Raw genomic sequence first — 52,960 nt, 5'->3', positions numbered from 1 at the left:
TTTTTAGTAATACTTGACTATCTCTGATCATTTAAGTATAGTACCAATAGTTAGTAAGATCATTAAATGAGAAGGAAGAAGTTTAGAACAAAAGGTACACAACACCTGCCAATTGGAAACTTGGAACAAGTAAATTGAAATAAATAACTAAAGCATTTAATGCACCCCTGGTTCATAGTACACACACATGGTAGAAATCAAAGAAAAAAGACATCCTCACGAAATTTAGGACATCATACCTCATCAAAACTGAAATTAAACTTGCTAAATCAAAGTACAACAGAGCCTGATGCATTTACATAGTATAGTAATAGTCATATACAAGAAAAGACACAACTTACTTGTTAGAAATGCAGATGAATAGAAGCATTGTCTAAAATGATCTTCCATAAATAAAAAAATAATATCCATTATTTTGGCTTCATCAAATATTTCTCACAATTGGTCCAACTAAATTCAAATACAAGATTCTAATTTTAACCACCAAATTCAGATTAAAAAAGTAAGTACTACGCTTTTGTTACGTGAGCTTAAATTAAATTTCCGAACTAATTATAGTATTATACACAAACTTACCAAAAACTACCAACCTAGGTCAACTATGCTCAAATTCTTTGAAACCTCCAACTTAACCACTTACCTTAACACACAGATAATCCCAAAACAAAATTGAAACAATGATCAATTAAGATCAATTACTCATAAATCATAATCATTACAAAATCCCATTCACTTGAACAAATAATTTTTATACACCTTCAACATAAGACAAATATTCTACTTAAAATCAAAAGATAATATACTAATACCCAAAAAAAAAACACGATCCAAAAATAAGGCCCAGTTTGGAAGAGCTTATTTGAGCTTATCTGACAACATAAGCTCTTATGCCAGTGTTTGGGAGAGCTTATGCAAACAGCTTATGGTCTGCCATAAGCTATTTTCAGCTTATTTTCATAAGCTACTCAGGATAGCTTATGAAAAACAGTTTATGTTATACACAACTTATTTTTAATTTATTAAAATAAATTTTTAAAAATAGCTTATGAATAAGCGCTTATGTCATAAGCGCTTATGACCATAAGCGCTTAATTAAGTTGTTTATCCAAACGCGGCCTAATTAAACATTTGTTCAAATCATCTACTAACATTAATCCACGCATACTACCACAAGAAATTACAGCAATGATCTATTAAGATCAATTACTCATAAATTATAATCATTACAAAATCCAATCCACTTAAACTAATAAGCATTTGTTATAATAATTTTCTAAAATGTACAAAAAAATCAAATAAAATCTTCTAAATTAAAAATCAAATTTTAGTGCACTACAGATCATGTATTTTTCAGGAGTTAAATAACAAAATAAATCAAAAAAAGATTAACTCATCTTATGAATGGTAGTAATTTTTCAAAAGTTGATTGCAAACTATAATTTTTCCTTTTGTTAAAGAATTGGTAATGTAGGAATACATTCACGCCCAAAATAAGGAAGCAACATATATTCCCTACCCATTAATACAAAACGTACTTATTCCTCTTTAACCATTCTACATTCATATCCTATAAACTAATGGATATTTAAAAAAAAAAAATCTGCAATTTACTAAGACCACAAAATTCCTAAAAATCCACCCATTTATATTTTTCAACATCCAAATCAATTGAAATTGATCTTCAATAAAACCAATGGTAAATATCACACGACATCAGAAGATAACAAATAATCACTCATCCATTTATGTTGCTAAGATCAAAAGTAGTATTTTTTTTTTATACTGAATTTAGTGCCTCAATCAAAAAATATCAGGAAATAGCTGATAAAAGCTTGTTCCAATGATCAAGGTAAAACCACCTTACATCTGATTTACTCATGCTTATAATCATATTTTAGAGAAAAGGACAAATAAAGGTAACGTAAAGGGAACTTCAAAATAATTACAAACACCACAAAATACATTGATAACATGGTTACTTAAGCTACAATACTGCAAGTCACAGTTCTCAAAAGGTTACAAATACCAGATTTAAATCAAGTTCAGCACACTACATGTACTTGTAACATAGGACATCTACCATGAAAGTTAATTAAAAACAACATAGTTCAATGGACCCATAGATATACAAAAAAGGGGCCTCCATAATAATAACACATAATACCCAGCAAGCTAATGTCAACACGAAGTAATAAACATCTAAAAGTCACCAAGTTAAAACTTAGGCTCATGATTTTCGCGGACCTTGAACCCATCCACTGGAATCAAATGACCTTCACAATCGGATCCACCATCAGTTAGCTGAATTGCCTTCAAGCGATTAATTTCACCTAACATTCCATCATCAGCATTGGCAAAATCATGGCTACTGATTTCTAGCTTCTGCACCACACATGTTTCAAACTTTCCTGACTTGCTACCTACATCTTCATAAACATCACTCCCAGAGACTTCAAGTTTTCTTTTCACAAAGTTTGTTGGAACACCATCAATGATTCTTTCTCCATATCCAGCAACATATGTAGCATGTTCACCTTCACCATCCGTCACCTGTAAGTTCCTCTTAAAGTTAGTAAATGTTCCAATAACCCAAAGATATCACAGATTTTATCAAAATGTAGTCACAAATTTTATAAACATTGACTATTTTAAGAGCCAAATTTATACACAAGTTCAACCTAATATATGATACCAAACATGATAATAACATAAACAATACATCTACATCCTGTAATAAAATAACATATCTAAGAGGTTGATAATTGTTTACTTGTATCTAGATAATTCAACAACATACACACAATAATTACCATCATAGATGTAGAACTGGCCACTTCAGAAAAGAACGCAGATGTGATTTCAGGATCAGCACACATACGAAGAACCTCAAAGCAAGGATACCCCCTTAATTTAATCCCAGGAATCTTAGAAACTTTAAACAAAATTTCTTTGCCAATAACTTTTTCCTGAACCTCCAGTGGAAAGTCAACATCAGCAATAGACTACATCAAGAAATAAATAACTGTAAAAGAATCACATAAACAAACTAATCCAATATTTAAGAAATAAAACAATCAACTGTATCAAAAAACACTTATCAATACTCACATCCAGAGGATACAACAGATCATCTGAAGACAAACTGATCAACTCCTTCACTTGAGAATCATTAAGAAAAAAACAGCATTTTTTGAACCATCGAACACCTCTACTTTAAGCCGGTACCTGATTATTATAAAGTTTTTAACTTTAGGAATAATGCAAGATAAACTAACGGCCAAAAATACATAGTCAATAATCAACAATTCAATATAATACTTAAAAAAAAAACTTACCTTCTCAGCATCTTGTAGAAAAATCGTTCACACCTAACACACTCATACACACCACCACGCACAATCAATTCCTCATGACATAAGCATGAGGGATATGTCCAAGGTTGATCTCTAAAAGCAGATACAATACGAGCATGGGTAATAACCACAGAATCCTGTACAACAATATATAGATTACTTTGTTACATCTTCATATACATCAAACGAACATACTGATCATCTGGATTCATTAATGTAAAGTATATACTAATGTATGCACAGAATGAATAAATCATAATGACTAAACCTTATTGGATACAACCAGTTGAGACAGTGTTTTCCTTGGGTGAAGAGACAACATATCATCCCTGATATTACTTTGGGGACCAGGACAAGATAAAAACCCAACAGGTTCTTCAATCTTGATACCTTCAGCAAACAGCCTACAAAGGGTACATGATACACAACTTATATCCAAAATAATGTCTTTCAATCTACTACAAAATAAAAATATAACTAATGGAATCATAAATAAATCTCTCAACATAAAAACCTTCGAGTAAATGCAGAAACAACTTCAAAGCCAGTATTGATATATAGCTTTGAAAAATGATTCACATTTTGAATGATCACTCTGTCTGCATATCAAAAACATCATACACACAATTAAATAACATTAAAAAATTAAAAAATAAATTCTCACACAAAACATGCTTTAATTCAACAAACTTAAAACAAAAATCTCATTAAAGATTTTGACTATCACCTCTAATATATTTAGCCTGAAAATACTGCAAGGTTAGAATTGGCCTATTGACCCAATTTGAGGACAGTTGTAGCATGAGTAAGTCAACCATCTCCCCAAGCAGTACACAGCGAATCCTACCACTGAGACAAGTAAATATGTATTACAAAGATCGAAAAACAAAATCATAAATAAAGGTAAAAAATACCAACAAATGAGGTAATAAGTAAAATTCACTAAAAGATAATATGAAACATTACGCTGGATCTATCAACTCAATAATCATCATTTTCCTAATCCTTCCATACTGAACCATACGCCTGACAGGGGAAACAGCCAACATCAACCCAATAAAATCTGCTCAAATAGAAAAAAACATGAGACATTTAGAAATAACTAACCAAGTGAGTGGACATCTAAATATCAAAATTTATAAAGCATTCGAAAAAATAAAAGAACAAAACCTATAAAATGTGAGAAGGTTCCCCTGCATCTTTCTATTTCTGCTGTGTCATAAAACGACCATGCCTCACGAGGAATGGAAGGATCCCCAAATAAGAAAATAGTAGTTTCCACATCAAAGCAAAGCCTGAATCTAGTGTTGTTAAAACGAAGTGGACGATCATTTGGAATCACCCTAAAATGTGAAAACTTGTAAACAAAACCAACTTCAATATCAACATCTGATCCTACATGCTTAGCTACCGAGGCTTGGATTTTCACACCCTACAAACATAACACAACCAACCGCAAAAAAAATTATGATTCTATGCATTTTCAAATACAACACACAAAACAGCATAAAGATAAACAAACAAACTATGTAACTTGACTCAAATATAGATGGCAAAAATATTCACAAATCAACCTCCTTATCCACCAAGATCATTTCAATGCTAGCTACCACATAGGGGAGATAAGGAACAGGAGTTTTCCACAAGGAAATAACTCTAGCAATCAAGTTAGTCATTCCTGAGTTGGGTGAAATGTTCCTAACATTAGACAAAGGCAGCATTGTGGTTTCCATCTTATGAGTGAATGAGTGAACTAACACAAGAATAACTTCAGATTTCCTTTGTCTTCAACACAAACATGTATAGTATTTATAGCCAACAAAAATATTAATATACTCAGATTGTGATACATGATAACATGACATCATCTGAGAAAAACAAGTCATAAATATTAGGAGAGCAAAATATAGATATGATACATTCACAGAGACAACTGATTGAACATAAGAAAACACATAAAAATGTTAAAGAATGGTTATTTTCACGAAAAGAGAGGAAAATAAAGGATTACAGAAGTGACATAACCCAAACAACTACACAGAATGAGAAGACAATACTCACCTAATATTGCATAACATCCCACTATGATAGAAGAAAGCAAATATAAGAGAAATAAATTCAGCAAGCACTGAAAACATGATTTTTTGGGCTACAGTGGGCATGATTAAATTTACTGACAAAATATAAGTACTGAAGTTGAAGGTCAGGATCATGAAAACCCATATGTTTTGATTAACTTGTAACTAAAGGGTACTCAGGCGACAGTTACAGCTGTTTCCAAATCAAATAAGTAAAAAATCTGGTTCTCTTGCATCAAAGTTCAATACATTGTTAATTCTAATAAACTACAACAACTGTCATTAGTAAAGAGAAAACAATACTAACCAAAAATTAGGCAACGAAAGCAAAATAAAATTGAATTACATGCCTCATGTTTAATTGATTACGAAGGAGTGAGTACAACATACTCAAATAAAGGGCCAAGATCAGATGATGGACAACAGAACAACATCACACCAAAGATACACCACCAGAGGCTATGCATATTCAGTGCGTAATTTCGTTCACGCAAAGTTAGCATCGGATTGAAGACGAGGGGCCCAAATCACAGCATCTAAACAGATCATCACAGTGATACACCAATTGAATAAATCAGAGCAAGGAGATAAAATACAACCTTGCAATCAAAATTTGGGACCAATATATCTACAACGAAATGCTATAATCAGAACCATAAGGAAGCCGTCGACACAGAGGGATTAGGTTTCTTCTTTCCTGCAAATACGAAGAAGAGAAACGATAAACATAGGGGTATTATAATATGGGCTAAAATTAAAAAAATCTAAACAGATTTAACAAAAAAAAACAATAAAAAACTGTACGGAGGTACATTTCAAATTAGTTTTCTTTCATGTGTAATATATATTCTTCTGATTTTAAATTTTACATAACACAGCAATTAATTCATTTTCTTTACGACTGGGGAAGATTATATCATATTGTAAATCTCAACAATCAACTATCCATATAACAAATAACAAACATATTTATTTTTTATATTATAGTCTTCAAATAAATAAATTTAATTGCTGAGATAATTATTAGATATCATTCCAAAATACAAAACAAATATACAATCAATAATCTCAAAAAAATGTCATTTTCTTTTTAGAAAACACAAAATCACTTATTTCTTAAATTATTAGTGGATAAATCTTAATCTAAAAAAAATACTATTATTAGATACATGACATTTAGCAACTATTTTCGTATTAAAAATGTTATTAATCAATACAATAAAATATTATAAAAAAAAGGACAGTGACATTCAAATTTTCCAACTATTTTATTAATAGATAAAATTCAACCTAGCTTCTAAAGAAATTCACAACTACTTACAAATTAAATTTAGCATCCAAGAGCTTCTAAAATAATGCCAAAAAAAAAGGTTTTACCTATTAAATTTTTTATAAAATTTAAAGATAGTTCAGTAACAACTTGTTTAATAGAATATCTTTCAAATTCAAAAAGAGGATAAAAAAAACTGCTTCCCATATTAGGGTAAGATCAAAGTGAAAGCAAAATAAGTTACGTATATTTGGCGGACTCCCCATATTATCATTAACATCAAATCTCATCTTTAATTTTACCTCTTTAAAAAAAGAATTTCTACTAAAAAGTAATTCTTTTCTTATCAATTGGTTGCACAGAATATTTCGCCCATATTAAACAAATAATTAACCTAATAGTTTAAAATAAAACGGTCAATCAGTATCTTCATCCTTATAATGAATATAAAATAGGTACACAACTAAAAAACATTAGAACTCAATAATAAGAATTTCAAATCCAATAAAACACCAAATTAAAGATCTTTCAGATACATGAAATACTAATCACAACATCTCATATACAAAATTTTATATGTTACGTGGCTACAAAGAAACATAAAACCCAGTTATATGAAATTACATACTACAATTATATAGGACATACTGGGAAAGTCAAATCTTTTACAAAATACATAATGCTATGTTTGGTTGGAGGGAGGGGAAAGGGAAAGAAAACACGGAAATCGAGGAGTGAATTTGGACTAAAAACCTTAGTCCAAATTCACTCCTCGATTTCCGTGTTTTCTTTCCCTTTCCTTTCCCCTCCCTCCAACCAAACGAAGCCTAAACTACACAAGATCAGCCACCATTAATAACATCTAACACAAAATATACTAATAATTGGGAGGAAAATATTCATAAAACCCAAAATAGCAGATCCAGATGCACTCTTCCCAATTACAAAATCTTTCAAGTTACTCAGACAGATAGATAACTTCAACGCAGTCCACATCTTCGTCAGTATCTTCAGCTAAAATAACAAAGTTATCACTCATGGAAGACACTGAAATATCAACAGATTTCTTCAGACAACAATCCTTTTGAGATACCTCTTCATCTTCATCAGACAACAGGGTCAAATCAATAATCTCATTATGCTTGATTGTCTCACCATAGGTTGGACCATTGCCCACATAGGCCATCATTTTATGATCTCCATCAACACTGGAAACTTTTTTAAGAAGGTGCCCATCAGTATGAACATCAGGCTTCACCAGCATCCATGTTTCCTCCTCATTTACATTGACATTATACTTTTTCGAACCATTACCCATAAATTCATCTGTTGAATTTTCCACAGTTTTCACTACAGAATCATTCAATTTAATCCCACTGCATTCTCCTCCTGTACTATATTCATAGTTCTCAAACAATTTCCTCCGAACACACTCGTCAACATATTCAAATTCCTGATCACGATCATGAGCCTCATCTTCAAATTCATGAATTAGTTTCCTTTTGATAGGCCGATGAGCAATGACTTGGTTAATGGATGCATTACCAGAATCAGCCCCATAACTTGAAGAATAAATTTCAGCAATGTTACTAAAATCATCAGATTTTCTCCCATACAACACACCAGCCTGAAAGCCTTCACTATTTATACCATCAGCAGAGTCTCCAAACTTCGTGAACGACGGAATGAACTTATCCTGAAATATAATCAGAAAATTGATAATTTAAATCCAATGAGTCATTTCCACATAAACCTTAAAATAATACAATTAATGTCTTCTAATAGATAAAATCTAAAATCTAAATAAAAGACCTTCAGGGGTGTGGAAAAGGAATCAATTGGGTTAAACATAGCTATCACACCAACATCATCACAAATCCTCAGGACTTCAAAAACCTCTTCACCATAATACGTTAACCCACCCCCAGTTCGAACCTTAAAAAGCAACTCTTTGCACAACAAACTCTCCACAAGTTGAATAGGATATCTGCTCTTCTCTTCATCCTAACAATAAAATAAAATATACATAATAAATAAGATAAAAATAATTGTAAAAACACATTGAATTCAACTCATATAACACACAATAAAACAACAACACAAATTCAAGCAAACCTGATTCAAAGCAAATAATTCCTCACATTGGATGCCCACAATATGTTTTACTTGAGAATCGTTAAGCATAAATAAGGTGTTGTCATAGCCATCAAAGACCTCCAACTTAATGCGATACCTAAACAAAGAAGAGAAAAATAAAAAACCACTATGACAAGTACACAACACACACCATAAAATTTAAAACATAAAAAGGTTTAACCTGCGAACTGCATGAGCAATATCTCGATAGCATCGATTACATCTATAAACATCCTTCTCATTTTGCAATTCCATGTGACACCAGCAGGAGTTATACGACCATGGACAATCATTAATAAATGCATTAATAGAAGCTTTAACAACAGCAACACCTCGCTGACAAAAGACGGAACAAATATCAATTCAATAATTCTTTCAACTTCACACTAAAACTACTCTAATATTAGAAGCAAAATGTAAATTGTCAATAACTCAAGAAACCTAACTATCAAACAGATAGATAGCTACAAGTCAAAACTAACCTCTTTAATCTTAAGCAATTCAGAAATAGATGTCTTTGCATGACAATTGAGCATGTCATCTTTAATATCAACATCGGGATCAAAACTTCCAACACATTCAACAGGAACATCACATTTAAGACCACAGAATCTAAAATAAATATAAATATAAAAATTAGTTCATAACAAAGACAAATACAATCCATAGAAGAAAAATATATTCAACCAATACCCTCATACCTATCACCAATTACCCAATCTTCATGATAAGTATGATTGAGGTAAATCTTTGACACATGAGGAATAGAATTCAGGAAAATTTTTCCTTAAGAATTACAAACATCACACAATAATAGTAAGTGACATCAGAATCAACTATATGTAATCAAAATCAAATAAAATTACTGAGAAATTAAACTGAAAAAAAATGACTTAACTTCACAGATAATCAAGTTCTACAATGCACACTTTAACTTAAACTCACCTTCAACTTTCTTTACCTCAACATACCGCAATCCAATAGTAGGCCTATTTACCCAATCCAAACACAGATAATTACAAAGAATGTCTACAGCATCACCATTCACCACACATTGACACATACCACTGCATCATTCAACACAAATTTGATTAGCTATATGATAAAATCATTCTGGGCAACATAATAAAAAAAGAATGGCCCTGCGCAAATCACACAACTTGTCTTACGTTAAATCAATAATATTAATAACCATCCTCTTGTAAACTCTTTTGTCCTTAATCACAAGTTTCCCCTTTGACACAGCAGCTAGAACTCCAATAACATCTATACAAAAACAAAAAAATAGCAACAAATTAACAACTCTAATGAACTTGTTACAATAACTCGTACTAAATCATATTACGTACTACACTATTCACAAAAATCTCCAAGCATACATACAGATATGGAAAGAACTATACCGTCGACCATATAAATATACCTTGTAACTAACACATGACCAGAATATCATTCCTTTATATCCAACATAGTTTAACACATGATAAAAGAGACTTACCCACTAAGTAACCGAAATTATCACCAACTCTAAGAATATTCTCAATGCCAAAGAATGACCAGCCATGCAAAGGAATTCGATCATCTTCAAATGGGACAATTCTGGTACCACTATGGAAAATAATCTTATACCTATTCCTTGTGTATCTTTGTGGATCACTATATGGAATAATCCGGAAGTTTGATATCTGATAAACACCACCCTCAACAATACTAACAGCAATTGGTTCAGTTTTGGATACAGCAGCTTCCAATTTTTCCCCCTACAAACATCCCAGATAAATGGATTAAATAATGCTCAACACCAAGTTAATGCTAACAGATCCACAAAATACAGCATATCAACAGAATTAAAAATATGATAGCTGAATATTCCAGAAATAAAGAAAAACCAAAAGTAACTTCTATACATCTCTATCAATAAGAACCATCTCCACTGATGAATAAGAGAGTGGAAGCAAGTGTTCAGGAAGCTTCCACAAATCAATGATCCGAACCCTCACAGTCCAATGTTTCTTTCCACTGAAGTGGAATGAACTCGATCAAAGGAGGGGATCACAGATACAGGACTAAGAGAAGACATCTTCTACTAAGAGAAAACACCACAGTTTTCAATCTATGAGCAAAGTAATGAGTCACATACTTAATGAGACAATACTATATATAGAAGACCACATCACCATAGTAGTTTTATATTAATATATCTAGCATACTTAATATAATGTATATTAATTCGAAAATAACATCTAACCAAATAAACTAATAACTTAACTATGGTAATAAGGACTGTCTACTACCTATAAATGAGTGTCTACAACCTAGTTAAGTTAAAAGAAGGGTATAACTTTGGATCACCATGTGAGGTTTAGTCTTACAACTCATGCAAATTGTCCACAGACAATTAGGATTTGATGTGTCACAAATTCTGAAAATACCAAACAAACCTGACGAAATTACAATGACTACTCAAGATAGTATAAATCCAGGAATTCAGATATAGTCAGACAACAACTCCGTGTATAATAGCCATCAAAACACAAAATCAAATAATGAGTTTCACTTTTACTAACTGACTGCAACAATTGACCTACATCCCCATTTTAGTTACCCCACAATACGGCTGAAAAGTAATAATTAGATTACTAATAAGTTATTTCTAATCTATTTCAAACTATGTTTAAAGCAGTGAACGGTCCTATTAGGTAAAAAATACATCATTAGTCTGACTTAAGTACTACTAATTCGTACCATGTACACAGAAGGATAGATTACATACCCCTGAACATTTAAAAGAAAAGAGATGCGAAATCTGGTTGGATATGAACTATGGCACGGTAAACCCGTGTACCAATAAGCTTCTCTTCTCAAGTAAACTCAATAGGGACTCCAATTACACTCTGCCGCAAGACAAATTCTGACCCAAGATGAAAACTCAAGATTTTCGCCATAATCAACCACATGATGAAAACCCTAAATCCCAAGATAAGAAAGAAACGAACCCAAAACCCAGGACGATAAAGAAAGAGATAACGACGAAAGCAATTGTGCTGAAGTACTGAAGAAAATCAGAAATATAATAGAAAACTGAGCAATTGTCACGTTTCATCTGACAGTATACCTAAAAAAAAAGGTGGAACTCAACCTTGATACCACAAGAAAAATACCCAATACAAATATCTACTCAATGATGAAAAAGGGCCCAACAGAACAAACATATCTACGGCCCATTCACGAAAACTATAGACACACATCAACAATAACTACTGAATTAACATAATAATAATATATAATAACATATCTACCTAATTTTAAATATGCAAATATTAGTTATTTCAGGACTTTATGGAAATCTCTTTTTTACCAATGTTTCCTCCACGAATACATTTTAAGTATAACATTTTTTTACTTATAAGTATAACATACTTAACCATATATCTACTTTACCTACCACTAAGTTCAAGATCGGTTTTCGATATATCAAAGTAATGACTTCTGGATCTTTTAAATAAAAAAAAATTTAAGGGACAAATGTAATCAAATAGGATATAAAGATAACAATATGTTAAACTAAATTATTCTGGGTATTAGTTTTAACACCCCTCAATTAATCCCCCACCCTCCTTTATGCACCAAAATGTCTGAAGTACCCTTTAAAATTTTATTTCATTCCAAACATATCTATTTTCCTGTCTTATCACTACCATCATTTTTGTTTATCACACCACCATTCACTTTTACTCTCATCTCATAGTTTTCTTCGTTGTCACTTTTCACACTTAATATATGTGAAAACATTTCATACATTGTAAGTGTGAACCGATGTATATTCATTCTCTCTTCACCTTCTTCCTTTCGTTTTAAGTATTTCACACTCAGTGAGCGAAACATTTTCACATTCTTAACAGTTGGTTCCTTCACACTTTGAAAATATTTCACACTCTTGAGTGTGAAATAAAAATAGAAAAAAATCAATTTTTTTTAAAAAAATAAATTATTAACAATTCAATAACTCACACTCTTGAGTGTGAAATTTGAAAATATTTCACACATTTGAGTGTGAAATTTAATTATTAAAAACTAAATATTTAAAATTAAAAATAAAATTCTTAACACTTGGTTCTTTCACACTATTGAGTGTGAAATTTGAAAAGATTTCACACTCTTGAGTGTGAAATGAAAATTATAAAAAAATAAAATTAAAAAATTATTAACAGTTTAATAACTCACACTCTTGAGTGTGAAATTTGAAAATGTTTCACACACTTGAGTGTGAAATCTAATTCTAAATAAAAGAAAAATTTAAAATTGAAAATAAAGTCTATTCACACTACCGATCTTGAGTGCGAAACGTGATTGTGTTTCACACCCTTGAGTGTGAAACAAAATTGTGCGAATCGAGTATCTTTATTCTCTCTTCACCTTCTTCCTTTCGTTTTAAGCGTTTCACACTTAGTGAGTGTGAAATATTTTCACACACATTGAGTGTGAAATGTTTCACACTTAGTATGTGTGAAAATACTATCACACTTTGACTATCTCTTTATAAGAGAGGGTATTAAGGGAATTTAGAAAATAAGGGGTATTAAAAGAGGGTATTAAAAGAGGGTGTGAGATTAATAAGGGGGTGTTAAAACTAATTCGGTAATTCCCAATTATTCTCTGCCAACACTACAATAATTATTAAGTGCCAAACTAATAAAAATGAACAACAGCCTCTACTAATCAAATAAACATAAGGGTAAGTTAATTTCTACCAAATTTCATAATTGACCACACCCATCTTGGAATAAAAAAACGTAGATAGAAATACTTTGTCTTTTTAAACAAAATACGACACAAAAATATTACGTCATTGGAATGACAGAAAACAATGTAAATCTCATACAAAAAAAACTACACTTATTACAGTTCATATCATATTTTATATTACACTTTTCAAAATAACAGCAAGAATACCTTTATAAAAAGTTCTGGGCAATTGTGATGTACATATAACATGTACAAAGCTACTAAATCTCATACCATAAATAAGATCAGTGAAACACCAGTACAATACATTTATAAAATTAAAGTCCTACCCAAGGTATGTTAGAGGAAAATGATGATGTCGAATTATAAGTGCTCCCAGAACCAAATGAAAAATAAACTGCAGAATATTACAAACAAATAAACATAAGATTTCCCATATCATCGACAGTTCATTACATCACATCAAAGTGAAACCATAAAACAAAAGACAAAGACCATCTAAAAAAACCAGGACAACCAGCAAAGGTTCCAATCACTAAAAATTAAAATACCCCTCGGCAGTATAACAAAATATAACAAAACATAAGGTGATAGAGAGCACCCGAATAGAAACATTACAACAACATCAGAGGGGCAGCAAAACACAAGTTCTTGACACAGTCAAAATGGATAAACTACTTGGAAGGAACACATGATGTCTTATAACTGAAAAGACTCCTAAATCTCTTTAACATTCCTTAGCTTCATCTTCTTGGTAGGTTTGGAGGAGCTTGCATCAAAATCACCAGCACTCCCAACAGAAGAAAGAACAGAGGAACATTCCACCGGAGATATGTCATCAAGGGAGACTGTATTGGCACCAATTTCTGAAAGTTCATTGGAAGACTCAGCTATAATGTCACTCAAGTGACGTCCATTTGATCCACCAGCAAATTTAGAAACAAACGCATCGGTAAGCAACTGGAAATAGGAATATATAACTCATTACCAACAGTCCAAAGCAATTTTCAAATAAGAAACAAATAAATACCTTCTTAGGAGTTTGAACTTGAGAATTATGCTTGAACTTCTCGATAACAGAACCATTATCACAAGCCTTCTTCACTTTGAATGAATCGTCAAATTTCGCACCGTGGTCAGACATCTTCTCAACCTTAAAAAGGTACTCCTTCCCAACTAAACCCTTAATAACATCAGGATATTCACACGCATTCTTCCCCTAACATAACACAGGTAAAAAAAATATAAACTTAATAAAGGTAAAAACAAAACACCAAATGTAATAACACACACAGAAAAATATTACAACAAAGATAAGTAAATTACACCTTCCAACCAGCAAATAAATCCTTGCAATTCCTTTGGATTAGATGTTGACTATCAGCATCAAATAAGACAAATATAGCTGTGTCTTCATCCTCACAGACTTCAATCTTAATCCTAAACCTATGCATCCAAGAACATATCAACGTTTAGCTGATCTCCAAACACGAACAGCTGAAAGAAATACCAAAAAATAAAGAATAAAGGCAAAAATATATACTTCACTAACTTACCTTGGAATAACTTCAAGCACAAACGTAGCACACCCAGAACAATAAGGCATATCATCTTTAATTGTAACACCTCTGTGACAACGGCAGGACATATACCACCACTTCTCCCCCTCAAGTAAACCAGATACCTTAGCACATACAATGAATATACCTTCCTATAAACATATTTAATCAAAAGATAACTTAGTCTATATGTATAAACAAATAACTAAGAACGTAATAAAAACACCATACAATACACGAAATCATTAATGAACCTCAGCAGTTGAATGCAAATCCAGAATAGTCTTCCGAGGAAACATTGTTAAAAAATCCTCATCAAGAGAAAGAGTTGGCACATCACCATCAATTAAACCAAGAGGAAGGTGACAATCAATTCCATTACGAGCAAAACTACACACATCAGTAAAGTCCATAGATATAATTCGACATTGACGGGATAAAATTAATACAAAGACAAATTCTTTGCATAGGAATAATAAAAAAATAAATACTTGATTACCCATCTCGAAATGATGCTACTTCCGGGATATCAGGATTCCACATAATCTTCGTTCCATTCATAACATTTTGAAGAACAATATCACCTAAAATTGAATATAATGGACAAAACAATTAACAACTGATTAAAATCATTTAAAACAACACAGCTGCGATCAATAGCTTCCGAATTAGGATATTACCCCGAAATGACTTGATCTTAGCAAATTGAAGAACAACAACTGGCAATTCATCGCCTATAGTGGCAAGAAACCCTTTTACAATGTCAACATAACCACCAAACAACGCACACCTCACCACCCCCCTACATACACACAAATAACAACAAAGGTACGGGTTGAAAAACAATCTAACAAAAGTTTATTATGCAAATAAGTTTCACAGTATTGTATGCAGTTACTTTTCATCAGTTAAATCCAGCTCAATCTTCCTTGTGATGTTCCCAGATTTGGTATACTGCTTCTCATTTGAAGCTGCTGTGACTAATCCAATAAAATCTGAAAATGAAACATAAATTTCAAAACAAATCAAAATGCAACAACAATGAATTCCACCTCCAACCCAATAATGATCACAACATCTAAATATAACACACATAAAACTTAAACTAATAATCAACATCATTATACCAGAAACAAAATCAACAAAATGGAATTGGTCATTTTACCTATGAGAAAATCTGATTCCCCAAGAGTAGCATCAATGTCAGCAGAGTTTTTCAGGGATAACGCAATCGTAGGAATAGCATCTGAAGATTCAGGCACAACCCGTGTCCTCGAATTGAAGAAAATTTTGAACTCATGATCAGATGCACGAAATGCGCCCGAGTTTTCAGAAACACCGAAAAAATTTATCTTGTACACACCACCCTCAGAGAATTCACCCCTAAACTTACTGAGATAGTTCTTCTTGATACAAGCCTCAATTTTGACACCCTATACAACAAAATAAAAGCACAAATTATACACTATGCTTAGATTCCACAAGCAAAAAGAAGTAACAAAATAAAAACTAAAATAAATAACCTGTGAATCGATCAACACAAGATTCATAGCATATGCTTTGCCAGGTTCACCAACAGGAAACATTTCCCACAGTCGGAGAACCCGAACCTTAACTTTCCATGTATCTTTGCCTTTGCATAAGCTACGAAGTGGATGAAAAGGGCCAGTAAAAGCCATAATAATTGACAACAACCAACAATCTTCTAAACAAAAGAGAAGCTAAGCAAAACGAAATTGCTCTGACCAAGATAAACAGACTGAGCACAATATCCCAATATTTATAGCCAACTGAAAATGAGAAGCATATCAGCATTTCAAAATTCAAAATTAAAAAAATAATAAAAAAAAAACATAAATTCAATTAGGCTTCAGAAGCAATCCTCCTTGACACATGAAAAACAAAACCTCTGCTACTAACCTGACATAACTTCTGATACAATACTAATCTCCTTCATCAAACCACCCATTCTGAACAAATCCAAAACCTTCCTCAACAGTACTACTTTCGTCCTTCGATTAATCACCTACCACACAATGGGAAATGAAACTTAGATCAGGATGACGATTTTTAACGCAGACCCTGTCAACAGGAAAACCTAAATTTTCGAATTGCTTCCTCTACCATAATTACACCCTTACCTCTTCCTACCATATTACAGCTAACCCTAACAACTAAAGCAGAAAAAAGGATCTGCAACAATGAAGACTGCAACACTCTTCGGCTTCAGATCTGAGCACAAAAACGCAATCAATGATATCATCCCCTTCATGGCAACTTCGACAGCTATTCACTCGATGAATCCAACTACACTTATACATTAGACACGCAACAGAGATAAAGTCTGCGAGCATGACGATATCGCACGAACGCTTATAGAAATACAATTTGTGACCTTCAGCCAACAACACAGAGAACCTGCAGTAAAACAGGGGAAAAAAAGTCTCACAATCGAGTGGTCAAGATTATAGCGTGAAAATGGAGAGAGATTGAAATGGACGGCTAAGATTTGAAGTTCTTTTATGAATAGTGATTTCTTGAGTCTCTTTTAAAGTGTAGTAGATGGTGAAACGCGTAGGTGATAGGATAGGTAGATTTTTGCTTTTTGATTGTACATCACATTTTGTACTGTTTAGCTACTTCAGTGAAACGATGATCACGATGAAGGAGAGGAAGGAGGTTTGCTTCTTTGATTGTAGGAGCAATTAATGTTGACAGCAGGACAGATGAGCGATTCTTGTGGCTTCCATGCACGACGCAACTACAATGTTCCCCTATACAATGATGGAGGTTGAAGAAAGAAGAAGGCACATCCATGGTATGGGAGGGAGGGTGACTAGCTTCACTATAGGTAGTGGTGTGCTGTTGCAGTGAGAGGTGGGATTGGCGACATGCTCCGCTTGGAGGAGAGAAGAAGGATGAATGTTTCTTAAAATGAAGTTATGACGAAAGCTAGTGTTTTGGAATGTATATGTAAGGGTTTAATCGTTTAAGCACTTAGAGTGGGTGTATCATGGTTTGCATGTGTTGTGAGGGAAGAATTATAACTTGAGTTGCTAACATATAATACTAAGCATATGAGCAAATTTTTAGTACTCTTGTAGCACAAAAGAGTAAAGACTCACTATATCCCTCTCACAACGTGACAAACATCTTTTTAAACCAAAAAAATAGTAGAAATTTAAAATTGGGAATAACGTAGTATACATACCAACAGCCATACTTTAAGTTGGTGGAGTATATGTTACAGTCGTACTATAACTTGAGTTGCTACAATATAATACTAAGCACGAGCAAATTTTTAGTTTTTCTTTTTTTTTATAGGTAAATGTTAGTGGTTAGTAGTTGTTAGTAAGTTAGAAAATCCCTTCAAATTTTCCTTTTAGGATTCGAATCCTGGACTTTCCTCTCCCCAACTCTTGTGTCCCCTAACTCTTACCACTTGAGCTAACCCTCGGGGACGAGCAAATTTTTAGTACTCTTGCACCAAAGAGTGAAGACTCACTATATCCCTCTCACAACGTGACAAACATCTTTTAAACCAAAAAAATAACAGAAATTTAAAATTGGGAATAACGTACCATACATACCAACAGCCATACTTTAAGATGGTGGAGTATATGTTACTTAGGTACTTCAAAAAATGCCTAGGGGCACACATTAGGGGACATAGGATGGTGATTAAGTTTAGAAAAAAGCTATATAAGCTTAGGGAGTGCTCAAATTACAAGTGCTATTGGAAGTTTAAGGAGCAAAGAGATATATGACAAGGAGTATAACACATGAAATAATAAAGGATTAGTACTGTTGTACTCTGAGATTTATTTAAATTATAAGCGTTAGGTTTCAACCTTTAAGGCACATTAATTTTGAGTTGGATTATCTGAGATCATGAGATAAAATTTCAAGTTGGGGAAGTGCGATCAAATGCATTTCTTGAGAATTTTTGGGATTACCTCAGTATATTTTTCATTAATCAAAGTAGTAAATATAGTATAAATATCTGTCAAAAAAAAGTGGAAACTATATAATTTTATGTTCACAAGTAAATTAATTTTCTATATATATATATATTTATATATATATATATAAAAAGTCCCATGAATTTTTTAATTGATCCTGTGACGATTAATTTGTTTTAATATGAGTCATTCATAAAAAGATCTAACGGTCGTAAATTATTCTTATATTCTCATAAAAACATTTAGCCAAACATTTATTCATCCATATCAGGCTTAAACAAAAAAAATCTATTATCCATATCAAATAGTGTAGTGAATAAAGAAAAAACAAACTCAAACAGTAGGATCGTATTGTGAACACAACGAATCTAATTACGTTAAACATTGGTGTGCTTGAAATGAAGATTGATCGTTCGCTTGTGGCAGCAAATGTTTATAGCTCTATTGGCGGACATGACAAGATCGCTTGTTCTCAACAAGCCACAGATTACCAAAAATATTAAAAACCAACTTAACAAATAAAATAGTAATTAACTCGCTTAGTTGCATAAGGCTATGGGCTAAATATAATCTGCATACAAAAAGGTCAAGAAAATTGAAATGTGAAATTAGAAGATCTAACTTACAATGGAGATACTTCTAAGAGAGTTGGCATGTACAGTTGAAATGCAGGGGAAAAGCAATTCTAGTTTTCCAGTTCACTCCTAATCCAATCTTGTGAACACACCAAAGCTTGGACAGTTGCTGGATTAAGTGAGCTCCAATCACGATCAAGGACTCTTCCGCTATAGTTAAATGCCAACTCGGGTGGGACTTTTGACATTGGAATCCCTAAAACATTTCGTGCCATCATGGATAAGACAGGATACCTGGGAGTGTGAACTCTCCACCAATTTAATATGTTGAAATCAACATTACGTGGAAAGAGAGGTTCTTCTAAGTACTTGTCTAGATCTGATTTTGCACCTTCACCTTGAGAAGTTTCATGGAGGAATTTGTCAAATCCCATCAGTCTATCCCTGGAATCCTTTGCAGAACTTGGCAAGCAAAGTTGACCATTACTGACTTGCCAGGCTAAACCTTGATCATGGCAAGCTAATGGGGAGCCTATAGAATGTTCATTGTACAGAGCCTTCACACCCTCAAAGACCTCTTCAATGCGACCGGCAGATGAGCTACCATAGATTTGTGGATAATAATAATCTACCAGCTTCATCTTGAACCTAGGGTCTAACATGGCAGCAACTGCCAACCCTAAGCTGCATTTCTCCCAATACTCATCAAACTTGCTTCTCAACTTTAACGCCAAAGAACTGACATACTCATCAGAGTTCTTGCACCATTCAATCAAATGCAACTTAACATCACAGAGCTCAGGGAAATAAATATTTGCAGTTGGATACTTGCTCTTGGTGAAAACATTTATAACCTCAACAAAAAGCTTCAAGTAGCTGGTAACTGCAGTGATTCTCTCCCACTCTACATCAGTTAAACAGATTCTATAGGAAGTATCATTTTCTTGCAAAAGAATAAAAACATCCTTGTATTCTAAGACAACTTCAAGCATTGAATATGTAGAATTCCATTGCAATGCATTATCTAGAAGTAGGCACTTTTGACTGAGGATCCCAACTTCTTTAGCCATCTCATTGAACTTTGCCAGTGTAGTTTGTGAACTTTTAATATAATGAATAGTTTCTCGAATCTTATTTACAACTTCACTCACAGCTCCCAAAGCAAGCTGAACCATGACATTAAGAACATTAGCAGCACAGCGAATGTCAAATAACTGACCGTTACAATAAAGAAACCTGTTTTGCAGAAGTCTCTCACCGATTCTAGCAGCAATGTTATCACAGGTAGAACAACTATCCAATATCATGGAGAACAATTTACGGTCAATATCCCAATCCATCAAGCAAGTCATGATAGCTTCTGAAAGCATATCCTCAGTGTGAGAAGAATCAACCCTTATGTAATTTAATATCCTCCTTCTTAATTGCCATGATTCATCTATGTAATTTGATGTCAAACACAAATACTCAGCATCACCCATAGCAGTCCACACATCAACACTAACACTGATTTTTCCAGGCAATTTATCCAATGTCTCATTCATCTTCTTTCTCTCTTTCTCATAAATCTCAATACAATCAGCCTCAACCCTATTGATTGTCACAAGCTCAAATAATGGCTGTAGATTTTTTACAAAACCTCTGAAACCAACATGTTCAACCATAGCCAATGGATATCCATGTAGAATAATCATGCGAGCAAGATCAAATCGACTCCGTCTTTGATCAAAGTTACTAGTTCCAGTACTTACAGAGTCCTCTTTCAACTGTGCCTGCTCAAATTTGATATTCACAAGGCTAAGGGTATCATCTTTGTTTGGATCTTGATCTATATTGAAATTCGCAATTGCAAGAGTCCCTTCCTTTCTCTTATCTCTCGCAGTAATGTATTGTGCTATGCCATGGCTAGACCTTCTCTGACACCTGATTAAATGGTTCCTTAGATGTGATGTTCCACTGGTACTTGATCCACTCAGTTTCTTATTACAATGCCTGCAAACAGCCACACATGTGTCGCCTTTTTTAATCCTATCAAAATCATTCCATACAACAGATTTCAACCTGCTAGATTTGACAATTACGGCATCAGACATGTCCATCGCATAAACCTGGAACAAAAGCATGCCCATTATATTCAATTCAATCATTCTCCATTCAGAAAGGTACAGAAATAAAATGGACAAGATAGCATCTTCGCATTTTCTGCACATGTGTTTATAATGAGGAAAATGCAAGTGCAAGAAGGTTTAAAACTTAAAAAATAAATAATAAAACATCACCATAAAGTAAAAGAGAAAAGGGAAATACCATACATAGAAGGTTTATTTAAGAGGGGTAATAAATAAAAACAAAACTCTCTTATCGGCTTCTACAAAAGAGTGACCACATCAACAAACCTTCTCCAACATGTAATAGTAGTATAGTACACACTTTATTATAGAAAAATCATATTTTGCCGATTGAAAATTCAACCAGACCGCACCTAATATTAATTTCATGGGTTCCAAAGGTTCTAATAGTTATCTGCAAGGCACATAACCATAACATGTATGGACAAATGGTCATAATTCACGGATTTGGCTCCTCTAAAGTGAGGGAGAGTAAAGTAAATCATCACAGCTGTTGAGTGAAAAAACAACGGTTGTGTTTGTGAGCATATACTAGCACATTATGGTATTCTTTAATTCTCAACCATTGATTTCTCAATCAACAGTTATGATAGCTTACTTCACCTTCTAAAGTGATGTGCACCTTAGGGAAGCCAAATCCAGACTTCACTTGCCTTTTTCAGTCCATTTGTGGGGTCAGAATCCCAACCTTCACCATTTTGAAGAGGACAAAAACACACCTTGGAAGCCCATGTTCAAGAGAACCAAATCCAGTTTTAGGCACCAAATTTCTTCGGATTGACACCATTATTTTAGGTAACTGGTTATTTCAGTTTACCCTTGATCAGTATCTAGTACATCCAATAAATATTTGAGTAAAAGAATTGGGAAGGGTGCAGGATGTATTAAAATTAAAGAGGAAGGAGGATTTTGGAAATAAACTCAATATGTAATAAAATATTCACAGATGCCCAAGTCAAACACCTGCTACATGCGTAAAAGCTCGGAGGAAAACTAAACCTCTAGAAGTAAACTGTGTAACTTTCAGGTGGATAATCCATTCAATCAAATCAGACTCTTAAACTACTGATTTTGTTTCTAAACGTTTTCAATATATCTCATCACCTAATGCTTATTACTGAAAACTACTCTAGGATCTACACTAATCAATACCTGACAATGCTCATGAACAAAGTCTACTACCTTAACATTAATAACAAAATATATCCATGAATTATCATTAAACCCAATCCATGACCCTTTTGGAAGCCAAACTCTTCTCCTAATTTAACCTCTCAAATTAACAGATATGCATTGTTTTCCCAATTTACTACAGCGAGTCATAAAAAAAACACAACAAGTAACGAGCATGTATGTTCATACCAGCAGTAAAAATAACCAAACTCCAAGAATTTCGATTCGAAGTTACCTGATCCTTCTCTATATATTACACAACCCGAATGGCCAGCATTTGCAATGAAAAAAAAAATTTGGTCGCAGGCAGTGCTCCCTGAACTCGGTCCAGCAAAATCCGAATAAAGTCCCTGCTTACAATATAAAAGATTGAAGTCCAGAATGCCAGCACAAAGAAACCAAAATAAAATCGACAAACGGACATGCAACGAAAAATATAATTTTAAAGACTGAAAAGAAAACCAGCACATCTGAATAAACATACATCACATCAACCCTAATTGCTACATGAAATATGACTATATAAACCACAAATTTTTATTTTTATTTCAGATTATGTTGCATGATTTTCTCGGGCAGGAAACAATAAAATGATAAAAGAAAAATCCAAGGAAAAAAAAATCAAATTTAGGTTTAACAATTTGGACAAAATCATACAATCGTGTTGCTGATTTGTGATGAATGGGCATGCACAAGGTATCGATGATGAGTGAATGCGATGGTTATGCCAATGCACGAGTCGATTCTATGAAGGAGAAATGCGAAGGTTACATAAAGGGGGAGGAAAAGCAAGACAGTGACGGAAAGAGAAGAGGGTACCTTTCAAGCACGACGGTTTCCGGCGAGATTCCGACGATCGATTACAACCGGCATGGTTCTGAAACCGATCGATTGAGATGATGGGGTGGGAATTCTAGGGTTTTCGTTCTGCTATGAATAAGAAATTTTCGGCTTCGAAACTGTAAATAAGCCACGATGGCCTGAGTTTTTTTTTTCTCACTGTTACTCTTATAATTATTGTCGCTTCTTCTTATGTTTTTCTACCACTATTTGCTTTTATTTGGTTTTAATTTAGGGTATTAGTTTTAACACCCCTCAATTAATCCCCACCCTCCTTTATGCACCAAAATATCTGAAATACTCTTTAAAATTTAATTTCATTCCAAACATATCCCTTTTCCTATCTTATCACTACCATCATTTTTGTTTATCACACCGCCCTTCACTTTTACTCTCATCTCATAGTTTTCTTCGTTGTCACTTTTCACACTTAATATATGTGAAAACATTTCATACATTGTAAGTGTGAACCGATGTATGTTCGTTCTCTCTACACCTTTTTCCTTTCGTTTTAAGTATTTCACACTCAATGAGTGGAAAACATTTTCACATTCTTAACAGTTGGTTCTTTCACACTCTTGAGGGTGAAATTTGAAAATATTTTAGTGTGAAATGAAAATATAAAAAAATCAATTTTTTTTAAAATAAAATTATTAACAGTTCAATAACTCACACTCTTGAGTGTGAAATTTGAAAATGTTTCACACATTTGAGTGTGAAATTTAATTATTAAAAACTAAATATTTAAAATTAAAAATAAAATTCTTAACACTTGGTTCTTTCACACTCTTGAGTGTGAAATTTGAAAAGATTTCACACTCTTGAGTGTGAAATGTGTGAAATGAAAATTATAAAAAAACAAAAAAAAATTAAAAAATTATTAACAGTTCAATAACTCACACTCTTGAGTGTGAAATTTGAAAATGTTTCACACACTTGAGTGTGAAATCTAATTCTAAAGAAACGAAAAATTTAAAATTGAAAATAAAGTCCATTCACACTACTGATCTTGAGTGCGAAACTGAATTGTGTTTCACACCCTTGAGTGTGAAACACAATTGTGCGAATTGAGTATCTTTATTCTCTCTTCATCTTCTTCCTTTCGTTTTAAGCGTTTCACACTTAGTGAGTGTGAAATATTTTCACACACATTGAGTGTGAAAATGTTTCACACTTAGTATGTGTGAAAATACTATCACACTTTGACTATCTCTTTATAAGAGAGGGTATTAAGGGAATTTAGAAAATAAAAGAGGGTGTGGGATTAATAAGGGGGGTGTTAAAACTAATGCCCTTTAATTTATTCACACTTAATTCTATCGGCATACGTCATCTTCAATAAATGGTTTCGAAGAATGGGACTAGCTGAAAAATAAATAATTCCTTTCGACGAATACTTGATAGGGTTTGGAGGATTATGTATCACTACCCTTGAATCTTCTTTCAAGGGGCGTTCGAAAATTGCTACAACATGAGCTTGCGATTAGCACAAGAGTCACAAAAGGTCAAGGATGTTCTTTTCCTTAGGAAAACGTACAAGATTCACTACAATGAAAGTAACACTAGGACTTGAATGCAATATGATAAACCTCAGGTGCCTTGTGCATCCAGGATGAACCGTTCACTTCATGGCTTGAAGTCTAAACCCAAGTGCAGCAACTTATGACCCTTGCCAAAAGTGAAGCAAACCATTCAAAACCTAGACAAAGGCCCCCAAACCATTGGTCACCTCACTTCCATATCACGAGTTAGTGACAGACCGCTCGATGCTCCTACTTAGAAGTCCCGACTTGAAGTGTTACTCTTTCATTAGGTGTTTCCAAATTCGTGAGAGGTGATCTGTATTAACTTCGATACATCCACAGAGAAATAAACAACAAAACAATACAACCAACGTCCTTCTTCTAAAGGGATTTAACATTTGATCACAAAGGGAGTTCTTCACAAACTTGTCCATGGAGTAGAAGCATACATCCCACCAAAGTTACGCGGATCTATGAGGCCATTAGGGAGCTATGTAGAGAAAATCCTAATCTTGAATCTTCATTCTTCAAGAGATAGACTATACCTTAGGAGTCAAGGCTCACAATTAGCTAAGAAAATGGACATAATCAAAGCAAGCTACAAAAGTCGGAAATTATCTTCCGAAGGATGACGTTGTAACCAACTTCAGGCGACAATACGTCGGGATTTCACAGACTTGTTGTTTTATTGCATTTTGTTGTTTCCTTTCCAATTATCTTTTAGTATTTGCTTACAACTTTTAGGTTGTCTTTGAATTTCAAATGTTTAGTATTTTAATGAATAAGTTTATTGGTTGTGTAATTGACGATGTGTGCACTTGATAAAGGGCTACAAACCAATATGAACATAAACTTGTCTAAATAGTGGCAAAAAGTTATAGCTGCACAAACCTGCTGCCTTTGCTGAACAACAAAGTTGAAGGGCTAATTCACAGAACTTAGAACTTCATCATTTAAGTACCCTAAATATGAGGCACTGCTTCATATGAAGGAAACATCATCTAAGTCCCCCATTTGAAGCATTGCCTTAGATGAACACAAAATTATGAAAAGTCTCTCATCTGAGGCATTGCCTCTGATTAAGCCTCGCTAAGTCCTTCAACAGGTCTCACTCCGGGCCCACAAGGCCCTAGACACAGGAGCACTTTACCATCTAAATACATTATCTGAGGAATTGCTTCATATGAGTGCGACTTTCTAAGTCCCCAATTTGAAGAACTACCTCCAATGAGCGCAACATTGATAAGTGCGAATTATATAGATTTTTCTATATCATTCTAGAATCATATATGTAGTTTGTTTCATATTTTTATTTCTTTTGGATGAATTTTATACCTCTTGCTATTTTGCATTTGAAATGGTGAAGAAGTCAAGGATGGAGAGTACTAAAAAGGGCAAAAAGGTTAAAGATCAGCGTTGGAAGCAAATGTGAGCAAAAGAGAACATATGCACATAGGCAAAACACTCTGTAGCCTGCCCATAGAGTGCACCACGGTCGCAGGTCGATGGAAGAGGAGCATTTTGTTATATATTATTTTGTTATCTGTGTGTAATCTTCAATTTTGAACAATTGATTTAGTATGTTGGGATTTTATCTTTTAATTCGGATATTCGAAGTGGATTTGTTTCTACATGATTAGAATTTAAATAGGTTGCTCACTCTATTGTTTTCTTTGGACTACCACACAATGCAATCGAGTTTTATTTCCACAAGAGTTTTTTTGTTGGCTTAACCGTGTGAGACGAGTAGTGAAAGCGTTAGAATGGAGCAGTGATGTGAGATGGTCGTCCCTTAATAAGTAAGGAAGGAAGATATTGTGGTTACAATCTAGGCTAATGACAACCAACGATCGTGGAAACTCATTAAGGATATTCCACCATTTTCCCTCGTAAAAGCTTGGTTTGTTGTTCATTATTTTATTTGAGCAGTCCATTTTGTTATTTGATTTGTGTTTATTATTTACTTTTAATTGTTGTTTACATTTGAAGCAACCAATAAATCAACTGATTCTCTTAAATAATAAACAACGTGAAAGAAATAGTAGTTGGCTTGTTTTTCAGTTAACTTGTATCATGTTCCTTAAAGCTTAATGGTTAACATTATATATTAATATCACAATCAGCATGACCACCGAGGGCATGTATGATATGTTTCCTAAGGGGCGTTTGGCAGAGGGTATCCAAAAGCATGACCACCGAGAAGTATGTGTTGAAATGTTGTATTCTCATATTTGGTTAAAGTTTTGTAACAATATTTTTAGATATGATTTATTCTCGGAAAATTTTTACAAACTGGATCACATTTGAAGTAAATTCACTATAACGGGTACACACAAGTATGGGTATGCAGATATCCGCCCTGCCCCGTTTGTAGACGAGTATTTAAAATATTTGTTTTTCCAACCCCGCGAGTACTCGAATCTGCAAATCGTTATACCTGTGACGAATTTTTACCAATAGGCACAGATTTTTTCCGCTCCATTGTCATCCCTAGCTGCAAGGGGTTCTCAGAGCAACATATTTTGACCTCTTGTAGAAGACATTTGTGTTGCTTAGGATCCAACAAATCAATTTGGGATTTTCTGAACCGTATGCATTTAGACACCTTTTATGAGATCTCGGGGGATCGAGGACGCGCTTAAATTGTGCTTATTCCTCTTCTCATTGAAGAACAAGATAAAGTTATGACTTCGCTCCTTACCATAGGGATCAATGACTACTTGTACTCAAATGGAGACCATATTTGTATCTAAATATTTCCCACCAATGCAGCAAAAATAAGAAGATTAATTGTGGATTTCTACTAAAAGCAAGATGAAACTTTATTTGAAGCACAAGAGAGATTCAAAAAATTTCTTCAGATATGCCCACACCATGGTTTTGATAGGTCATGACTCATTCATTATCTGTGTCTTCTACGGTGGGGGACTTACATCTTCAGAGTCCAATTGAATTCCGCTATAGAGGGTACTTTCTGAACAAGAGACCATATGAGGCCTACGACCTCATAGAGAAAATTTGCCGAAAACACCACCAATGGGAAGGAAGATATGAAGAGAAAAAGCAAAATCGAGACAAGTTCCAACCCATAGACTACATAGATACTATGACAAATTAATTGGAAGAGACGCAAATCGATGCTAAGGTGAATAATGTAACATTGATGTCAAACTTTTTAGGAAGACTTTTGTATCAACTTAACTGACGCTAGGTAGTATCAACTTAAGTAGTTTTAGCCACGAACCCGACGCTAAATTTTTTTGTGTCAAAATTATTAATGACATCAACATTAAGCTGAATGTTGTGTCAATTTTTACATGCTGCAGATAAGTCCTCTTCTTATAGTGATTTGATTAGCTTAAATCCTGAATTTATTTTTGGAGTCATGTAAAAATTTATAATTATTAATAATGGAGAAATTATAAACTTTCATTGTGTTTTTTTTTTACAATGATGACGAGATGAGGTTTGACTTCATACAAAGTACAAACTCACTGTTATCCCAATTCTAAGTTACGTTTGAGTCCTTTTTCTTTATTTTCTCTGAGTTGATTTTGTACTTGGTCAAGTTTTCTCTTATTTCGTAAATTACGGTTCTTTCCCACGTCTCCTCATGTTACTCTAACATAACAAAAAAAAGGGAAATTTACACACCCTGAATATAGAGATGAGAGAGAAAGAAGAGAGAGGAAGAGGGGGTGGAGGTAACCGAGTGGACACCTTTAGGGCTAGAGAGAAAGAGAGAGGAGAATGCGAAAATTTGGATGAGGGATGGGAAAAAGTGAAGCGACGAAGGAATATGACAGGCAGAAAGTTTGGTCTCGTCAATTTTTGGGATGTTGTGGACTCGAAATTGCTAGAGAGTAAACTTGATAATTGCGTTTATTATTTACTTTTAATTGTTGTGATAGCAGCGCCAAATCATGTGATCAATATTTTACTACCACAATAAAAATTGTGTACTTGCGAGCTTATTAATTTTTCTGGCGCTGCTACCACTACTACAGAATTGAGATTTCACCACGGTTCCACGTCAAAAATTATTATAGTTGAACCGTGGTATTGCGAGGTAAAGTAATAGACAAGTTACCATGGTTCCGCATTGAACCGTGGTAATATGTTTCTCTGTTACCGCGGTTAACCGTGGTTATATACCTATATGACTGTATAATATTGCGTTGAAGTATAGAACTATGGTAATAGTTTACACATTTAACCACAATTCGCGGTTGAATTGTGGTAATATATCTTCGTTATTTAATTTTTTTTATTTCCTCTATTACCAGGGTTCATGGTAATACATTTGGATTTTTTTGTCAGCTCATATTAAAGAATGAAACCAAGTCCAAAGGTTAAATAAACAATATATTCAGGAATGAAACCAAGTCCAAAAGTTACGTTAAACAATATATGCAGAAATTATATTCAATCAAAGTTACTAATCTGAATTACTCATCCATAATGAGATTAAATACAACCAAACTTAATATAATTAAAATATGTAAAGAGAGCTAATAATGTTAAGATGATACATATTCATAATAGACTAAATCTACCAAGTTAATATTCATATAGATATGGAGCCTCCTTCTCCTCCTCCTCCTCCTGGGATAAATCTACCAAGTAAGTATCCAACTCTTCTTTAACTTCATTCAATTGATATTGATTCTCGAACTCGAATTGACAATCAGAGAAGTACTGCGGAATAATAATAAAAATAACATACGTCAGTATTAGATTACAATAAGAAATATTTAAGATTCTTGTTAAATAAGAAACAAATGTAAAGTATCATACTAATTATAGAATTGTTGATCGCTTGTGCGCAATTGTAAGACCTGGATTTTCAGAACAAGCTAGTTTCCGACTCACGCGTAGAATCAGTGTAAGCGTGACAGGAGTTTGATATTTGAGGAAGATTAATGAAGAAGAAAGTTCAGGAATTGCTTGAGGAATGTTGCGTAGTTGTTTTCGGAGTTAGTGCGAGTCGTCTGCACACTTGCCTTAGGGCGAGCGTGTCCAAAATAGGCTATTTCGCTCTTAAAGCAACGTTTTGAGTGAGATTTCGAACTCTCGGAAAATTTAAAGATTCTCTTTATTTTTCCATCGACCAGCGTTTCATTTTGGAACTCTGGACTGTACGCACGATAGGTTTCACTTTTCGGATGTCCGCCGACGCTAATTTCTTTGCTTCGAAACCCTATTTTCGAGCAATGGATGAAGACTTTTTCTATTCGGGACTTCTAACGAAGATTCCGTCCGCGTAGCCAGATTTTTTTCGACGTTTCCAATCTTTCTTTAGAAGGAAGTTTTGTCGTCCGGCGATCACAGCAAAAAGTAGTTTTTCGGGACAGATTTAACTTACACCGCTTTTGAGATTTTCGATATCGTTTTTCCCATATCATAGATATTTGTTTTGAGTTCTGGATTTCTGATGCCAGAATCTCTCTTAGAATTCCTTGGTGAACGTGCTGCAAAAATCGGAATCGCGAAATTTTCATTTTCCCGGGATTTCGCCCGCCTATAAATAGGCGAAAAAGCAAAATATCTTTCATTTTCCTCCATTAGTGGCCCAAATTCGTGGAGAGCAAGGGGGGAGGAGATTTTCGCGAAAACTTGACCAATCTTCGTGCAGTTCGTCCCTACTTCTAGGTATCAAGGTAACTAACACGATTCCTACCTCTGATTGTTGTTTCTGTTGCGTTTCTGAAGTCATTTATGTGCTCTAAGTTTTGAGCTTTTTCTAAAATTGTCCGATTTCTCTGATTTCTCGCTTGGGTTATGTTCCTTATGTTCCCCTGAGTCTAAAACCTCTGTCAGTAAACTCTGATTGCGATTCAGTTGTCCAGGATCTGAAAAATTGACTCAAAACTCTTTTTGTCTCACATTTCGAAACTTTATTGTCGTAAAGCTATAATCTGACTTCGTGCCTTTAGGATTTGTTGTCACGGATGTCATGAGGATCGTTGCTGTCAAATCTGTTTTCAGAACTGATAACTTTGAAGTTTTGAGCCTTTATTTTGGACCAAAATGCCCCTGCGTAGTCGTATTTCGACCCGATTGTCCGAAAATTGTTCTGACAGTTTCTTTGCCTTAGTTTTACCCTAAAACTACCTTGTAAACTGGTTTGATCGAAGAAAAAGAGCCGAAGCCCTTTTCTCCTTATGGCCGTGGGTTTTTCCTAGGGGGGGGGGGAGTTTTTCGTTTTCGAAAACTTGTCCTTTCGTACCCGTTTGTCGTATTCTGAAGCTTTGATGCTTTGTCTATCGTTTATGTATTGTTTTGCGATCGAACTAATCGATTTTGTTTGAATTCTGCTTTGTTTTTCTCCGAGGTTCAGTTGAAGGAACTTTGGAATATTCAGAGCAACTGTTTGAGGACAACCTTGATTTCGAAGCTGGAACAGCTCGAGGTTAGGGCAACTTGCTATATTTAGCTATGATTTCATGATAGGCGTCGATAAACTCGACCTATGCTTTATCTGATGTTGTATATGATGATGATTTCTTGTTATGATTGTTTCATAACTTATGATATTGATGATGTGTTGAATTGAGCGTTTTGACGCAACTTCGGAGTGGAGGTTCATTGATCCGGTGATCTTTGACATTTCGGGTTGGATGAACAAACCTAGGCAAGTCCAAATGTGGGGTTTGAGACTTAGCCATTTGTTGGGATTCGTTGGAATTCCTAGACTTTCCCCGGGAAATGTATTTTGGGTGGTTGATTTTTGGAAACTTAGAATGATAGAGCTTTCGAAAAATAAAGACTTGGGAAACTTAGACTTTGAGAAATAAACTCATAATTTGACTAATTTGAATTGAAATCATTTTTATTAACGTTTAAGCATAGGAGAACTGAAGGGGAAAAATATTTACGAAAGGCGGGGGAAAAGTCGACCTTTGTTGTGGGTTTGGAGAGTTATCGGAATTGGGAAAGCCACTAAGGTGAGCTATGGTGATGATTGAAAGTCACCGAGTACGTTAGTACTCTTGGGGAAGTGTTATGGAGCCGTGTTGTATTGACCGACACCTAGTGCTCTTGTTGTTTGGGCTATGTTGTATTGACCGACACTAGACCCTCGTGTAATCTTGTTGGTGGAGTTGTGTTGTATTGACCGACACTAACTCTTGGGTTGTTTTGAGTTTGGGTCGGAGCAGTTTGTTGTTTGGCTATCTAAAGGATAAGCCGGGGGAACTATAAGTTTCCAAGTACATTGGTACTCCTTCGCTCGTTGAGCAGTTTATTTAGCCATCCAAAGGATGAGCCGGGAAGCTTCACTGAGGCGTGAGACTTCGTGAAAGCATGGAACTTCACTGAAGCGTGAGACTTCGTGAAAGTGAGTAAGCTTCACTGAGGCGTGAGACTTCGTGAAAGCAGAAACTTCACTGAGGCGGGAGACCTCGTGGAGACGGGAACCTTCGCTGAAACGAGAGACTTTGCGGAGGCGTACACCTTTGCTGAAGCGGGAGACTTTGCGGAGGCGTGCAACTTCACTGAAGCGTGAGACTTCGTGAATGCGTGAAAATTCACTGAAGCGTGAGACTTCGTGAATGTGTGAGATTTTACTGAAGCGTGAGACTTCGTGAAAGCGTAAGACCCCATTGAAGCGTGAGACTTCATGGAAGCGTGAGATTTCATCGTCGTTTACCCTAGGGAAACGACAGGGAACATTGGTTGAGTTGGATACGTGTGTGTTGGGAGGACGATACATTGTTTGACTAACCTTATCACCTAACTTCATATGTTGAGATTATGATGATTTGATGTTGATGAACATCGTTAGGTATTAATGATTGAACTGTGTAGGAGATTCGAGAACATGCTATGTATATACCTTAGAGTAGGCAATACATAACTTATATGTATATATATACAACATATGTATATATCCCCTTTATCACAAGTTGATTGTATATCTATTGTATTCTGTAAGTTGACCCTAGCGCCTTGGCTTTGTTTGTATGTTTGTGTTTGGGCGGTCGGCCTGCTGCCAGGCGTCTGTCAGCCGGTTCGTGATGATTCGTTGTGCGGGAAAGACCCGGAGCGGAACGACTATTACTGAAGCTTTCGACGAGGACCCGGACTTCATGCCTGATCGAGGGAGGGTCGATGATAGTAGTGTGGGGTATGGGTGGTTAGAGTCTTTTGGAGTTGGTTGTTACTGTAATAGCTCTGATTCGTTTTGCTTTTGGGACAGGGTAGGTTCCCGATGCATGGCTTTTTGTGTGGTTCTCTTACGGAGGGATCACAGTGAGTCAGTCGGACCATAGGGGTCTTTGCTTAGGCCATTTTGAGGCCGACTTTCTCCTAGTGGTTTGTAATTATACTTTTTCTCACTCACACTTCTGGATCTGTAAATATTTGCCTACGGGCACACTACTTTGGAGTCACTGCGAGTGTGTGTGACGTGGAAGTGCAGCTGAGGCTGTACATGTTTATATTTGATGTATATCGGTTAGTTTAGTAGTTGGGTTTTGTCTTTACTTCCTTATCGTTTTGATTTAAAGGAAAGAAACGAAAAAAAAATTACCTGTTTTCCGCGTAAAGTTTATTTTTGGTTACTAAAGTGACACCTGGAAATCGGGGTGTTACAGCAATAGTATCCCTTAGAAAGCTAAGTACATAGTACTCACAATCTATATGATTTGTTTGCCGAGTTCACTTTAAAAACAAATAAAAAATATAAGTTTTTTTTATAAGCCAATATACATTGCGCAAACACGAAAGCAACTGAGTCATCAAAATAACATACAAGACATCTCAAGAACTAAAGATCAACAAGAAAAGAAACTACTCATTCCTAGCTTTAAAAAGACAAATCAAAAGCATACGGGTTAACCGTGAAGGCTTTTGTTCTTTATCTTTTGGCATTGGCTTGGTCCGTGGGGAGAGAATCATAGCTGAGTAGTCCTTTTCATTACTGTTAATTGCTTTGTATTGTGAGAAGCAAAGAAGGGAGATAGATGTTATTGTCTTGGACCAATATTTTGAACTGCTGCTTTAAAATTTCTTTGTGTACGCTTACCAATCATGAGATGGACATTCAGCTTTACTGCTACGCAATTGACAAGGAAGGAAGGAGTTGAAATAATGTTCATTATCTGATGCAACATGTGGCAGCCTAATCGTTAGATTGTTAACATTGCCTTTGTAACCATTTGGATATCATTTGTGGAGACTTAGCTTCTGGAAGGTCTGGCAATGGGGTTTGAGGGTGGGTTTTTATTCGGGGCTCTTTTTTATATTTTTTGTAAACCTCCTTGGAAATTTCCTCTTGTCTTTATAAAATTGGTACTCTTTATCCTTTCTAGGTTTTTCCAATGGGGTTTTATCCTAGTAATGTTTTAATGAGGTCATTTTTTATAAAGTCTTTTTTCAAGGTGATAGTGGGTGGGTTAGCTTTGGCATTGGTAGAATCTTTGCCTTTGTACTTGTTAATACTTCTAGCTTTTCTTCTATTCCTCTCCATTTGTATTGGGTTGAATTACCCATTGTACTTCTATTCAATATAATTCTTATTGCATGTAAAAAAAAACATACGAGTTAACCATCATCCCAAAGATGTCACATCCAGAAAGAAAACACATAAAGGGTTAAGCAATAATTCTTCCTTTCAGCAACTACAAAGAAAAATCTACTTCAAAATCGATTTGTTCATCACATTCTACAACAAAGAAAAAGGAAAAGGAGCATATGAGTAGTTTCAATAAGACCAGACTCAGTATTTTCAACCAACATTGTTCTATTGTCAATGCATAGTAGAGGGTACGAATTATAAGTGATATTGTCAATATATTTGGCTTGAGTTACCTTTATAATATTTCATTTGACACTACTCTATTTTAACTTCTTGTCACAAGTAGCACGGTAAACCTTCAAAGTGCTAGCAAAATGAACAAAAAATACAATGAGTAAAAATGTTGAATAGTAAGAGTATATAACTATATACACTCGAATATTTTTCTAAATGCTTACATATCAAATGTGTCTTTCATATGTTTGCACTCTTTTAGACCACCATGCAAAGGATCCAAATAAAATATGGTCCTTGTAACGACATTGGTCACAACCAACATCAAATGTTTCCTACAAAACATGTTGAATTAACAATAATATTCCCACCCTATAAGTAGAAAGTAACTAATTTTCATAGAAATCTATCATACTAAGTCAATACTCCCTCCGGTCCTATTTATAAGCATGAAAGAGAAGAAAAATCTTGGTCCTTTTTATAAGAACCAAATGAAAGTTTGAGCTATATTAATTAATTTTTTCCAATGATGCCCTTATTAATTCTAACTTGTAAAATGTGTCTCATTAATTATTCTCTTTCTTTTCCACTTTCCAATAATAATAACAAAGGGTAATTTTGGAAGTTCATTTTAATTTAAGACAAATTTAATGCATTTTATCTAGTTTAACTACATTTCTTAAACTATGTGATTTTTTTTGTTGTTGCTTATAAATAGGACCGGAGGGAGTATTAATTTACTAGCAATAATATTCTCACCTTGTACTGTATGGTATGAGGTATAGTTGGTTTGAGTACTCATTTGCCTTTATAACATCTGAGCTTTATTGACATTATTTCTTAACCATTAGAGTTGTCCGATGAGGGCTCAGAAATGCAAATTTCTCACAATTTTTTTTAACAAGTTGCTCAAAAATTATCTAAAATAAAGATATTCAAATCATTTATCAATAATATTAATGTTGAATTAAGAATATACAAATCAAATTTAATGAAGTACCTCATATATAGACATATGATCGAGACACCAAACTCCTCATGGCAAATGATTTGATTGAGTTCAATAGAACCAATATGCTCAATCCTCTGTTCATGATTGTTGAATATCCTAATTTCCATTTTTATTTACATTTTCTTGCCTTGCTTTAGTACCTTTATTGCATAGATAGTGAGGAACTTATAATTCCTAAGTTTATTGACACTTCTTCCAATGGAAGACTTATGTTTTGTTGATGCAATTCATTCTTTTGTGTACATTGTTTCATTCTCTTTTTCTTTTTCTTTATCTTCCGCATTTTCTTTCTTTTTCTCTTTCTCCTTACCTTTCTCCTTCTATTTCTCATTATCTTTCTTCTACCTTTGAATTGTGGAACATGAAATTTTTTAAATGCATAAGCTCAATTGGTAATCAATGAATGAATACATATATGGAATTAATTTTAAAAAATCATACATTATCATATTGAATCAGGTTGATAGGCCATGCCACAGCTGTACCTAATGCATCATGGACACTAACCAAATCATATAATTTATCAGGTGTTGGTAGCTTTGCATCACCCTCGCCATCATTCACTATAGTAACACCAACTTTTACACAGTCTGGGGGAGTGATTTGTTATGTAGTGTATCACCTAGATTGTTGTACATTTTTTCCTTAGCAACCACACAAAAATAGGGGGCTACAAACATAAGGAACATGGTGTAATACCATAAATCAATGATAATGGATGAACTATTAATATAATTAACTAATAAAGAAAAAAACTTTCACTATATTAGAAATAATAACAAAATCACATACCTCGGGAATGTAATTAGGTTATATGTGTGGTGTGAAAAAATCTTTGCCATTGGTTGAGGGTGTCACTTTCTCCTTCTTGATCCTTTCCTCCTACATGGATGAAAAAACTATTGTTGAGAGATCTTCACTGAAGTATCAATGTGTTACACAAACACTAAAGAAACCAATTACCTAAAAAATGTCTGAAGATGATAAATTAAGTGTACAACTATCTTTTCCGCTAGTGTAGGGCACATCCAACATTTCCTTGTCAATCTTTTTCCCTTGCATCAACATGAAGATTTGTTGTTGCATGTTTTGCACAATTTGTGTTAAGTGCGCAACTTTTGGTGGAGTCTCAGTTTGTTTTGTCGTTTTTTTACCTTTAAAGTAAGTTTTTTGACAGATGGGAAAGGTCGCACCTCTTACATGACATGGGTGCTCAGAAGTATTTAAAGTCTTACTTAAAATATCATCAGGACTACGTTTTCATAAGTCCTCTTGTGATACCTCTTGTGAAAGAGTATCCTAAAACACATACAAAATTATATTCAATCGACACATACAAAATTATATTCAATCAAGTATATAAGAAATAAATATTTTATACGAAGTAATTACAAAAATACTCATACATACACATGTATTCCAAACTTTCTCAACATTTTCATTATTAATTATGCACTTCTTGGACACACGAGCACGCTTCCATAATACATGACGACCAATGGAAGTGGCGCTTGAGCCAGACTCTTGCAACTACATTAACACAACAAAAGTAATTACAAATAAGATTTAATAATATCAAACAAAGAGAGTTAAAAGTGGTTTATGCGTGTTTGTATATACCATCTTTTTCTCTTGGCAAGCGCATCTTATACGCGATAAACTGTATGGATATTTAAGCTTCAACCCTCTTTTCCTATTTTGTTCACTCAATTTATGTTTCTTTTATTTTTGAACAATTTCTATTTCAAAACACAATACATGTATCATTACACAAATTATAATAAGAAATAAGTTAGTAACATGACACTTCACATAAAAAGTTATTTCACCTTGAATTTCTCATATTGATGTTGAGCAACAAATTCGATCTAGTCACTTTCATTATTCACACGTGCATAAGATGTCGGTGGTTGATCAATGACATTACCATCTTTATGATGAATAAGCTTTGCTAGATTTACCCTAAAATATGTAGCTAAGTCTCCTGCTTCATTAAGTACGTAATTCTTATGTCACTCGTCAATGATAAAACCAGCCTGCAATACAACATTTTCTATTAATAAAAAGTATGTTCGCATATGTGGTCTTTGATAGAAAGCGAGACCTCTGGCCACCAATTACAAGTAATTGGTACTTGTGTTAAGACAAGATACCCAATGTAACCAACAAAGTTTTGTTTGTTTGGGTCAATTGGTACATTCTCTGCATTCCAACAAACCTAATGCAATTAAATATTAAATAAATATAGATAATAAACAAATTACATGTAAGTGACAAAGATTGTCCTTCCACGCCTCATACGTCAAATTTTATTTCAATTTCCTTTTACAATTCTCTAATCGCATTGAAGTCGTACCATCTTCACATGTAGGGCATGCGAGTTGTCCCTTTATATTATATCCTGACAAATTATCATATGCCAGAAAATCATTAATGGTACCAAACAACATTGCCCTCAAGTTGATAGTTTCTTCCCTTGACCCATCATACACCTCCACACCTACATCTCATAATAGCTTCAGATCTTCAATTAAATGAGCCAAGTATATGCCTATATCATTTCGGGTTGTTGAGGTCCATAAATTAACATAGATAACATCATAAACTTGCACTTCATACACAATCATCGAGGTAGGTTGTAGATCACTAGTATCACTGGCCATGTAATGTGGGTGTGACTTTGAAGGCTATGAGGATTTATTCCACCAGTAGACAATGCAAAGCGTATGTTTCTTTCCTTTTTGTCAAATTTATGATAGTCATCATTAATTTTGATCCATTGAGGAGAATCTGCTGGGTGCCGGAGCTTTCCATCTATCTTCTTCCTTGTATCGTGCCATGTCAAAGGTTTCACAGTTTCATACATGCGCCTAAATCTAGGTATAATGGGAAAATACCATAGTACTTTTAAAGGAATTGATTATTCATTCTTGTATCGACAAGCTTTACATTTAGGACATGTCTTAAGTGATGCATATTCATTTCAAAATAAAATGCTATTGTAAGGACACACATGCATCTTCTCATAACTCATTCCAATAGAGCATAACATTTGTTTAGCCTCATATGTTCGACCAGGAAAAACATTTTCCTCCGGAAGCATACCTTTCAATAGAGTAAGTAGGTCGGTGAAACTCTTATCAGTCTATCCATTGCCAGCTTTCAAGTTGTACAATTTTAAAACCGCGGGCAATCTTGTGAATTTAGAGCATCCATTATAAAGAAGTTTCTCTGCATCACTTTTCAACCTCTCAAACGTTTCAGGACAATCACAAAGTTCCTCTTCAAACGCCTTTACAATTTCATCAACATGGTCACCCTCAAATGTATCTGCCTCCATGGAAGGTAAGGGAGATCTCACACTAGCCCCTGCTTTGGTAGAACCAATTCTTGACTCACCATGATTTTTCCACTTATTTAAGTTTGATAAATTCCATTGCAAACTAGATGTCCATCCAATTCAATTGGATTAACTTGAATTCCATGACAACAATATAAACAGGGGCATAAAATACTATTTCAGTTCCTTTCATGCTTAACTGCAAAAGTAATGAACTCTTTCACTTCGTTCGCATATTCATCGGATAAGCGGTTAGCATACATCCATTTTCGATCCATACTTGCCTAATAATTAGAGGTTATTGACTACGTCCAATTAAAATATGTTTGAAGTAAAAACCATTATATAGAGGGAGATGGTCATACTTTATCAAAGATTATAAGATCTGTATTATATTATTGTAAAATTAGCAAACACAAATGGATTCATGACAAAAGATATACCTAAAATAAAAGGATAAAAGAAATTGATGAACCAGGCGCACTAACTTTAGAAACCTCAGTATCAACTCGATCACACTGTTAATCATTAGAGTTTTAAAGTTAGTAAATACCTTAAAGTAATGGTGTTTGATAAGTCATAATGAAGCATAAGGAGTGCACCAATCCCTTAATACAATAAAAAAGAAGGAGGCGGAGTAAGTAAAGATTAAGTCACAAACAAACCAAACTAATACAATTTAACAATCCTGCAACTCAGCTAGTACAAAAGGACTAGCATATGCCCAAATGAAACCTCAATTAGATAACTTATGTAGCCTTCATGTGCCCAAAGCAAGAACAAACGGAAAATAAAAGGTAGTGTATACTAGTTTCGCATGCAAGATTCGAGATTAGAAGGTGGACTAAAATATGAATTTCAAGAATGAATTTCTTTTTTGTCTCTTTTAATTTATGTCAACCACATTTTAAGCTTCCTTTAACTGATGCAAGACAATAACATAATTTTTTTTTTTTGAAAAAATGAACAATTTGTTTCTTCACATGCCTTTATGTAACGCATTTTTGTAGTTTTACAATTGGGAGTATTATTCTGCACCAAACAATTATGTGATTGCCTTTGTAGCTAAGGTTGGATAAAAAATCATTTCCCAAGTTTAACGGGCCAAACATTTCTATTATGTAACAGTTTTGTGCTCTTGGGAACATCAAGCAAGGTGGCCACAACAGTACACTCAAACAAGGTGGTAATTTAAGTTCCAAATTAAGATCTTCTCAACTGGGACCATTTGACATTCATATTCTTCCATTAACCATTAATCTAGCACACCATTTGAGTCAATATTTTGGCATACCAGTAATAATTGGACTCAAACTACATTAAATCCATACTTAATCCAAAGGCATGGGGAAGGAAAAAAAAGGAAATAGGTTTACATGGCCTAGTTTTTTTTATAAGAAATTGTGTATTATGGATAACACAAGGAGTTCTAGTACTTAAGAGAAGCATAACATGTTACAAGTACTTAAGAGATAGTGATCCAATAGGAAAGCTCTCAACAACAATAAAAAAAACACCCAATCCCCCGCCAACACATCAAGGCTCACGATACTCCAAGGTTAAATAATCCCTTTAACACCTAAAGCACCTGTCATCAACAAACAACAACCAATTCCTCAAACTTAAAACCAACATATAAGCATCTTAGTTATCTTGCTACATTTTTACATGCTCATTCCAATTGATTGGCCATAAAAATGAAAGATAGGAATAAAATTAACAAATGGGTATTGTTATTCAGCTTAGCCAAGTGATAGAAAGGTGAAAATTTTATCATAGGCTACTATAACTTTGTCCGTTCTCTATTTAAAGCACAAAGGCCACTAGAAAAGTAAAAGATAATCTTTACATTTTAGAGACTGTTGGATGACAGAGACTTCGTGAGGATGATGACTACGACATCGTGACGACAGACTCTCCGCGACAGGACTGTTGTGACTGGTGGTGGCGATGCGGCAAAGGATCTGTCGCGTTCGTACTTGACCAATGGCAAGCGAACTCAATGACCCCACAGTGGATATGGTTCCAGATCTGAAGAAGCTAGCTTGTAAGAGGGTGCTGGTTTTTTGTTGCAGATGAGAACGCAAGAGCTTGAAGGAATTCAGTGGATGCCCACGCAAGGCTTGAAGGAGTTCAATGGATGGGAACACAATGGCTTGAAGGATCTCACCATTCACCGTGAGAGGAGAGCGTGAAGATAAATACGCAGGGGCTTGAAGGAGCTCATCATTCATTGTGAGAGGATAGCGAAGATGGATTTTTTTATTGCAAATACGAGAGAAGATTGAATTTGGGAATATAGAGTTTAGAATTAGAAAGGATGTAGAGCGTGTAGTGAAATTAAAGCAGCGAGGTTCTTTTTTTTAAGACGATGACCATAGTTCAAGCTATAACTGAAGTGATTGATAAATTTGGTAAAAAAATATTAATTTAACTATTATAACGGTTAAAATTGAACCCTGGTAACAAATGGCCTACTTCACCACAGTTGGGGGTGGAACCGTGGTAACTGAGCTTTACTCCTTCTTTCACCACGGTTCCGTGTTTAATTGATGTAACAGAGGCGTGGTAAAATGCCAATTATGTAGTAGTGTACTGGAGACAACATCTAATATAAGTAATTTAATCGTTTAATTAGTTTAAGGAAAACTTTCCTTATATTCTTATATTTTAGAATTGAATAATATTATCCTTGAAATTTATGAGGATGAGTCTTAGGATAGTATTTTTTTTCCAAAACTAGAAAGAACCATTCGCATGAGGCTAAGAGAAAGGAGATTAGGGGAAGAAGAGATGATTGAACAAGAGGAGAATTACTGTTGTTGAAGAGACTATGTGTAAGACCCGTGAAAGTTTAAGAGAAATAAGCTCAGTCAATTTCTCGGTTTAGTGCTTTAATGCTCGGCTAATGTGATGTTTATGGGTGTGACCTTGTACGATGAATTTTATCTTAGGAATGTAGTATTTTGATTATTAATATCGAAGTTATTTTCCAAGTGTTTCATTCTTCGTTCGTCGGAGAATTCGGCTGCACTACGGAAAACGGTCGAACCGACGAGTTTCGTCGAGAGCGCCCTTTTGTCATCGAATTATTATTCGAATGTGAAATAAATATTTTCCTTATCATTACGATGATCTACGCGTAATTTCGAGAATTTTGACTGTAATATCGATATAAGGCCAAAAATCTCGCCCGGTAGTGTTTTCGGCTCGAAAACGAGTCGAGTTCGACTCGTAAACGAGCCAATCACGAAATTGGCCAGAAAATATCTGATCTTGGGGTTGAGTGTTCAGATGTTGAGTGTGGAGAGAAAGGCTATTAGGGTAGGCTCATGAACCAAGGTCAAAAAGGTTAGTATCATGATTGCTTTACCATAAGTAGTGTGCATAGGAAGATAAACCAAAGCCAAAAGTGCAAGCCACCTTTCACCTAGGGAAACATTCATCACCTTATCATAGAAGCTTCCCATCAGATTTCTGAACCAAAGTAAAGGAAATGAGAGGACTTTAGAGAGATAAGTGAGAGAGAGTGAACATCATCTTCATCTTATCTTCATCCTTCTTACCAAAAAACTGAAATCTTCATCATCTCTAAACACCACCAAGAAATCATCTTTTGTCTTCCATTCCTTCACAAAAGAGTTAGCATTCAAGGTGAGGATCATGGTGATGGTTTCCAAATTTAAAAAGGAGCTATCTTTCTCTTCATCTTTTCAAAAAAAACCGAGTTGATGTTGTTGTTGTGCTTGTGATCTCCTTGGCTTCATGCATGTGAAAAGTGTTTTGAAAAAGGTTGAAGCTTGATGTTAAGGCTTCAATCTCTTGTGTTTTGAACCTTAGATTTCGAAAATGGAGAGCCAAGGAAGAAAACTACTCATCATAAAACCTTTTCTTGTTCAAAAGGTTGAATCTTGATGTTTTAATGTTCTCATGAAGTAAAGACTTCAAGAGTAGGTTTCCAAGCTTGTTTCTTAAGAGCCTTGAGGCTAAAAGTTCAGTTTTTAACTCTCAAAGATCATTCAAAGTGTTGTTTCAAAACTCAGAACCCATGAACTCTTAAGACTAAGTTCATTCATGAGGAGTGCTAGACTTAGTTAAGAGTGTGTGTGATTTCTATTTGATTTTGATGAATGATGGTTGTGTGCATTGTGTGCTTGTGTGAAGGTGAAGAACACCTTGTTCATTTCATTACGAGGAGCTAAAGGCTAGGAAGGAAATCAGACTAGAGGAGTTAAGGAGAAAGCCACCGATCGAGGTAAGGGCACTTCGGGTCTTGGACTTTAGCGTGCACGAATTGTGTGTTAGGATTGCATGAACTTGTTTGATGACTATGAATATGTTAAGACCTTGGAAGACTTATGTAAATGAGCTTAGTATGTTGTATGATCCTTATAATCATGAATGGGAACTTAAAGGTTAAGTCTTGGGCTAAAAATCAAGTTAAAAGTGAGAAAATGTATGAAACTCGGATGAGGTACAGAACCGCGACGCATGTGCGTGGGAAGCTGGCGCACATGCGTGGGGAACCTGCAGCTATGGGCGCATGTGCGTGGATAGACGACGCACATGCGTGGGACTTCTGTCCCTCCAGCGCCAAGTGACGTTGTTTTTTGCTACTTTGTACTGTTTTGGGCATAACTCCTTGATTATGAGTCCAAAACGGGTGAAACCAATTTTATTTGAAAGCTAACTTAAAGGGCTTCAATCTGTCAAAGTTTCATAATTTTTGGACTGCTGGTTTAATACAGTTTGCAATTTTATCTCATCCCTTTTCTGCTGCCGAGTAAGCTGGACAGTTCGTAATGTTTTGGGCATAACTCCTTGGATATGAGTCCAAATGGTGTGAAACTAATTTTATTTGAACGCTAACTTAAAGGGCTGCAATCATTAAAAGTTTCATAAATTTTGGATTGCTATATCAATACAGGTTTTAATTTTAGTTCACCCCTTTTTCTGCTGCCGAGTAAGCTGGACAGTTCGTATTGTTTTGGGCATAACTCCTTGGATATGAGTCCAAATCGGGTGAAACCAATTTTATTTGAAAGCTAACTTAAATTCCGTATATCTGTGAAAGTTTCATAATTTTTAGATTGCTAGTTTAATACAGTTTTAAATTTTAATTCTACCATTTTCTGCTGTTTTGTTGCCCTGAATTATATGCATGATATACATGAATTTTATGAGTTAAGAATGCTTGATTAACATGAGAAATTGCTTATGAACATGGTGAATGATAACATGTTTAAGTGCCTTGATGTTGACAACATGATTACTTGTTGAGAACATGCTTACTTGTTGAGAACATGCTTACTTGTTGAATGCATGACTACTTGTTGAATATGACATGATGAACTCTTAGTATGTTTATGATGAATGTAAGTCTTGAATCATGTTCCTATGATACATGATATAGTATGCCCTGATATTTATCGAATGATATGCGTTGTATGGGCGATGTTGATCGAATGAGATCGAATGTTGAACCTACGATGGTTGGGCTACCGTGGCGGCGGATAGCTGGTGACACCTATGAGTCGGTGACCCCGATCACTCATGTTGAGGTGTGCTAAAGTCGTCATCGAACGACAGAAGACTATAACTTCGTTGTTTGACTAATTCATGGAGCATATCATTGCATTGACCGAGGGTACTGCTTGGATAGGGTACACCGAGGTGTTGGCTAATGACTGCATGGGAAGGGTCATTAGATAAGTGGCAATTGACTGCTGGATGGGTCTTTGTCCCGCCTGCCTGGTATGGAGTTGGCGTTTATCCGGATCATGGTGTGCATTGAGCATTGAGCATATAGCATACGCTAACAATATAGAGACACATAGGTTCCCTTGAACGTCGTTGACGTAAGAACATTGGCTGTTGTCTTGTGGCTTGTGTTAGACGATTCCCTATAAGGTGCAACGTGTGGCTGTGGGCCTTGTGCCTTGCTTGTTGAAGTGTTTTCCTTATCTTATGCTACATCTAGAATTCCTTAGGGATGTATTAGTATGCCGTTGGTAAGATTCTTGATAGGTGATTATATATGTGAATATGCATGCTCTTACTTGCTCGTATGTGTGCACGTCCTAATTATGGCCTTGTGGTATAAGAAGTTGACCCTTGCACCTTTTCTCTGTTATAAATGTTCGACGACGCCGCTCTAAAGGATGAGCAAGAGACCGATGGACGCATGCGAGGAGACGCCGCAAGGAAATGATGTGACGACGAGCTACCGATTCAGAGATTAGCCGTGTGGAGATTGCGGGGAGCTCGATGGGCATATGAGGCTTTTAGTTTATTTTCCTTTTGGAGTATATGTTGTAATTATATACATTGATGTAAGGGTACTTATTATTGGGTATTTATTACTCATCGTAGAGCATGTTTTGGAAAGTATTACAAAGTATTATGTTTCAGAAGGAAAAAAAATATATATACCTGCATTATTATGATTTCGAAAGTTCATTAGCATGATTGATTTACTTTTGAATCACTAAGTAACCCTTGGAAATCGGGGCGTTACACTATGCAACACCTGTTGCAAGTAGGGATGATAACATAATGGATATCTGCACCCGCTCGCTACTCGCGGGTAGTCTACCTGTGCCCATACTTGTTTCGTGTCAAACGGGTACTTGTTTAACGAATATTAAATGAGTTTTGATACCGGTGGGTACCCGTGGATATTTGTATCTATTTTAAGTGAACTATAAGATTGTATCTATAAAATGATTTTTCTTGTTATTTTCATACATATTTATGTAAGATTGTATTGAACTGTAAAATAAATCAACTTTGATTCAAAGGAACATTTTAGCTGGACTGGTTTTTTCAGTTCACTTGTATCATGTTCCTTAAAGCTTAATGGTTGGCATTATATATCAATATTACAATCAGCATGAAATCAAACATACCAATTTTTTTGAGCCAAACAAGAGTTAAAGAAGAGTATGACTACTTGGATTGGATGAAGTTAATTTCTACTTCTTCCTTCTTCGGCCTTTGTGTTCTTACTTGCTTGATGACTCCTTGTGCATGCTATGAATGTATGCTTCTTATATATGCTCTCTGTGTATGCTCTGAACTTGCCTTTCCTAAGTGTTTACGTTTGATATTTTTTCACTGCTTAGGATCAATGATAACAACCCAAGGTGTTTGCTCACAGTATTTTTCTGCAGTTCTTCCTCTCGCTTTCTCCTTTCAACCGTGTATTTTTATCTCCTTTGTAAAAAAAAATCAGCTTTTATTCAAAGGAACATTTTAGCTGGACTGGTTTTTTCAGTTCACTTTCTTATTTTTCAGTTCACTTGTATCATGTTCCTCAAAGCTTAATAGTTAAATTATATATCAGTATTACAATCATCATGAAATCAACCATACCAATTTTTATAGCCAAACAAGAATTACAGAAGAAGAGTATGACTACTTGGATTGGATGAAGTTAATTTCTTCTTCTTCCTTCTTCCGCCTTTGCGTGCTTACTTGCTTGATGACTCCTTGTGCGTGCTATGAATATATGCTTCTTGTATATGCTCTTCATGTATGCTATGAACTTGCCTTCCCTAAGTGTATATGTTTGATATTTGTTCACTGCTGAGGATCAATGATAACAACTCAAGGTTTGCTCATAGTATTTTTCTCCCGTTCTTCCTTTCGCTTTCTCCTTTCAACCGAGTATTTTTATCCCCTTTGTAAAATAAAGCAGCTTTTATTTCAAATGAACATTTTAGCTGGACTGGGTTTTTCTGTTCATTTTTTTATTTTTCAGTTCACTTGTATCATGTTCCTTAAAGCTTAATAGTTGACATTATATATCAGTATTACAATCATCATGAAATCAACCATACCAATTTTTTTAGACAAACAAGAATTACAAAAGAAGAGTATGACTACTTGGATTGGTTGAAGTTAATTTCTTCCTTCTTCCGCCTTTGTGTGCTTACTTGCTTGATGACTCCTTGTACATGCTATGATTGTATGCTTCTTGTATATGCTCTCTGTGTATGCTCTAAACTTGCCTTCCTTAAGTGTTTATGTTTGATATTTGTTCACTGTTGATGATCAATGATAACAACCCAAGGTGTTTGTTCTCAATATTTTTTTCAGTTCTTCCTCTCACTTACCCCATTTAAAATATCCACTTACCCCTGCGGGTACAAGAATGCAGATATCCATTTACCCCATTTGTAGACGAGTATTTAAAATATTTTTTTTCGTTACATTATTTTGAAATCCATTAAAATTATATTCCTCAAGTGGGCTCCTCTGACTCTTGGGCAAAATTTTGATCATGATTGAAATCATCTTCTGCAATATCCTCATGATCTCTAGAATCCGAACCAGAACCAGAACTAGCTTTCACTTTGGGGTCAATCTTTAAATCAGTCCAATCTTGATAAATTGGAACCTCTTTTTTCTACTAATACACAATATACCGTACCATAAACGTCAATGTCCATATATTATTGCTCGATTAGCGGATTCGGTGCGTCCACTAACACCCTTTCATAATCCAAACGTTCCCTCCGAGACGTGATTCCATCAACACAAACAAAATGACCCAAGTCATTTCCTACTGTCTCAAAGAAACGTGTATTCATGCACCCAACGACACCTTCCATACCCGCACCCATGCTAAAAAGGACTTGCTTACCATGACACTTGAACATGGCTTCACCCATTCGAACGCACCTTCCAAAATCCCAGAAGCCTCTGACAGTATGAATTCCATCTCATCCTTCTTCTCAAACTCCAGAACGTCACGTGCTCCCATCAATTTGATCTTAAAACTCGTTAGACCCTACATCTGCATTCTCTCCTGAACACTCTCAACTGATTGAACACTATACATGGTAGCACAAGCACACCTCTGAATCCACGCTTTTTCTTCCTCATCAATGGTATAAACCTCATTTGTATTACACTCCTTGACATCAGGCTCCTTTTGAAACTCCCCAGAGATCTTCCTCCTCCACACCCTCCCGCGAACAATGTAGTTCTTTCATGTCCCCTTGGTTGGAATGAAAGAGCTATACATGCTTCCTTTTGTCTGAAACTTTGCCTTCTTCACCTCCAAATAAGCCCCCTCAAACCTCACACCATTGAACATGTGAATTGCTTGCCAGGCTTCATGATCTGTACTATAGCGTAGAAAGCCAAATCGAAAACAACAACCCTCCTTTCTGCGAACTTGAACATAGCATTCCTTGATCCTCCCCGCCTTTGAGAAGGCAGCCCCCACCATATCCCTGCTAACATTATCACTTAACCCTACAAACACCGAAAAAGAAGCAGTTGATGAAGACTCAAAGACCCCCTCCTCCCCATGTTTCCTACTATATCTATTTTCATCAAACACCTCTCCTTGCTCACCCTCTTTGAACTCCCCCCATCGTGCATCACCCCACCGCTGTCGAGGCTGTCGAAAACGCCAATACTTCCGAGCCCTAGCAAAGCCTCTCTCTCTCCTCCCCACGCTGTCATCTCATTTTCTATAACTACAGTTTTAAATTGGTCAAATTTGATGAGGTTTGACTTCATACAAACTCACTATTATCCCAATCCTAGTGGCCTAATGATATTGATGACTTTTTCAATCAAATTTCAATTGTTTTTTAATTAATAAAATAAAATAAAAATAGATAACTTTCGTGTCATAGTTTCATTCAAGAAAAGGGAGAAAAGGAAAAGCTCATTTATTTTTATTTATTGAGACCAATATGTCAAAAATTATTGAGAAGTGGCTAGCATATATGATATATGTAAATAAGAACAAATAATACTTATACGATTCCCTCCAATAGGGGTGTTCATAACCGAACCAATCCAATACAAACCGAAAAATCGATCCAAAAAAATCGAAATTCAATCAAACCGAAAACCAAACGGATCCAAAATTAAGAAAATCAATTTTTTTTTATTGGATTGGATCGGATTTCGGATTTGATTTTTAAAATTGAACCAATCCAATCCAAACCGAATATTTACAAATACATATAATTTTATTTGTACATATATCATATCATTCGTACTTACATATTTATGTCTTTATATGTTTATAGAGTTATTATATAACACATGCTTATTTATATAAAGATATATTTGAGTAAATAAAATTTCAAGTCATAATTTGAAAAATATGCGTTAGAGTGAACATATATTTGAAAATATGTCATCTATTATAGAGGATAAAAAAATTTATTCTTATTATTTTAGAGGTACTTGATATTTATAGCTTCTTTGAAAAACCGAAATCTAATCCAATTCAAACCGATAAAAATTGGATTGGATTGGTTTGGATTTACAAAAAGAAAAAAACCGATTGGATGATGTACTGACAAAACTGAAGTAATTGGATCGAATGAATTTTTCCCTCAAAACCGAACCAATCCAAACCGCGAACACCCCGCACTCCAATTCAAGAGTTAAAATTCCAACGAAAAGCGCGTAGAAGCCAATTTTAAGTGTACGCGCTTCAAATAATACTTGTGTACGCGCTTTCATCCTGCGTCTGTGAATGCACATTGGAGTGTTGGAGTATTGGACACTTTTTCTGATCTAAATCTAACGTCATAAAGAATATTCACCCTCTGATTACGTGTTTTTCTGCAAACTGACATGGCAATGATCATGCAACACGCTATTTTCATTTGGAGATGAAATAAATAAGAAGTTTTAATTAATGAAAAGAAAGATCGAAGAAATATATATATAGTATTCTTTAATTATCATGGCGATTTTTTTTGAGATAAAAATAAGGCATTGGCAAACATATAATGACGTCTGTAAAAATATATTCTTAATTCAACTATGCTTTGTTTGTTTTGTGAGAGAAACTGAAAGAAGTGAATTGATTTACAAATTTAGGGAATCAATTCAAGAATTTTAAATATTTTTAATTAATTTCTATAATTCTCATCCAAAAACATTTTTAATGTGCTAGATAAGCAATTAGGATAAGACTCGTGAAAAGGAGGTGATGGAAGAAAGACTAAAATGACCATAATTCTGATGTTTAATTTACTACTTTAGGTGCCCACTAGGGTGGACTATTAGTATTTTGGTTCACCGATGCACCCGGGGCATTTCTGACTTTTTACTGTGGGTATTTTAGACTTTTCCCTTCTCCTCTTTCTCCCTCCCACTCTCCCCTCCTCTCACTTCGGTCATCTCCAACAACACTCACAAACACCATCAGCACCACCGTGAAGAAAACGTCAAAAATCACCTTTGATTTCTCCTTTTGTTTTTTTTTTCTTTTCAATTTTGATGGAAGGGGAGAGTTCCCCCTCACCAAAGCATGACATTGCAGAGGAGTGGATGGAAGGGGAGAGTGGTAGATCTGGTCTGACACACCATGAGGCAATCTGGTCCGCCTCTCATTGACAAGGAGCGGAGAAATCTGGGTTTGTGTTTGGTTCTCTTCTTCATCTTCTCCTTCATGTGCGTTTCAGTGTCAGTGAGTTTTAGTAGATCTCAATTTCTCCTACTGTTTCAGTCTCAATACACACCTCAGTGAGTTTCAGTCTCAATACACGTCTGGTTCCCTTCCCTTTTGAAGCTTTGACTCAAAACTCTGACCCAGATCGCTCTCAATCTCTCTTGGTGAACCAGATCCGTTTTTTTTTTTTTTTTTTATGTTTTATGGGTTTCAGAAAGCTTTAATTTTTTTTTCTGAGTTTGGATGTATTTGAGAGGCTTGATCAAGGGTATTTGGAATTTGAAGGGTTGAATGAGGTTGAGATTTTTTTTTGCATCTTGTGGGATTTTATTTCTTTTTTAATTTCAACTTCCAGCTGCACGTCGAGTTCTGTACTGGGTGGGGAAAGCTAGGCATGAATAGCAATTGGGTTTTTCTTTTGAGCTCGTTAGTTTGCTTTGTAAATTCTCCCATGTGTTTGCAACCAGTGTTCTGCATTGGTTTTCTTTTTTGTCTTTACCCAAAAATATGGAAATGGTGGTTCATGGAATTGATGGAAGTAGTACCTCATGGAAGGTGTCACCGTGATTCACTTCTCCAGCAAGGAGGGGAAGGGTGGGGAAGAAGTGTTTGAGTCATTTATAGTTTTACCCTTTTTACATTCATCAAATCCTCACCATTCAATCAAATAATATTTTAAGATGCTGAGATTTAATGGTGATAAATGATGGTGCACCGGTCGACCAAAATATTAATGGTCCACCCTAGTGGGCACCACTACTTTATATAATTTAGTGACTAGTACAAAACATCATTGAAACTTGAAGTGGCGAAACTTGAACACTATATTTGAATGTAAGAGTGAAAATAAGTGGAAGAAAAACAATACTATATGATAGAATGAAATCAAGGCAAGAAAACAAATACTAAAAAATAAGGTGGATTTTAGTTTTTTGATTGGGAAAAAAAAAGAGAAAGTGATCGAGAAAAAGAAAAATAATGTAATATTGCATTACCTTTATACCCTTTTGTGATTAAAGTTGCAATGAACAAAGTGTAAGGTTTTTGATCTATTAAATTTAGAGAACATGTATTGGGAAGAGGAGGGCAACATTGGGAGACTAAAAAGTTCTTCAGTTTTCTTGTTTTGTTAGTTTTTACACCTCTTCAATGATGAAAACTTTTTTATGTGAGTTTTCTACTATGAAGCAAATAAGCTAGAACATTGTTTTCATGTCAATTTTACTCACACCCTTATTTTCTTTCCCTCTGTGTTCATTAGATAAAAACAAAGCATAAGATAAGAGCCCGTTAAAACAAGAAATGAGCAAATGTTGCATTCCAATACAAGTTTAATAGAAGTAGCTAGTTTTTACTTTTCTATTTTGTTAATCTAAATTAAGAGAGAATATTATTGCCCAAACAAATTCTAAATTAAATTGGTGATTCACTCCCTTATAAATAACGACCAACTAGTCTTTTAACCTAAAAATGAGTTATGAACTCCAATGAATTGGGGGTAAGAGATTTTACTTTGGTTACTTTGCAATGTTAACTATGTGTTGAAAATTTAGCTCGAGCTGGGGCTATGCTATCCACCCCTTATGTTAGAGTGCTTGAGGCGCCGTCGTATGAGTTAGAGTCTTAGAGACTCTCATATTGAGAGATTCATTGTCTATTCCTTAATGTCTTATAATATGTAGTTTTTTGATGAAGAAAAGAAAAGAAAATTTAGGGGTTATTATTTTAAGACTTCATTTCGTCACTGCTCCTCACCCAAATGTTAATTTTACATATTTGATAAAAGTTACGAAATTAAGTGAGTTCTGAGTTCCATATTGTTTAAAAATGAGCTAGTTGAAAACTATATAAGAGATAAGGATCATAAAAATATTTTAAGATTTTAGGGAAAGGAATATCGTGTGTCTTTTGAGGGTATTCTTTATTAGTAATATGATATGATATGTGGAGAAATCCACACCCCCTCCTGAAATAAGTGGTAGTGCAAGCGGTGACATGTAACTTCCATTGAGGATGTGACTCTTTCATTGTGACTAACATTTCATGTTAAAAATATTAATAATCTAAATGTTAAGT

At 34.7% G+C, this 52,960-nt stretch overlaps 4 protein-coding genes, 2 long non-coding RNA genes and 1 other non-coding gene across 14 annotated transcripts; 1 reads left to right on the top strand and 6 right to left on the bottom strand.

The window, feature by feature from the left end:
* Nucleotides 1–1,939: 1,939 nt before the first annotated feature.
* Nucleotides 1,940–6,183, bottom strand: LOC130726656 (uncharacterized). Of its 6 annotated transcripts, none has more exons than XR_009014929.1 (10): nt 6,031–6,183; nt 4,524–4,785; nt 4,320–4,416; nt 4,081–4,202; nt 3,868–3,952; nt 3,622–3,757; nt 3,336–3,490; nt 3,109–3,225; nt 2,811–3,002; nt 1,940–2,550 (listed from the first exon to the last, which is right to left on the bottom strand). XR_009014929.1 is itself a non-coding variant. In XM_057577960.1 (7 exons), exons 2-7 carry the CDS (start codon nt 4,400–4,402, stop codon nt 3,156–3,158), a joined length of 651 nt encoding a protein of 216 aa, XP_057433943.1. In that variant the 5' UTR covers nt 4,403–4,416; nt 4,524–6,173; the 3' UTR covers nt 3,108–3,155. The 6 variants fall into 6 exon arrangements, 1 of the variants encoding a protein (XP_057433943.1); XR_009014927.1 differs by having other exon boundaries at nt 5,822–6,172; XR_009014928.1 differs by having other exon boundaries at nt 2,811–3,022; nt 4,524–6,173.
* Nucleotides 6,184–7,181: 998 nt separating this feature from the next.
* LOC130726457 (uncharacterized) lies at nt 7,182–11,943 on the bottom strand. Of its 2 annotated transcripts, none has more exons than XM_057577718.1 (10): nt 11,613–11,943; nt 10,336–10,598; nt 10,007–10,103; nt 9,783–9,904; nt 9,539–9,623; nt 9,320–9,449; nt 9,019–9,173; nt 8,817–8,934; nt 8,637–8,705; nt 7,182–8,397 (listed from the first exon to the last, which is right to left on the bottom strand). In XM_057577718.1, exons 1-10 carry the CDS (start codon nt 11,618–11,620, stop codon nt 7,660–7,662), a joined length of 1,785 nt encoding a protein of 594 aa, XP_057433701.1. In that variant the 5' UTR covers nt 11,621–11,943; the 3' UTR covers nt 7,182–7,659. The 2 variants fall into 2 exon arrangements, with proteins under 2 accessions (XP_057433701.1, XP_057433700.1); XM_057577717.1 differs by having other exon boundaries at nt 8,514–8,705; nt 11,613–11,938.
* Nucleotides 11,944–13,709: 1,766 nt separating this feature from the next.
* On the bottom strand, nt 13,710–17,645 carry LOC130723843 (uncharacterized). Its single transcript, XM_057574980.1, has 10 exons — nt 17,063–17,645; nt 16,666–16,932; nt 16,308–16,575; nt 16,041–16,137; nt 15,642–15,726; nt 15,397–15,532; nt 15,140–15,294; nt 14,912–15,029; nt 14,614–14,802; nt 13,710–14,543 (listed from the first exon to the last, which is right to left on the bottom strand). Exons 4-10 carry the CDS (start codon nt 16,045–16,047, stop codon nt 14,301–14,303), a joined length of 933 nt encoding a protein of 310 aa, XP_057430963.1. The 5' UTR covers nt 16,048–16,137; nt 16,308–16,575; nt 16,666–16,932; nt 17,063–17,645; the 3' UTR covers nt 13,710–14,300.
* A 1,970-nt stretch (nt 17,646–19,615) lies between these two features.
* On the bottom strand, nt 19,616–23,978 carry LOC130723277 (zinc finger BED domain-containing protein RICESLEEPER 2-like). 2 transcript variants are annotated; one of them, XM_057574265.1, is made up of 4 exons: nt 23,801–23,978; nt 23,217–23,331; nt 22,412–22,638; nt 19,616–21,787 (listed from the first exon to the last, which is right to left on the bottom strand). In XM_057574265.1, exon 4 carries the CDS (start codon nt 21,776–21,778, stop codon nt 19,790–19,792), a length of 1,989 nt encoding a protein of 662 aa, XP_057430248.1. In that variant the 5' UTR covers nt 21,779–21,787; nt 22,412–22,638; nt 23,217–23,331; nt 23,801–23,978; the 3' UTR covers nt 19,616–19,789. The 2 variants fall into 2 exon arrangements, with proteins under 2 accessions (XP_057430248.1, XP_057430247.1); XM_057574264.1 differs by lacking the exon at nt 22,412–22,638.
* A 4,140-nt stretch (nt 23,979–28,118) lies between these two features.
* On the bottom strand, nt 28,119–28,225 carry LOC130727081 (small nucleolar RNA R71). The gene has a single exon (XR_009015121.1). It is a non-coding gene; the product is annotated as a small nucleolar RNA R71 (small nucleolar RNA).
* Nucleotides 28,226–40,653: 12,428 nt separating this feature from the next.
* LOC130724100 (uncharacterized) lies at nt 40,654–41,795 on the bottom strand. Its single transcript, XR_009014431.1, has 2 exons — nt 41,300–41,795; nt 40,654–41,038 (listed from the first exon to the last, which is right to left on the bottom strand). It is a non-coding gene; the product is annotated as an uncharacterized LOC130724100 (long non-coding RNA).
* A 1,054-nt stretch (nt 41,796–42,849) lies between these two features.
* On the top strand, nt 42,850–45,880 carry LOC130724143 (uncharacterized). Its single transcript, XR_009014439.1, has 3 exons — nt 42,850–43,104; nt 43,615–43,705; nt 45,611–45,880. It is a non-coding gene; the product is annotated as an uncharacterized LOC130724143 (long non-coding RNA).
* The last annotated feature ends 7,080 nt before the right edge of the window (nt 45,881–52,960 follow it).

The sequence above is a fragment of the Lotus japonicus genome, chromosome 6 (assembly GCF_012489685.1).
Source record: "Lotus japonicus ecotype B-129 chromosome 6, LjGifu_v1.2".
Classification (NCBI taxonomy): Eukaryota; Viridiplantae; Streptophyta; class Magnoliopsida; order Fabales; family Fabaceae; genus Lotus; species Lotus japonicus.
The sequence above is the reverse complement of the archived record's forward strand: the minus strand, read 5'-3'. Positions and strand labels throughout refer to the sequence as shown.

Excerpts from the sequence above, each read along its gene's own strand:
- LOC130723277 (XM_057574265.1), bottom strand. The coding sequence starts at position 21,778 with ATGGACATGTCTGATGCCGTAATTGTCAAATCTAGCAGGTTGAAATCT.
- LOC130726457 (XM_057577717.1), bottom strand. Across the intron at positions 9,905-10,006 it reads ATTAATATTATTGATTTAAC|TGGTATGTGTCAATGTGTGG; the intron begins GTAAGACAAGTT and ends TGAATGATGCAG. Across the intron at positions 9,450-9,538 it reads GATTGGGTAATTGGTGATAG|ATTCTGTGGTCTTAAATGTG; the intron begins GTATGAGGGTAT and ends TATTTATTTTAG.
- LOC130723843 (XM_057574980.1), bottom strand. Across the intron at positions 15,030-15,139 it reads GTGCTTGAAGTTATTCCAAG|GTTTAGGATTAAGATTGAAG; the intron begins GTAAGTTAGTGA and ends TTGGATGCATAG. Across the intron at positions 14,803-14,911 it reads ATTTATTTGCTGGTTGGAAG|GGGAAGAATGCGTGTGAATA; the intron begins GTGTAATTTACT and ends GTGTTATGTTAG.
- LOC130726656 (XM_057577960.1), bottom strand. The coding sequence starts at position 4,402 with ATGTTGGCTGTTTCCCCTGTCAGGCGTATGGTTCAGTATGGAAGGATT. Across the intron at positions 3,491-3,621 it reads AACTGGTTGTATCCAATAAG|GATTCTGTGGTTATTACCCA; the intron begins GTTTAGTCATTA and ends ATTGTTGTACAG. Across the intron at positions 3,226-3,335 it reads TTCTACAAGATGCTGAGAAG|GTACCGGCTTAAAGTAGAGG; the intron begins GTAAGTTTTTTT and ends TATAATAATCAG.